Source organism: Panicum virgatum, chromosome 8N (assembly GCF_016808335.1).
Source record: "Panicum virgatum strain AP13 chromosome 8N, P.virgatum_v5, whole genome shotgun sequence".
Classification (NCBI taxonomy): domain Eukaryota; kingdom Viridiplantae; phylum Streptophyta; class Magnoliopsida; order Poales; family Poaceae; genus Panicum; species Panicum virgatum.
Window position 1 is genome coordinate 39471885 of NC_053152.1, and position 72089 is coordinate 39543973.

At 46.5% G+C, this 72089-nt stretch overlaps 2 protein-coding genes, 1 long non-coding RNA gene and 2 pseudogenes across 6 annotated transcripts; 1 reads left to right on the forward strand and 4 right to left on the reverse strand.

Moving 5' to 3' along the window:
• LOC120685034 overlaps positions 1-3135 on the reverse strand; it is a 4218-nt pseudogene extending 1083 nt beyond the window's left edge.
• A 5078-nt stretch (positions 3136-8213) lies between these two features.
• On the forward strand, positions 8214-15771 carry LOC120685035 (annotated as a pseudogene).
• An 11488-nt stretch (positions 15772-27259) lies between these two features.
• LOC120684546 lies at positions 27260-28065 on the reverse strand. Its single transcript, XR_005679343.1, has 2 exons — positions 27689-28065; positions 27260-27608 (listed from the first exon to the last, which is right to left on the reverse strand). It is a non-coding gene; the product is annotated as an uncharacterized LOC120684546 (long non-coding RNA).
• Positions 28066-35617: 7552 nt separating this feature from the next.
• LOC120686014 (aspartic proteinase nepenthesin-1-like) lies at positions 35618-36964 on the reverse strand. The gene has a single exon (XM_039968174.1). It carries the CDS (start codon positions 36962-36964, stop codon positions 35618-35620), a length of 1347 nt encoding a protein of 448 aa, XP_039824108.1.
• Positions 36965-40396: 3432 nt separating this feature from the next.
• LOC120685937 (E3 ubiquitin-protein ligase RNF25) lies at positions 40397-44906 on the reverse strand. Of its 4 annotated transcripts, none has more exons than XM_039968070.1 (7): positions 44687-44893; positions 43811-43849; positions 43122-43259; positions 42315-42454; positions 42161-42231; positions 41465-41580; positions 40397-41266 (listed from the first exon to the last, which is right to left on the reverse strand). In XM_039968070.1, the coding sequence occupies exons 1-7, from the start codon at positions 44834-44836 to the stop codon at positions 40862-40864; spliced, it is 1059 nt and encodes a 352-aa protein (XP_039824004.1). In that variant the 5' UTR covers positions 44837-44893; the 3' UTR covers positions 40397-40861. The 4 variants fall into 4 exon arrangements, with proteins under 4 accessions (XP_039824004.1, XP_039824003.1, XP_039824006.1 ...); XM_039968069.1 differs by having other exon boundaries at positions 41465-41619; XM_039968072.1 differs by lacking the exon at positions 43811-43849 and having other exon boundaries at positions 44687-44906.
• Positions 44907-72089: the final 27183 nt, after the last annotated feature.

The following is a 72089-nucleotide window of genomic DNA, read 5'->3' on the forward strand; positions in this document are numbered from 1 at the left end:
CTACCTTAACCGATCCAGAAAGTTTTAACAATGGTATTAGATGTCTCGATCTAGCGAGTAGATCTCGGTTGGGGAAGAAACAAGAAAGAACAGGAAGACATATCCCAAATTGAATCAAATCGAGAAGCAAACCCTAACCCTAGCAAGAAGGCCACCTTCGCGCGGGACAAGAGCGAGTCGCCTCAACGCGTGGGCCTGGAGCAAGAACTCCGGGTGTGGGTGCCAAGGGCGCTGTCGTCCAGTCTCTCGCCGGCGGCGTGCTCAGTTCAGGGCGAACGTGTGAACTCATGTGGGGACCGGCGGCGGCGCCACTCTCCTCCGGCTAGCCATACAATGGCCGCCTCTGTTTGGCTACGCCCTTGTGCCTCTGGCAAGCCGCACCGGCCGCTGCCGCAACTCGGGAAGACAAGAGCGAGAAAGGAGGGAGTGAAGTGAGAGCCTAGGGTTTGGGAGCAGGTGCCGGTCGCCGACTTTGCTCAAGCGAGAAGCACGGGCGGCCGTCGGATCGCATCCGACGGTCGATATAGGTCGGACCAGGTTCAGCCAATGAGGGGTCAAAATGCGAGCCGCTTTCTCGGCCCAGGCCCAAGTTATGTCCTGGGACGCAAGGTGCAGTGCGCTCTCATGGGAGGCGGGCTGCATTCGCTACTGGGTGGTTAAGAAAGCAAAGAAAAAAGTTTAGTTTTATTCTTTCCATAGGCATTTTTTGTTACTTTAAAGTCTAGTTTTTCCTCTCTAATTAATTCTGCACCAACGTGTTTAAGTTTTAAGAGAGTACAGGAATTAAGTGAGTTGCAAATGGGTCTATAAGACGAAATGTGACTTCAAAGGGAATGTAGAAGGATACAAAGCACGACTTGTGGCGAAAGGTTTCACACAAAGAGAAGGAATAGGTTATAATGAGATATTTTCTCCTATCTCATGTAAGGATTCTTTCAGAATCATATTGGCATTAGTGGCACATTTTGATTTAGAGTTACATCAAATGGATGTAAAGATGGCATTCCTTAGTGGGGATCCATATGAGAGTGTTTACATGGCTCAACCCAAAGGTTTTGTCATGGAAAGAAAAGAAAATATTTGATGCCGCCTAAAGAAATCCATTAATGGATTGAAATAGGCATCTAGACAGTGGTATTTAAAGTTTGAAGAGACAGTAAGAAAGTTTGGGTTTAAAGAGTGGAAATGTTATTTTCCTTATCATGTATGTGGATGATATTGTGCTTGCCAGCAGTGATACTACTGGAGACAAAAAAATTCTTGTCCTCCAAATTTGATATAAAAGATCTGGGTGAAGCTTCATTCGTTCTAGGAATTGAGATTCACCGAAATAGAAGAAAGGGGGTTTTAGGATTATCATAGAAAGCATACCTAGAAAAGGTACTGAAGAAGTACGGTATGCATGCGAGCAAGCCAACACCTACTCCAATAGTCAAGGGCGATAGTTTTGGGAAATTTTAGTGTCCCAAATACCAGTATGAGATAGATCAGATGAAAGCGGTACCATATGCTTCTGTTGTCAGAAGCTTACATGCTCAAGTATGTACTCACCCTGACTTAAATTTTGTTACCGGGATACTTGGCAAATTTCAAAGCAATCCAAAGATAGAACACTGGAAAATGGTTAAGAAAGCCTTGCGTTAAGTGCAGGGTACGAAAGGCCTCATGTTAACATACAGCAGATCTGATTCCCTAGAGATAGAGGGTTATTCTGTTATTTAGACCCAGCCTTTGCGGGAGATATGGATGATAGAAAATCCACGTCAGTTTATGTATTCACTCTCGCAGGTGGAGCTATATCATGGAAAAGCTCCAAACAGATAGTCACTGCATCGTCCACGATGTATGTAGAATTTGTGGCATGTTATGAGGCCTCCGGGCAGGTTAAATATCTAAAGAAATTTATAACCGGGTTAAGAGTAGTCGACAGCATAGAAAAACCACTTAAGATGTACTGCGACAATGAGCCTGCAATATTTTACGCTCACAACAATAAGTCAAGTGGTGCTGCCAAATATATTGACATTAAGTTTTATGTTGTTAAAGAGCAAATCCAGGGTCATACCATAAGTCTCGAGTATATGAGCACAACGAAGATGTTAGCGGATATGCTCACAAAAGGCTTACCACCTAATGTGTTAAGAGAACACTTAGCTGACATAGGTTTACGGGAAAGCCTATGATTCCTGGATAGTAAGGGCCCAAAAGTCAAGCTTCTATTTCGAAACAGAAAGGTGCATTGTGTCTGTTCAAGTGTTAATTCAATGGTATTAACCGTTGATATGAGGCACGCCCTATGCACTAATCTATGATGGAATTGAGTATAAGAAGCAGCCTGTAAGAAGAGATCAAGGGGGAGAATGTTAGAGTTGATCTCAGGCTCAGCCCAACGGCTGGGCCAACCCATGATTTGTGCCCTCATTGGAGGCGCCCAACCAATCCATGGTTGGTGGGCCCCCGTTGCATAGCGCTATAAAAGAGACTGGTGAGGGCCGGGGTGCGGTACACGAAGTTCAGCGCCGCCGCCGCAAACCCACCTACAGACCTAGTCCTAACCAGATCTAAGGGAGCACTGCCAGCAACAGGAAGCCGCCGCCCCCTTTGGATCTCGCCGTCGGTTGTACACCGCCGCACACTTTCATGCGTTTTCACCAACATGCCTTGTCCACGAGTCCGGCCGACCACCACTTCGACATCGTCATGTCCAACAACGCCGAGGCCAGCTCCTCCAATACCTCTTTGTATGGTCTACGCTCTACATCTTCCTCTCTCTCTCTCTCTCTAGGTTACGTACAAGATCCATATTGTTTCATCTATGAGTTAAGTTTGCACCCAATAGATCTACCCTAGCGGATCCAGAAAGTTTTAATAGAGGGTCCCCGGGAGTAGGTCGGAGAGGTCGACAGGCGGCAGCATGCGGGCGGCAATGGCGGGCAGCAGGTATGCGAGGAATGCGCGCTGCGTGGCTGACGCCGTGGATGCAAAGGTCAACAGCGTGATCGTGGCACCGTGCTGCGCAGCGAGGCGCTTGGCTAGCTCGGCGAGAGGGATCAGGTGGCCCATTCTGAACGTCGCCAGTGTTACGATGTGCATCGTCAGGCCCTTTGTCTTTGTCTTTGTCTTCGTCGTGCTCATGGTGTCTTGCATTGGGGCCGATTGATAGCTAGCAGCCTGAAGAGAGGATGGAGCTAGGATCCTGTGCAGAGCGCTTGTGTGTGGTGTGTGTAGGAAAGAGACAGCAAGAAGCGATTATATATAGAGTTCATGGAGTTGTTGGCATTGGAAGGGGGCTGTTATCTCCTTGAGCAATCACTTAATAAACTTAAGTCCTTTTCATGGAGGTGGCACCTCGTCGTCTCAACAATGCCACCAGGCAAGCAGGGGACCTGCGGTGGCTACTGCCGAAGCTTCTGCAGTGACATCATGCATGACCAGCACACATCATATCTGCTGATCTTTATATACACTAGTTTGTCAAGATACAGAACCACACTGTGCCTCGTTGAAAGTTTCTTTTCCCAATTCAGTGTTGGTTCATGCTCACATCACATGCATGATATGATCCAACAAGGATAACAAGCTCGCGACATGCATGATGATCCAACAAGGATGACAAATTTGAACCTTAGAGTTCCAAGAATGTTCGGCTCCGCTCGTGTTGATCTACTTTTGGCTCTGCAGACCAGCAACCCAAGCAGCTGCAGCCAAAATAACACCATCCCAAGTATTGTTGGCTATTCAGGCCGCCCGGCACGAACCCTATTTAGCCTGGCAGGATTAGGCCTGGTCTGACTACAGTTTCGTGCCTTGCCAGGTCACAACATGAGCCGGGACCTCGGTCTAGGCACGACATGAAGACTTGTTATCCATGCTGGCCCGGCCCAATATCACATTAGGGCTCTACGTGCCGTGCCGGCCTGTGGCCTATGGCTTCCTAACCACCACTTTATCTTCCTAGATTTTTTGCCATCTATTTCAATTTTACAACTAAACAAATTGAAATCTTCACACATTCAAACTTACACTTGTACATATTAGCATACACATTCAAACACACACATACACATTTACGAATTTGAACAGAACTATATAAACTAATTTGAGTTGTTTTATTTGATGCCTCATCAAAAATCTTTGTAGGTAAAAATTTCAGGGGTCTCCCTTGGGGTATTTCTTTCAAAAAAAATCTTTGTAGGTAAAACCTCACACCACCTGAGGAGAAAATCCTACAAGGAAAAAGAGTACAACAAACTCTAGATTATTGTTCAAATAGTCCAGGTCATCACATGTTCAAGTTCTGGACCACATGTACAAGTTTTCAAAAGATTCAAGTTCTTGATCCTTTATGGCATGCTGAAGTCTTGCATCTCCTTGCTTCCAATCCTTCACTAGGGATAGCATCTCCACCATCTCAGGGCACGCCGTCGCCGCTCCTCGATGATCCTGCCAGTCATACTAAAAGCATATTCTGATGATATTGAAAGAATAGGATATGATAGTTTATGCTCATACCATCAGTGCAAGATGTTGAAATCATCATCGTACTGGTTAACAGTATCACTATCTAGGTAGGCAGAGAGTTCAGAAGCAGCAGCTAGAGAAGCACCAGAAGTAGCAGCTTGCAGCTAAGCACTAGCAGATGATCTCCTATGCAAGGAGGAAGAAGCACCAATATCAGCACTACTAGAACCACAACCAGAAGCATCATCACCAAAGATCTTACATCAAGCTGTCTTTTTCTTACCTGAAGGGTCTGGTTTGGCAGCCCTTTGCAACCTTACAACACCAAACTTTTCATTATAATTAAAAACAACAGATAATTCAACCCTTACGTCAGTTAAGTAACATGAGTAATCATTACCATATTAAGCTGACATAGAAGTCTAAGAACATTGCTGAAACCTTTCATCTTAGCTCTAGGATCCAATATAAATACAAAGGAGTAGAGCATAGCTCTGCCATGCCAATATTGTAAAAACTTATCTTTCATGGTAACAACATTTCTTAATTATCTATCAATTTCATAGTTATCTAGATGGTCATCTATCTCAAGAATATGATGCAATATTGACAGAGATGTGGTATAACAAACACTAGACAGAACATCAGTGGAATCATAGAACTGTTGAAGGAATTCAAATATTTTTTCAGCAACATACCAATGTTGTTCTGTCAAGAGTGGCAGGCCATCAACCAAAGGATTCTGAGTAGTGATAAAAACATAGAATGTGGCCTTACAGGGCAGGACATGTTTTAACATAAGATAAGTAGAGTGCCATCTCACATCCATATCTAAGCAAAACTTGTGAGGTTTTACACCAACAACAATGCAGTATGATTTATATACAACAATGCGCTGGTTACATGTGTTTAAAAATTATACGACAATTCTAAATGCAGATAGTATAGGCTTAAACAATTCAAGGACAGCCTTAACAATAAGATTGATGATATGATAAGCACATCTCTGATGCAAGAATAAGGTACCAACATAACTAGATAAAATAAGACTAAGCTCATTAATAGCCCTAGTGTTAGCAGCAGCATTGTTTAATGTAATAGAGTATATTTTATTAGTTAATCCAAAATTAGCAACAACACAAGCAATAAGCTCAGCAATATTATTAGCATTATAAGACACATCAATCATCCTGAGACCTATGATCATCTTCTCTAATTGCCAATCAGCATTCACATAGTGAGCTATCACACTACAATAATCCTCAGCATTCTTTTTGAAGGGAAAATTGTGTGGGAGTTCCCCACAGCGCTTGGATTTTATAAACATAAAATTAAATGGAGATTAGAGTCATACTTACAAGCATGGAAACAAAAGAAGAGAAAAGGAGAGAGGGAAGTATCATGAAGGGAGTCTCTAGCCATTGTATAAACAAAAGTCTACGATCTTTTCTAATGTGCAAGACTTGGAGAAGGAACTTCTCTTTAAAGTTGACTGCCCAGACACTGCTATTGTGCCTGGCGTGGTAAAAAATCACTGCATTTCGCATCTTCTATAATTCCCTTGATGCAATTATGAAGTCTTCCACAAAGAAATTTTACTGAGTTGTGTTCTCTCTTGTGATCGATGGCCTATCATATGTATATTTGCTTGATCTGCCAAACAATCTGTAGCTTATGCCAGCAACTCGCGGAGAAGGAGCAATCGAAGAAGAGGTGGTCACGGTCTTCTTCTATGTTTTTGTTGCAAAGCATGCAGGTTAAATCCTCCTTAGCATTGCTAGACCAATATATTAGAATTAAGAGCAATGGAGGATGTAGATTTGAAACACTGAACAAGTTGTTCATAACAAACATTAAAGTATTTAGCAAAATCTCTAGTGGTTGTTTGCTTAGATACATGACAGAACCTAGGATTATGAGCAATCTTAATGCAGTCTTCCAAAGCATCAGCTTCACCAAAGCATAAAGGCAAGTCAAGACGTTCAATCAACCTAAGCAACTGAGTACAAGCAACATAATGACTATACTCAAGTGTGAACAAAGGCATCAAGATTAAACTTAAGCAGAGATTGAGCCATGGCAGAATGACCATTAAAAAACAGGGCATATAGGAATGTGCCTAAGCATGTGACTAGTTCCATGGGTGGAATTACCACAATGCCTGCATTTAGCACCAGTTCGACGTTCCTTACTATCGATTACCTTATAGATCTGCTCGAAGTCATTCCATGCCTTGGAGGTGGATGACCTCATCTTCCTAGAAGTGCCACTACAACTGGCAGCACTAGTGCTCACGCTCTCAGACCCTTGAGCTTGAGCGGGCATCCCCTGAGGAAGTCCCTTGACTTCTGAATCGAGGTTGATGGTCTCATTGGTGCCAAACAACTCCACGGCGTCCGCAGCTAGGTCTTCCTCATCATCTCCATGAAGACCCATCGCCTACAACTCATAGTTGTGGGATGTAGGGTCGTCGACCATCACCGACCTCCGCTCCCTCAATGTCCGGCGCAAGAAATAAGTGAAGCAGAGAAGGAAAAACTCAAGTCAGTAATGAATCAAGAAACAAAAGGTGCAAGAAAAGAACTATGGTGTACGAGAGTTAGCTTTGGCCGGAGCACCAGAGTTGCCATTGATGACCTCACCAGAGTTACCTTGGGCACTCCATGAAGTCTCGAAGAGGGAGAGGGAGATTGGAGAAGAGCAAGGCGAAGAAGGTTGAAAAGCAACAAAGAAATGGAGGGGAGGGGAGCAGATCTAATGGTGAGGCAGCAAGCACAGGAGGTCGTCAACTTCTCGGCCTTCCTCTCCTTCCCCTTCTTCAATAATCCCCATCGTTGACACCAGGAGATGGAGGAGAAGGGCTGCCTGTGTCAGTTCTGGCTGAGCCACGGGTTGGGAGGTGAGGCGGAGGTGCAAAAGGTGATGCGGACCACCTAGGAGTTAGATCTGGTGAGATGAGGGTAGGAGAAGGGAGGGGGACACTGGATCTAGGTGACCAAGGGCGAAGGAGGCTAGGGGAGAGGCAGTTCTACACCTACGATGGAGGTGAGGCTAGGGTTCATGGGGGCCAAGGGAGGCGCGCGAGGGGAGCAAAGAGGGGGAGGTGAAGAGGCGGCAGGGCGAATGGCTGGCTAGGGTTTGGGAGCTGGGAGTTGCCCATATTATACGGGAGGCGCTCGGGCTCCTGGGCCTTCTATGCTCAGGTCGGCCCACTGTGCCTAGTCAGGCCATACATTAATCATGATGGGTCGAGCCGGCCCATGTGCCGAGTCATGGCCCAGGCATGAGACGAAAACTATAGCTGCGGGTTGGCCCATGGTTCTCGATCCGGATGGAAAACTATAATCCCAAGTGCCCAACCCAAGCAATTGTCTTGTGCCGTGAAAAAAGCAGCAAGCGTCACCCCTGCATGCTGGCTGCACCTGCTATAGCTGTGGGGCAGCTGCCAGAAATTTCAAGATTTAGGTCTCAATTCGTGAGCCTTTCAGAATTTGACTCCCCGACCCACACGTCAATGACTCTGATGAACCCCACATGTCATTGTGATAGGGGGATCAAATTCTGAAAGGCTCATGAATTTAGACCCAAATTCTGAAATCTCTTGGCAGCTGCAGCTAGCTGTTAGATCGGTCTGCCATGAAATTGCCAAACACATTGATATTGGCTCTAGACGCATATGTAACCTGCCTTATTTGTTTTTTTTAGAACACATACTGAGCACATGTTTCATTAACAAGAAGAGAAATGCAGCGATGCGGTTTTACGAGAACCCACACGACGCAAAGTTACAAGACCACACAGAAAGTGGCTTCAGGACAACATTTTGCTCACGGCAAAGGTGTGAGCACACGACAAATTAGCCGTTTCCCGTAGTGATATCAGAAAAAGAAGAAATCCACAACGCAAAACGACCCAGACGACACTAAAAACCTACGGTACATATGTCACCAAGATTGCACGCTAGGACTGCCAAAATGAACTGCACAAGGTCAAGAAGATAAGAGTGTGAAGTTATATGTGCAAGCAATGCTTCCAGCGAGAACGTGGTGACAACGTATATCACTGTTGTCTATCCGTCTACGAAGAACAGATCGAGTTTTTGCTGGTGAAACCAAAAGGAATTGGGCCACTACAACAACGCCTCCAACAAGGTTTTATTTGCTAAAAAAATTAGTATATAAAAAGATTTGGTAAGGTGAATAAAACAAAGGAAAATAATTGTGGGCTTGTGGCAAGTTAATAATAAACTTGTATGTGAACCTGTTAATTAAGCCAAGCAAGCACCGTTGGAAGCCGGCTCACTATTGATTTTTAAAAAGAACTAAAATTGATGCCTCAGTTTAATTTTGGTTCTTTTCCCAAACTCCAACTAACAGCTATGCCATAGTTCCTGTGAATCGACAGTGGTGGCAGTTCCAAAGCAACTGCTAGTGACAAGGGCACTAAGGACACGGTTTATCTGTTTTAGTGGGACAATCTTCTCTGGAAAAAATATATTTAGCAAAACTTGCGATAGCATACACTTTGAACACACAGGTTTGTATAGGAGATGGTAGTTCAACATAACTTTCTGCAATGTTCATCCTAGATCAAATACGTACGTGTTAATTCAACACACACGTTTATGCATGCGTACACATAAGTTTGTGCTCAAGTTCATAGTTTCAGTTATGGCATGTAAACAAACATGATGAGCATTATGCTGCCTTTTTCTGTAAACAAAGAGCAGAATCGACTGATACTTAGCTTAGCGATGACAACCGACGACATCGTTAATCTCAACGAGGGATTTTAATTGATGGCAAATAAAATGGGCATGTAATTTTACCAAGCATAGAAATTGTTACTCTCGATCAGGGGATATGCTATAATTGTGTTTATTATGAACAAAAATGCATGAATTGTTATCGAACGACATTCTTAATCTCAGCATGCGAATATGCTGATGTTTCTTAATTGGTGGAGAACAAATCCATGCATTGTTATCATCATCGACATCGTTCTTCTCGATAAGGGAGCTAGCTATCCTGATGTTTCTTAAATAACATTGAACGAAATATTTGCATTGGTATCATCACCATGTATGAGGCAAGCTACACAAATGTGAGTGTATGTACGCTTATATATGTATATATATACATACATGCATATGTAGAACACGATATCCTCGTCACAAGAACAGGTGCTGTTAGGCCTAGCTACAAAGTAGCTCTTTCTTCTTCTTCTCAGCAGGTTGGACTAATTACTTGCATACATTTTGCATTAACATCTTGCTGAACTAATTACCTTGTTCGGTTAGTACATAATGATCTTGATTACGTCATCTTCTTATTAGGCTTTAGACAATGGTATATAACCATCTAAGTATCAAGTTAATGATGCTAGAGATTATGGCATGATCATATATCTCTTTGTTTCTCAGTTACTGATGCCAACAGTTGGTACTTAACAGTTTCAAAAGGGCTGGGAGGAAAGGATAGCCATGCCTGGCCCGGTGCCAGAATCGTGGCCGGGTCTGATTGGCATGGAGTTGAACACGGCAGTTGAGATCATCTCCAGGGAGAGGCCAGACGTCAGGATTGTTCGAGTGCTGCCTCCAGGCGAGGCCCCATCCCCACCCCCACGAGACCAAGTGCGTGTGATCATCTACAATAACGTTGGCCCCGTGCCTAATACATGGATCGTCGTCGCCCCTGCGCCGTACATTGGCTAGCCTGCCTTACATGGATATATCTTTTATGCCTCAACATATTAAAGTCTACAAATAAACAGTTGAATAAAGCGAGCAAGTATGATATCGATTGATCACCATGCATTCATGAAGGTATGTACTAGTAGTGCATCTAGACATGTCTGCATGGTTTACTCATATATGTAACCTGTGATGAATTTGCATTTCAATGAGTGTACTATTTAATATATGGAATAAAGAATAGTGGCATCCTTTTTACTTACCATGATCCGATGGGAACTATTCGACGGGAGGCGGTGATGAATGACGCTGTGGTATATTTAGCATTAAAGCATCTCAAACCATACCCAAGCAGGCGTGCTGAGGTCAACTACACCATGCAACTGGTTCCATGGATACGTCCATTGCACGCACTACGGAAAACGTGTGATTGCCGTGTGCCCTAGATTTTGCCATGTCCAAAATCACGGGCACACGGCAAACACAAATTTTGCCGTGAGCTGCCAGAAAAACACACGGTAACTATTGGGCACACGGCAAAGTAAAAATTTGCCGTGTGCCCAGCCAAAAACCGCACAACAAAATTTGAGCACACAGCAACTATGTCAAGTATGCCGTGTGCTACCTCAAGCACACGGCGAAAGCCCTTGTTTGTCGTGTGCTTAACGTCTGGCACACGGCAAACAGTGCACCCAAAGATAGCGGTTGGCAAACCATTTAGTTTGCCGTGTGCCAGAGGGAGCAGGGCACACGGCAAATGAAAACATATGATGTGTGCTTTATATGAGGCACGCAACAAATTTTTTTCAAAAACATTTGATTCAACACTCCTAACTTTTTCTGCTATCTACATACTATACATGGTACTATATGTTAAGTTTGGGCATTTTTCTCAATCTTTCTGCTATATTTAATCAATTTATTTCAGTTAACGGATTTCTTGCGAATAAATCAAATTTGCATTGAAAGTGTTTTGAATAATTGAATATAACGATTCGAAAATTGATATTTACATTATTGAATGCAATGTTAGGCCGTATCCATGAAATGAAAGGAAATTTCGAACATCTTGCTCACGAACATTGACCACGAACGTCTCGCCGGATTGTTTTAAAATTCTATAAAAAGCAAGCAGAGTCTAAAAAGCAAGCAGAGTCTAAAAATCATAAGATTTGTCATGGTATCATGATTTCATACGCAGAGGCTAAGGTAAAAAATTGAGAAGGTTTAAAACAAGTTATCACGTACGCTCCTCAGAAATCAAAGAATCTACATAGAAGATCCAAAGAGTTGAGAAGTAGTCATTTAGATTTCATGTCAAAGTGACGGTCGAATTGGTGTATGACTTCAAAATGTTTTGTACATACAAAACACAACTTAGATTCTTTCTTAGAAAAATTGCCTGTAATGCATTATTGTGATATATGAAATGCATGAGATGATTATTATGATATATATGAATTGCTTGTATTGATTTTGGTACCATATACGTGAGAAAATAAAAAAACAGACGAAATATTGACATTTCGCCGTGTGCAATGACCAAGGCGCACAACAAAGAAGCCATTTGAGCTAGCCCTGAACCAATCTTTGCCGTGTGCCGTGGCAATTGCACACGGCAAAGGTGTCGTGACCGTTAGCTTCAACAACCTGTCCATTGCAAAATCTCCAATCACCTTAATGCTAGAACCCTTAAACCTAATTAGCGCAACCAAAATAACAAAATATATCTAAGCATGCATACTAAATGCAAAGAGTAATCTAGTTGAAATGCTAATAATGCTTAAACCTGGTAAACCTGGTATCAGTGAACAATATGATGTGATAGATTAACCAGAAATGCTAATAACGCTTAAACCTGGTAAACCTGGTATCAGTGAACAATATGATGTGATAGATTAACCAGCTCATGCAGCAATGTGCTTACCATGGGCACGTGCAACAATGTTTGCATTGGCCGCAGGACCATCACATATGGTCCAGTCATTAGCAGAGACCACACCAAACAACATAGGAAGACCAGCTAGATTCACAATAACTTTGGGTTACCATGGATATCCTTCCAGGCGCCGGTTCACGTATAAGTGAAAGAGATGCTGTATCTCCCTGATGTCTTGGCATCCAGAAAATGGGAAGGATTTGTAGCCGCCATATATAGCAACTGGATGCATACTTAAGCTGACACTGTTGGAGAATGGCTTATTAGTGCCGGTCACAGGACGTGTTAGTGCCGGTCCCTGTGACCGGCACTAACGTGACAACACGTTAGTGCCGGCTACTGTGGCCAGCACCAACGTGCGCTGCCACACCACGCCACACCCGCCCAGACATCCACTTTAGTGCTGGCTGGTATTACTAGCCGGCACTAAATGTTTTTTTCTTTTTATTTTTATACAAATTGCTATGCATATTTGTCGTATTATGACCGTATTACAGACTAATATTAGGACCGTATTAGTACCGTATTGCACACTAATATTAGGACCGTATTAGTTACTTATTGCACACTAATATTAGGATTGCATCACACTAATATAATATTATATATACATATATAATATATGTACATACATATAGAGTTCATATATGGAACACTTAGGAGTTCAAAAGTACTTGAGATATTACAAATTATTAAGCATCAACTATAGTAAGGGATCAGCTTCCTCGTCATCGGATCTTCTTTGGCGACGCTTGTACGGAGATCGCCATGAAATTCGCCCTTAGGATTTATGACTTCATCGAGCAGGAATCCGCATATAGCTTCTTGAATTGCCCTGACCCGAGCCATTTCAATGAGTTCTTCTTTCATCCACCAACGCTGTCACATTTTTCGATGAAGTCATGAGAATAAAAAATAATGAATTAAAATAATGAGGAGATGTGATTGTGCTCACGTACATTGAATGCCTCCACTGTCATTTGCCCTTTTTCACTTGCAAAAGAGTTGATCCACTCACATACGTAGTATCCACATAAGTTGTTTCCTTGGTCCTGTTTCCAACACTATGGACAAATGTGGGTTACGATATAGAATTTTTCTTATGTTTATTGCTAATGACATTAGTAGTGAGAGTATATTTATACCAGAAAATCAGTGAACCAACGAAGAGGCTCGATTTCACCTATGGGCAAGCCTATGTGTTTGCGGAGGTAGCGACTCCATGCAATATTTACCACCTCGATGAGATCTTGGTACTTTGATTTATCTTGCCTTAACGAGTCGTACACCAAGACCTTGTGCTCCTCAATTCGAATACAAAGCAATATCCAATGAAAGCTGTCCATATACATACACACAACCAATTAATATTGATTATAATAGTTATTAAATAGTATTATTAATACTGCAAGTTTAAAAATTGGGTGCCATCATTCTCGGCCTCATAAAACTCGGTATCACCACGAATGAGCTCGTGCATTAAGTCGTCTTGGATGTCCGTAGGATCCATTTCCACTGTCGCATTAGTTAGCTAATTAATATAAACCAATACTACCTCCATCTCAAAATGTATATCTCATATGTATATCTCGTTGGTGCGAATTCAGAAGCAAATACCAATGTACTAAAACAAAGAAAAAAGTAATCTAAAGGATGCAAATATTTTTATTGGAATTGGCAATGGTGGATGGAGTGGCAGATTTTATCTTCTCCTGACCAAGCATAAGTTTTCAGGTTTTGTATTTGGAATTGACAAATATGTAGTTAGAACTTATTTGGAATCTACTCATAATTCAAGTGAATCTGTAGTTACACAAAAATTATGCTTGTGTGAACTCACAAAGCCATATGTAACATATGCCTCTTGAGGGATGCATCATACCATGTGATATCAAAAACTCTGAGAAAATTCAGAAAGATATTCTCACCTAAACAGATAGGGCACTGGACCTCCTTGCGTAAGAGAACAAAGGTTACACCAAAAGAAGTCAGGATCCACAACACGAGAACCTTTTCCACAGCTCTTGCAAAACTTTTCTATGTGTCAAGGAAACAAACAAAAAATTATTCCCCAGGCTTTATAGATATATAATATAGCAAACTCTCTTTGGCATTAACTAGTCCTTTTTTTTGCAATAACACACGGCATGAATCAATAGTAACATTTTTCATGTTCTTATTAAAAAGCAAAAAAAACTCATGGGAAATTTGTAGTGAATTTGCAAGAGACTAAACCTCATCTAAAAATATTTTTAGATGCATTGTGGCATGGTTTGAAAGCTCTATCAATTATATTGACTTCTTTTATATTTTCACTAAAAAGAACATAGTTTTTTTCAAATTCTTTTTTAGTGGTCATAAATTGCTTCTCATTCCAGCACAGCAGCCGAAACAATAAAATGCACAGTGCAACTGCTGACTATCTATCTTAGGGAGACTAGGTGTTACAGAATGTGTTTTACCCCTTGCTCATTTGATTTTGTGATGCTAGATTCCAGAGGACTGTCTTTTCGGTAGAAGCTAGAGCTAATAATTGTGTGTGCATTTGCATACATGCTTTTGAAGGAGCCTGGGCTGCTGCCTGCAAGCAGGGGGCATCTACAGTTCTCGTACCACCAGAACTAGAGTTCCTTGTTGGGCCAATTTCGTTCTCTGGGCCTCACTGCAAACCAAACATTGTTTTCCAGGTAAATTATGCTCTTAGTCCCAAATTAGATATAAAAAAACTTTCCCAATAACTTTCATTGCCCAAACTGATAAAAAAAGGTAGGGCAGGACTGTATTTTGTCTAATTTGATAATGTAAGAATAAATGCAACGAGTAATTCTGTTTCATGTTGTACTTACTTTGCAGCTGGAAGGAACAATCCTAGCTCCAACCAGTGCTAAAGCCTGGGGTTCTGGCTTGCTCCAGTGGCTTGAGTTCACCAAACTAAATGGAATAGTAATTCAAGGCAGTGGCATCATAAATGGCAGAGGGCAACAATGGTGGACCTACTCAGACCCAGAGGATGAGGATGATGATGACACTGTAAGAACTAGCCACCAAGTGCATGATTGTCAATAAATTAATTGAATGAAAAGTTGGTTGTGTTTGTTTACCTTGGATACTTTCCTGCAGTACGATGTGGAGCTCGATAGAATGCCAGATTAAACCTACAGTAAGAATATCAATTATCTTTCTGGCATTATTATCACGTACAGAAACAAAGTTATGATAAATCAGATTTTGCAACCTGATGCAGTCATTGAGGTTTTATGGTAGTTTCAACGTCTTAGTAGCTGGCATCACTATTGTCAACAGCTCACAGTGCCATCTTAAGTTTGACAACTGTCAAGGAGTGATGGTCCACGATGTGACTATATCCTCCCCTGAGAACAGTCTCAACACTGACGGGATACACCTGCAGAACTCCAAAGATGTCAGCATTCATCATACAAACATGGCTTGCGGTAATTCCTTGTTTCATCCAAAGTCAAGAGGCAAATAGGCTATATTCATTAACCTCAAAAGTTTGTTTTGCCAAGCTTTAGCAAGAAGAAGAAATTTTCAACACAAGACAATTCATATGTTCTAAATATATGAGACCTTATCTACAAACTTGTGACCTAAAAAGAATTACCTAGGGTTAACTGAAAGCTTGCACCTCAGTTCTATAACTCCAGTACAGTCTGCATGTCAAAGGGCAGGTTTCAGAGTTAAGGGTACACTGAAAAACTGTTGTACAGCTGCTTAACTTATATTTTGTTTGTGCTCATTTGTTTATGCTTGTGCCAAGGTTTCACACAGTTTAAAAATGAAGTACAGCTCATATAGCCAAGCTCCAGCATACTAATCTGGTTAATTTTGGTACTAAGTTTAACGAGATCATTGCACAAATTTTGGGTTCCAAAGTTTTCCTCTAATATATCTATGGTTAATTGATTTGGAGATGAGACAAGAAGAGCTTTACCTGGGATTGGGCGAAGAGGATTGTGTCGTAGGGGCAGAATCCCAATGGCAGGAGATGGAGCCGGCGTGGTGGTGGGCCCAATCTGGATGGCAGCAGACGAGCCGACCTCACGGAGGGCTCAAGTCCGGCAGAAGGCGGGCCGGCGCCGTTTCCGGCGGAGCGCAGGGCGTTGGGGCGGCGTCGGGGCGGCCACAGGACGAGGTTCTGCCGGCACGGCGTCGGGCTGTGCGGCCGGCACGGCGTGCCGGGCCGGGGAGGTCGACGACAACGCGCGGCAGCGCACGCGGGCGAGGGACAGCCAGGGATCCACGCGCGGCCGGGGACGGGGGCGGCGGCGCACGCGGGCAAGCGAGCCGGGGACAGGGGCGGCGGCCGGGGATCACGCGACGTCGATCTGAATTATGTGAAGTGTGGGAGAGAAGGGGATTTATGGGGGAGTGCTCGGTTAGTGCCGGTTAGCCTTACCAGCCGGCACTAACGTGCCCTCTGTGACGTCATCTGGCCAAGTTAGTGCCGGCTAGTAATTCTAGCCGGCACTAACGTGCGTACGTTAGTGCCGGCTCAAATTACCAGCCGGCACTAACGTGCGTATGTTAGTGCCGGCTAGAATTACTAGCCGACACTAACTTGTCCCACCTGGCGGGAACCAAAATTTGCCCGCCCCAATTCTCTTTTACGCAAAATTTTTAATATTAGTAAATTTATTCGTAATAGGCTTAATAATTAGATTAATAAAATAAAAATTGATATGTTAATTTTTTAAGTATATTGTTAATTATATCTACACAATAATAATAGTAATTGAAGTAAATGAACGAATATGCTTGCATTATCAATTATGTGTAGTTTATAGGGTTTATATGTATATATGCTTCTATTATTCGTAATAAATCGAAAACATTTCATTTTTATCCATGCAAAAATATTCAAAAAACTTTTCAATAATAGCCTATACAATGATGTAATCAATTCGCAAATTACTTGATTATTTGTTTGTAATTTAATATTTCAACGCTTCTAGTAATGCAAAATTAGTGAAAGTAAATAATATTTATACCATGCAAAAATATAATATTATTTGAAGATGATATTGTGTCCTAATTGCACGAATAGTATCGAGAATTGAGATAAATACGATACGGTGTGTTACATTACATCACTTAATGAGAAAATACAATATATAATTTATATAAAACTACTACTCATTATCATTATCTACTGCAACATTGATAATCTTCCTTTTGACGAAAGTGCCTTGCGCGTGACCACGGCATAAGTAAGGCATGTCCTCTTTGGATAAGAGGATGATGGGCTCAACGTCAACTGAGAATGGAGAAAGGTCATCAATCTGGTCATAATCTTCCGAATTGTCCGAAATATCCTCAACTCCAACAACTTTTCTTTTTCCTGGAAGAACTATGTGCCGTTTTGGCTCATTTCCAGCCTTGTCTACTTCAGGCGTCTTATCTGACTTCTTCTTCGATTTGGTCGACATGTCCTTCACATAGAACACTTGTGTCACATCCTTGGCTAGAACGAATGGTTCATCTTTATATCCAATCTTTTTAAAGTCAACTATGGTCATCCCATACCGATCCTTCGTTACGCCTCCTCCAGCCACCCATTCGCAATGAAATAGAGGGACAACTATGGGTCCATATTCAAGTTCCCATATCTCCTCTATGACACCATAGTAATTGTTCTTTTCTCTATTACTGTTTACTATACACATACGGACACCACTGTTTTGGTTGGTGATTTTTTTGTTTTGAGCTCTCGTGTAAAATGTATACCCATTGATTTCGTACCCTTGGTATTACTGGACGGTGATTGATGGTCCCCTAGCAAGCCATTGAAGTTCTTGATCAACTGTGTTGTTGCCCAATAATTTTCGTCTGAACCAGCCGTCAAAAGTTTTTATATGTTGGCGTGTAATCCAAGCACGATTCTTCTGTGGATTTTCAGACTGTATAATATTCATGTGCTCGTCAATATATGGAGCCACCTTGGATGAATTCTGAAGAACCGTGAAGTTCGCTTGGCTGAATTCACTACAAGGGATGTTCACATTATATTTCTTTCCTAGTGTGCCTTTTCCCTTTAGTCGCCCCTCATGGTGTGACACAGGGAGCCCAATCGGATTGAGATCAGGAAGATAGTCAACGCAAAACTCAATGACCTCCTCTGTTCCATAACCCTTAGCAATGCATCCTTTTGGCGCGAGAACGTTTATGCACGTACTTCTTTAATACTGCCATGAATCTCTCGAAAGGGAACATATTGTATAGAAAAACAGGACCTAGGATAGTTATTTCTGTCACAATATGAACTAGAAGGTGTGTCATAATGTTGAAGAAGGAAGGTGGGAAGACCATCTCGAAGCTGACAAGACATTCGACAATGTCTTTCTGCAGATTTATTAGATTATTTGGATTAATTGCTTTTTGTGAAATTTCATTCATGAATGCACAAAGCTTTACAACTGCCAATCTCACATTTTCCGGTAGAACACCCCTCAGTATAACCGGAAGTAATTGTGTCATCAGGACGTGGCAGTCATGGGACTTCAAGTTTTGGATTTTCTTCTCTTTCACATCTATTATGCCCTGTATATTTGAGGAGTATCCAGACGGGACCTTGATACTGTTCAAGCAATCGAACATACTTTCCTTCTCTTCTTTGCTCAGATTATAGCTGGGAGGTTTTAAATAGTGGCATCCTTTGTCTCTCTTCTCGGGTTGCAAGCCTTGTCATCCAGCTAGCTGCTGCATGTCGCGCCTTGCTTCCAATGTGTCTTTTGACTTACCATACACTCCCAGGAAGCCTAGTAGGTTCACGCAAAGATTCTTCGACAGATACATCACATCAATTGCGTTGCGAACCTGTAAGACTTGCCAATAAGGTAGGTTCCACAATATAGACTTCTTCTTCCACATTGGAACATGTCACTGGTCATCCTTGGGAACAGGTTGGCTACCGGGACCCTTTCCAAATACTACCTTCACATCCTTGATCATCGAGAACACATGCTTTCCATTACGGAACAGAGGTTTAGGACGAGTTTCGGGCTCTCCTTTGAAATGCTTCCCTTCGGTTCTTAGGGGGTGATCAGTAGAAAGGAATTGGCGATGGCCCATGTATACGCACTTCTTACAGTGTTTCAAATAAATGCTATCGGTCTCATCATAACAGTGAGTGCAGGCCATGTATCCCATGTTCGACTGTCCCGAAAGTTTTGCAAGTACAGGCCAATCATTGATGCATACAAAAAGCAAAGCTCGGAGGTTGAAGGACTTCTGTTTATACTCATCCCACACACGTACACCTTCTTCTTTCTAGAGTAGTAAGAGATCATCCATCAAGGGTTGCAGGAACATATCAATGTCGTTGCCAGATTCTTTTAGCCCTTCTATAAGCACCGGCATCATGATGAACTTACGCTTCAGGCACAACCAAGGAGGAAGGTTGAACATACATAGGGTCACGGGCCATGTACTATGAGCACTGCCAAACTCACCGTACGGATTCATTCAATCCGCACTTAGAGCAAATCTTATATTCCTTGGGTCGTTGTCAAATTGAGGATACTCTCGGTTAAGGTTTCTCCACTGGGATCCATCTACTGGGTGTCTGATCATGTGATCCTCCTTACGGTCTTCTTTGTGCCACCGCATCAACTTAGCGTTATCCTTGTTTTTGAAAAAGCGCTTTAGACGTGGTATTATAGGGAAGTACCACACCAACTTTGCGGGAACTCTCTTCTTTACCGGTTGCCCATCAACATCACCTGGATCAACTCGCCTGATCTTATACCGCAATGCGCTGCAAACAGGACAAGCTTCCAAGTTCTCGTATTCGCCGCGATACAGGATGCAGTCGTTAGGACATGCGTGAATCTTTTGCACGTCCAATCCAAGAGGGCAAACCATCTTTTTAGCTTCGTATGTTGTTGACGGCAGTTCATTACCCTCAGGAAGCATGTTCTTTACAATCTTTAATAGCTCACCAAATCCCTTATCGGTGACACCATTAGTTGCCTTCCATTTCAGCATCTCCAGTGTGGTACCCAACTTCTTTTGCTCCGGTTTGCAACGAGGGAACAACGGCCTTTTGTGATCCTCCAACATCTTCTCGAATTTTAATGCCTCCTTCACAGTCTCACTATCTTTCTGTGCATCAAGCAATGCCTGACCTAGCTCGTCAGGTGGCTCCTCTTGTGTAACATTTGCTTCACCCTCGTCCATTGGTTCATCTTGAAAGCCACCTGCTTCATGAACCCATGCCCAATCTGGAAGGTTGTTATCATCATCGGCATCTTCTTCATTATCTTCCATCATAACTCCAACTTCGCCATGCTTGGTCCAAAGGATATAGTTACTCATGAATCCATTCAAGGCCAGGTGATTCCATAGAGTATCTCTTTTCCGGAATTCCTTTTTATTTTCGCAAACACTGCATGGACAACAAATTAAACCCTTTGGCGACCTATTTGCCATTGCCGCCTTGAGAAAAGAATCTAAACCCTGAATCCACGCCGAGGTGCTCCGGCTGCCGTGCATCCATTGCCGGTCCATCTGTAATTAATTACCGTATAAAAATAAAAATCAATTCTACATATCTCAAAACAAGTTACTATGAAGTAATTCGAAAAAATTTGTAAATGTGTCATAGGCCACCTATCTAGTAAACCTAAAGTAAATAGCAAAATAAATTGGCACAATAACATATACACATGTCACCATGAAATAATTCGAAAAAATCATTCTAAATGTGTGATAGTCAAACTATATAGTAAACCTTCTCTAAAAAACAACAAATAATTCTACCTTGCTCAAATTAATGAACAAATTGATAAATCATGTTCATTTTCCCACATCCTTAAAATCCTTAAAATTTTGCATAATAACATATAGACATGTCTCCGTGAAATAATTCAAAAAAATTAATCTAAATGTGTCATACTCAAACTATCTAGTAATCCTTCTCTAAAACACAACAAATCAATTCTATTTTGCTCAAATTAATGAACAAATTGAAAAATTATGCTCATTGTTCCTCAACCTTAAAATCACTATTTTCTTTACCTAGAAAGCATGAAACGAAAGAATAAACACCGTTAAAGAAGAGTGGAAGAAGCTGCTAACCTTTGGTGCACTTGGATGGCTGAAATCCTCACAAATTTTGGAGAAAATGGGCAGCACCTCCCCTCTAACACGCCCTGGGAGAGAGGAGAAGCTCGGCCAAATGGATGAGTCGGGCTGGGGAAGAAGAGGGGAGCCAGTATATAGGGGGCAACTTAGTGCCGGCCAGTAATTTGAGCCGGCACAAACTGTCGACGGTTAGTGTCGGCTGAAACCTTAAGCCGGCACTAACCTGCACCATGCCAAGTGAGTGCCGGCTGGGAAGTCCAGCCGACACTAAATTGGCTGCTGACTGTTAGGGGTGGGCCGCTGACAGTTGGGGGTGACACTTTAGTGCCGGCTGGGGAGTCTAGCCGGCACTAACGTGATCGTCGTGTACTGTACATGCACGTTAGTGCCGGCTCCTGCTGACCGGCACTAAACTGCTGGTACCGATAAGCGTTTCTCCAACAGTGTGAGCAAGTTTGGATTGTGGTGTCTTTTGGGTTTGGAAATGATTGGAACGGAGGTAGAACTTTTTAGGTTACCATACGCGCATTGCTACCATCGACATAGTAAATCTGGACAAAACTGGGATATGACGATGTTCCTTGATTAACGGTGAACACAATGCATGCATTGTTGTCATCGACATAGCTAGGTAATCTCCGAAAGGGGGATATTACTGATGTTCCTCGCTACAAGAAAAACGACCTCTCATCCCTGCATATTATCACCAGTCATAATTTGGTTCGGTACTAAAGGTAGTACGGAGCCATTTTAGTCGGCTCCAAATTTGAAAGCCTGCGGAGCCATTTTAGAACCGGGTGGTACTAAAAGGATGACATTTAGTACCGGTTGGTGTCTTGACCCGATACTAAAATAGCTTGGCCACTTATTAGTACTGGTCAATAACACTACCCGGTACTAAAGGGTAAAATTTAGTACCAGGTGGTATCATGACTCAGTACTAAATGGTTCTCCATGGGTTACTTCAAAAAGCAAGTATCTCACACTCAGTCACATATGATACATATGGGTTATGACCTGCTACACATGAGGCCGGAGGTTATGGGTTCAAATACTCACGGCCAAGCACGCGTATTTACGCGTAAAAAAATCACGTGACTTGCCACCGGTGAAAAAAATACGTGTGTGCGGGCCTCCCGGCGGTTCAACAATTTTTTTTCTTTATTTTTGGTACCGTACGTGTGTGCGGGCCTCCCGGCGGTTCAACAATTTTTTTTCTTTATTTTTGGTACCGGCTGGCATCTTATCTAGTATTTTTGGTAGCGGTGCCTTAAACAATGTCGAACAAAGTGCATGCATTTCTATCAATGACATCGTTAATCTCAAGAGATATGTTGATGTTTCTTAACTAATTGTGAACAAAATGTGAGGCAAGCTACGCAAATGTGAGTGCTCGCAGAGTAAATTTCCTCAATGCTATTAGAGTTACCTGGATCCTTTGAGTGCCATTGAAATTCCACTTCCCCTTACTGCCACTCACCACTACAAAATTCCATTAACCACGACCTTTTAAAACAGATCAATTGGATCAGAACCCGTCGCGCCTCCTCGTTGCCATCGATCGCTAGCTGCTAGTGGATTCGCCTCCTCGTTGCCATCGATCGCTAGCTGCTAGTGGATTCCTGTGACTAATTAAAAATCACCCACCAATACCATTATAAAAAATTAAATCTAAAATATCAATTTTTTTAAGGAAATCTAAAATAACATTTAGCTATGTATAAGTTACATATTAGTATTTGACTAACAAATGGAGCCTCCATGTTCCATTTCAAGGTCTAAAAATTACCATGTTAATAGGAGAAAAATAGAAAAAGTAAAGATTACTCACCACTACCACTATGATAAAAATTACCCTAAAATACCCCTGTGCCTAATTAAAAATGACCCACCAATGCCATTGTGAAAAATTAAGTCTAAAATATCATTTAGCATTCAACAATTATTCAATCGACATAAAAAGAAAATAAAAATAATTATATGTAGAATATTATTAAAGCTCAGCAAAGGAAACTGTTATTGTAGTAGACTATATTTGAATTACTTTAACCAGCACTAAAGTATAATTTACGATAACAAGGAGGGTGTTGTATGATAACAAATAATATAATTGTTTCTTAAAATAGTAAAAATACAACAACTATAAAATTTTTAAATCTACTAGCCGTGCAAATGTGCGGGTCATAGTCTAGTTTTATCCATCCAAAAAGACCTAGAACAATCTGGTTTGATAATTAAAATTTTACTACCCAAATAAACCAGACGGTAATAAGCACCGAGCAAACATCAACATCGGGGAACAGAGGCAGTAGCGCAGATCTGACATGGGAACATAGTGTTTGCTCGTGCAGTCGTGCCTACCGCCGTACCGCGACATTGACGGCGAAGTCGAGTCTTCCCCGGTTCCTGGACCTCTCACTCCATCGGCATCTTGCACGGATGGGCCGGGAACGCGTCGCTAGCTGCCCACCTCTGCCGTTGCCCATGCTCAGATCAGATATCATCGCTGGCTGCCGAAGAGGAGGCGAAGAGGTCGCGCCAGCCAGCACAAGCTACATTATTTTACTTGTCCTGGAACTTTTCACACCACCAAGGCAGCAGATGTGTTTTGAAAAGCAAAGTCGCCATTTCCATCACTTCGGATCTTTCTTTTTTTTGACTGCTGAAAAGTGAAAACATGCATCTTCGTGAAGCCATTTCTAATCAAGGATCTTTGGGTTCACTTTTCCTTGCTCCGAAGCAATTTTCCTTTCGCTCAAACCAAATCTGTTCACAGGTGAGCGAGCGAGGTGCCTTGCCAACCACGAGCAACAGAAGCGTGAGTGAGTGGCCTGGGGGGCATCAACGAATGGCTTTTTCAAGTGTCCTGCAATGGTGGGAAGAGTGGCAGCTCCGCATCCTCGTCCTCAGCAGCCTCGCCATTCAGCTCTTCCTGTTGACTCGCCAAGTCCAGAGTAAGTTCCTCTTCCCAGCATGGTTCAAGGCTTGCATCCGGCTCGTGTACATCGCCAGCGAGCCTGTGACCGTAAACGCACTCGCCACACTCTTGAACCGTCAAAAGAAGCAGGTCGCTGACCGATTCCGTTCATGTAAGTCGCGAGCTGGAGTTGCTTTGGGCTCCTATCCTTCTGACGCACCTCGGAGGGCTCAACATACCCTGCTACAACATCGAAGACAATGAGCAATGGGGGCATCACGTCATGGTTGCAGTGACTCAGGTAATTATCATAGTCGTCGTATCTTTGCGAATCTTCTACTCACTCTATTCCAAAATATAGATCGTTTTGACAAATAAATATACATAATTTTTACTATACATCTAGACATAATGTTGAAAGGATCATGGCCCAAGAAAAGGGGTTGAATTGGGATTTTTTTCAAATTTCTACCAAGTCCTTAGCCTAGACTAGTGTTGCCCAATCTACAAAAGTTGATCCTATCAACTAGAGCACACTAGCATCATCATTCTAGGTAGGATAACATACTAACATGTTCATCTTCCTTAGAGTTGATCACACTAACAAATATGCAATCTAGTCAACCGAACCACACTAGAATGATAAATTTCTAGACAAGAGCTAACAAGCAAGAGTCTAAGCAAGTACAAGAGATATGAAATGCTAGTAAGGTAAATGAGAGGGACACGAGACAACCGGATATTTTTCCGTGGTATCGAGGAGTTGACGCCCCCCCTAATCCACGTTGGAGCACCCACTAAGGGTATCGCTCCCTTGTATCACCAAGAAGCAGGTCTTCACTAAGAATGCTCTTTCTCCATCTCCGGAATGGAGAGCTTCACACCATATACAATCACCTTCTCTTGGGGCTCCCACAATCTCCAAGAGCTCACCAAGAGACACCCGATCACCAAGATCGTCTAGGTGCCGTCAAACACCAAGAGTAACAAGCTCTCAAGGCTTCACTTGACCCTCACTAAGATGATCCTAAGCACTAGCACACTTGCTACTCAAGGAATGGTTGATTTCTTCAAGTTGGATCACTTGCAATCACTAGATCTTCATTCAATGGCTCCAAACACTTCTCTCTTCTTCTTTAGGGTGGCCTCAGGTATTCAATGCATCAAAGGCAACATAAATGAGCCAGGGGGTCGACTTATATAGAGTGGAGAGGCACCCCTAGCCGTTAGGAACATTCTGCAGAAAAGTCGCATGCACCGGATAGACCGAAGCTATAGCACCGGTGTATCCAGTCACACTGAATCCAAATAGTAGCCGTTGACATCTGAATCAGTGCACAGTCTGTCAGAGATGCACCGGTGCATGTTCCTAGGAGGCACCGGTGTATCCGGTGCTGAAGAGTTTCCTTGAAATCCAACTGCATAGCCTCTGATCAATGACTATGTGAATGCACCGGTGCATGTTCTCAAGCCACCGGTGTATCCAGTGAAGTAGAGAAGTTTTTGACCCGAGTTACATACTCTCTGGTGAATGACTCTGTGAATAGACCGGTTCTTGTCATAGGGTCACTGGTGTATCCGGTGATACAGAGGTTTTCTTCACCCGAGCCCTGCTGCTTTGTCCGGATGCACCGGAGCCATTGCACCGGTGTAACCGGTTGCCATCGGATGGACCGGTGCTTAGGCACCGTTGTGTCCGGTGCAACTGATTCTGCCTGTTTTCAGCTGAGTTGATTTTGAGTTGCTTCTTTCTTCGACCTTTTGTTCTTCCAAGTGTTTTCTTGAGTTATTTTGAGTTGTCTTGGACTAAATTGAGCAAGTATGCGTTGTTTCTAAGGCCATATCAACTTGAGTCAAGCTACTAACCCGAGAATCCTTCTTGATAGTACGATCACTAACTTAAATCTATAAAACTCAAACTAAATCAAGTGTCCTTTATCTCCTTGTGACACTTGAAACTAGAATAGTCCTTGATCTTGAAAATTGAGTCCGTGAATCGTTTGATCATGAATTTTGAGGGGTCTCCTTTCACATTTCATATGAGACATAACTCGCAAAGATTATTTCCTTCAAAACACATGTTAGTCGCATACGGTCGTCATTAATCACCGAAACTTACCGATTGCATCTATGGGCCTAGATGCACTTCAAATGTTTACCAAGATGTATAGTAAAAACTATGTATTTAGATTGCCAAAACGAAGTGTAATTTGGAACGGAGGGAGTAACTTCTTCGTCACTTGGCACTGTTGCCGCTTGCCGCGCATGGTCATTGTTGCCTGATCTTTCTAATTTGGGTTCTCCGATCCACTTCACTGTCAGGTCAGCGTGGCTCTCTACGTGTTCTGGTCGTGGTGGCCAGCATCAGCTGACAACAAGATGCTATCGGCTGCAACTGTTTTGGTTTTCATGATTTCATCCCTGGGATTCTCAAATGCATTGTGAATTGGTTTTCATGATTTCATCCCTGGGATTCTCAAATGCATTGTGAAGCCCTGGGCTGCTAGTAGCGCCAGGTTTAGCAGCCTACAAAGTGCAAGCCAGCCCTTCGGACAATCCAGGAGAGAACGGCCTCGAAGCATATCTGTACTGTGTGAGGGTTACGCTTACAGTCGCCAAGATCTCAGGGTTACGCTTGTGCTGCTGTACGGCACTCTTGTGCTCGAACTCACTTCCGGCCTCCTCGACATGTGGAACTGGAAATCAAGCTGGCCTGATATCCTTCCCCAGCACAGTGTTCTGGGTTACCTAGCCTCTAGCACAAGGCGCCCCATGTCGACGAGAATCGCCGAATTGTTACGGAGCAGGGACTTGCTGTACCAACAATGGAGCACTATGCCAGAATCGCACAAAGATGACACAGTATTTGGCGACGCTAATTTGAACCGCTCACCAAAATACTTTTGGTGACGCGCCCGAATTACCCGCGTCACCTATGTACTAGCTACAACCCAGAAACCTGAAAACACGTCACCTATATCGGGTAATCGGAGACTGGTAGAACAAACGCGTCACCAAAAATGACCTCAACAATAGGTGCCGCGTTTTTTCAACTAGCGTCTCCGATAGTGTTCGTATAAGGTGATGCGAATTTAAATGTACGCGTCTCCGATAATGTACTCCACGCTGGTGACACGATGCTTATGCATCCGCGTCTCCAATAAGCGCGTCATCCGTAGCTATCTGCCTCTAATAATAAGAGTATCTCCAAGAGTCTCTTTAAAACATTAGCTAAATTTACAGATTTTATCTCCTTTGTAAAAATAGAAACTTGTATAAAAAGATGGGCTATCCAACAGACTATGTATGGATCTTGACTATGCATATTCAAAAGTGCTTGACTGGACTGGATCGCTGGCACCCAAAACTTCCGGGGGTTTTTACGTAAAAGTTACAAGACACGTGAATATTGAAAACCATTATAGGATTGTCTAGGGGCTTGAATGAAAAAGCTTGGGACTTCTCCCATGGCGAGCAGCTCTGGACGGTGAGGTCGCCTGCGATTCAGTGGGCAAAGGGCTCGGACAGGTAGGGGAATATAAAGAGAAAAGTGAGAGGGTCACGGGGAGGATCTCACCATCGGCAGATGTGGACGGTGGTGGCCGGAATTCGGCCCGCCGGGGGCTGCTCCCGGGCTTCACGCGGTGGAGCGCTTCCAATGGCCAATCGACGACGGCAACCGGCTGATGAGGTGCGTCTTGGCTCGGCGGTGCTCCTGGTGGCGTCAGTTTCGTCCGGCGGCCTCCAGACAATGCAAATCGACGAGGCAGGCGATGGCGAGGATGGCACGGTGCGGGAGCGGCGTGGGGATGGCGCGGGGACGGCGAGGACGGCACGGCACGAGGACGGTGACGATGGCACTGCACGGGAGCAGCGCGAGGACGGCGACGACGGGCGTGACCGCGTGGGGCGAGAGCGGCGAGGGATGGGCGCGGGCCACGGGCGCGAGGATGGGAGGGCGCTGTGGGAAGAGAAATCCGCGCGGGAGGAGGGGATGGCGAGGTCTAATGTCCCCTCTCAGACAGAGCTCGCTTCTCGTCTAAGAGCATCTCCAACACATTATCCAAATCATACTCTTTATATTGCTATATAGCTATCTATTTAGCTAACTTTCACTCTCTATTTGTCCATGATTTCCAACAGACTACTATATACTCTTCTTTCCCGTCCTCCCGTCCGCCTGCTCCGCAGCCCAGTGTCACCCGCTCCGTCGCCTGTTCCGCCGCAAGTGAGCTCCGCCACCGCGCGCAAGCCCTGCCTGCCGCGCGCGAGCTCCGCTGCCGGTGTGGCCGGGCCAAGGGCCGCCGCCGCGTGCGCTCCACCGCGCGCGAGCTCCACCGCCGCCGCCGAGGGCTGCCGCCGCGAGCTGGACGGGGCGAGGTGGAGCCGGCCAGCGCGGTCGCCGCCGCCGCCGAGGGCCGCCGTCATCGCAACCTTGCCTTGCCTGCTCCTCTCCGTGCTCTCTCCTCGACTCCTCTGCGCCTCCCGCCGCTAGTGAGGCCCACGCCTCTGACGTGCCTGCCCTGTCCTCCCCGCGCCGCGCCCGCCCTGTCCTCCGCGCCGTCCTCTGCTTGCCGCGCCCGCGTTGCCCTCTGTACCGGCCTAGTCTCGCCACGCCCGCCCCGTCCTCCTCCACGCCCGCCTCGGCCTGCACCGCGCAGGACGACGGGGGGACACTGGCGTCGCGAGACGGGCCCAGGCTCAAGGGCGGCTCGACGGGGGTGGCACGGCCGGAGCGCAAGGGCGGAAGGCTGTAGGAGGATGGGGCCCGCACCCATCGAAAGATATGGCGAGCGGAGTCCGTCGGGTTTTCCGACGAGCGAGGAGCCCTGGATATCGAGCGCGATGGCGAGCGGAGGTAGATGCCGAGACTGTTGGAACGGGATTTTATCGCTCTTTTGCTCTTTTTAGCGATCTCATCTGAGATAGCGTGGCTGTTGGAGATGCTCTAACTCTCGCTCTCTTTCGCGTCCACACCCCTCCTCTATCTCGCGCACGCCGCCGGCGCCGCTGTCGCCCTTTGCACGGTCGCCGACGCCTCCCAGTGCAGATCCTCCCCACTCTTGCCCTTAGCACCACTAGCTGGGCAGCTCCTTCGTTCCCTTCTCTCACCTTTCAGCCTCGCCGGATCCGCCCCGATCCAGGAAATCGTGGTGTGAGGGAGGACCAGATGAGGAGCGGTGGCGCCTGCGGAGGAGTAGGAGCAGGCTAGCGGCTGGAGGAAGCGGGGGATGGGGAGGCGGTGGCGGCGGGAACTGGTGGAGGAGCTGCTCGGCGGCGACGAAGGAGCAGCGGCTGCATCTCGGTGTTGAGCCGCTCCTCGAGAGCCACCTGGGATTCGCCCCCTACACCAACGGGGAGCGGCGCCTGGGGTGGTTCGTCACCTCCTCGCTAGTGAGTTCGATCTCGATTTCTCTGTCCCTCTTCGTTGCAGCTGTTCTGGGTCGAGTCTCAAATGGGGCTCGATTGGGGATTAGAGGCAGAGCTACGTAATGCAGTGATCTGCGGTTGGAGTTGAATTGGAAGTTCGTGAAAATGGGGTCAAAATTAGTAGAAATCAGCAGATAATCAAGAGATTCATAGCTTTTACTTTCTATTTTGCAAAGTGCCTCCGTGAGTGAGCTACGATAGAGTTCATGGATTTGTTTTTTTAATGCATCTCCTTTCTATTGCCTTTCTGAATCTTGTTTGCGATATTTCAAAAACTAAAGTCATGTATGAAACCTGCAGGCTACTGAGGACAACAGAGTTGCAACATTATTTATTTCTACTCAAGGTCGCCTGGTAGAGCAACTCTAGACACAAATTTATTTGCACTTCTGAATTATTGCGCAACTCTGAATGTTCATGATTTTAGGCACAAAGATGAGTAATAGTCTAATCTTGTCCTTCTGGATGGGGGAGTGTTTAGATGGTGGTGGGTTCATAATTTGTAGGAACCAGCTCTATGACTGTTTCACTCTCCACCTAGACATGTTCCTCCCTTGTTAATTATTAAACACCTATCTGTCGAGCTGATACTTCTATGTATATCATGTATGCAGGAGTTGTTCATATCATTTTCAATAGTGTACATCTCATGCAACATCTGATTACTCTTGAGTTTAATTGTTAGACTTGGATCCAGTTCAGTTAGATTACTCTTCCAATCATTAGTGAAGAGGAAGGGGGTGCATTTTTACAACATAGGATAGCGATGGGAAGAGAAGAGAAGGTGAAGTATGTACTGTAAGCTAAGTAGTTCTAGTAGTATTCTAAATAGTTGAATGACATTTTTTTGTTGCATGAAAATTTGATGAACGGTGTGCTGATGTATGTAACGGATAAAACATGTGTATTTGAGATGTATATATGTGTATTTGTGATGTATGCATGTATGTGTGATCAGAGGAGGAACTTTCATTTTTTGTACGCATGTATGTGTGCTGATGTATGTAACTGATAAACTTGTCACCTATTTTTCTTTTTTTTTGTTAATAATTCATCATCGGATACGCTAGTTGCCAATCCGCGTCTCCAATGACCCAACATCGGAGACGCGGGAGTAGTAAGGCGCGTCACTGTTAACCATTATAGGTGATGCGGATAATTAAGAAACGCGTCTCCGATAAGAGGTTATTGGTGACGCTAGAAATCTGCGTCACCAATGTAATTCACATCGGTGACAAAAATTTGGTGATGCTATTTTTTTCGTCTCCAATTAGAGTTTTTTCGCGTCTCCAATGAGGATTTCTGGCATACTGGAGCCCGAAACCCTGCCGCACGCTCGTCCCAGCACATTACAGAATTGGTCTGCCAATATATCAAGTTTTGATGGAGCATGTACATAGTGGATATAGATAGATACAGGGCGTTCATTGATACGAAGGGCCACTTGACACTCATGTGCAACCGTTGGGCTTGGGTAGCATTGTTTGGAGTGCACTTCGAGAGGCCATTCGAAGAGAAAATTCTGATTTGGCATATAGCCACGGACTTGTGCTTTTACCTTAGGGGCACATCTTCCGAGCACATATGTGCTCATCAGTGCAGAGAGGTTTCAAACTACATGATGCATATGCTTGTTAGGGATGCAAACGGGGCGGGCTTTGCCGCTAACCCACTGGGCAAACCCGCACCGCGTGCTCGTGAAACGCCGCATATCAGCCCGCGATAGTGAAGCGGGTCCGCGCGGCCAGCCCGCGAGAGCTAGTAGCCTGGCCGCCGCCTCCTCCTTCCTGGGTGGCGTGGCCCCCTGAGGCCGTAAGCTCTCCCGCGTGAAGGGAGAGCAGAGGCCGCCTCCCCCTCGCTCTTCCAAGACCGCGCACGTGTTGACGAGCAGGCCGTCGGCGGTGGCCTCGACCTCGAGCGTCTCCCGTCGCTGCCTCTTCAGGCCCGGCGTGTGGAAGAACCCGAGCGACGTCGCCCTGTTGACGACCGCGCACACCGGGAAGTCCGGCACCTCGAACGGCTCGGGAGCAGACCTGTGGATCTCGCGTCCCTCGCCCGCACGGCATCCTCCTCCTTCCTTGTCGACGCAGCCCCCTCTTCTCCTTCCTCGCCGGCGAGCCCTCCGCGGCCGCGCCGCTCTGATCCGCCCCTCTACGCCCCACGCCGCTCTGCTCCGGACGTCGGCGCAGGTAAGTTGGCCTTTCCTCCACCAAATCTGGCGATTGCTTGGTCATCGGAGATGGCGCTGTGAGGCTTTTGCTTTGCTCCATCTCTGCGTTGAGGTGGGAGCTTCCAGTGTTACCCAATGGTTGAGTCTGGCAACGGTGGAGTCTGGTTTCCGGCCGTCGGCTGCCATGCGCCAGAGGGGAGACGTCTTGCGGCTAAAATGCTGGAGGTCTTGTTGGTCACCTTGGTTGAGCTTCTGTCCTTCCGGTTGTGCTTCTTCTCCAACTCCGACAGAACCAGAGGAGGTGCGATGTGTAGGAGATGCGTGAGTGAGGATCCAAGGAGTGCAAAGTCAAATTCTATGTTCGTTCGGGTACTTTTTGTAATTTTGCACATTTACTATTTGGAGAATGTGTGCTAAGGTTTTGGTTGTAATTTGTACCTTCACCAGGGTGCTGTCTGTAAAATCCTGGTTCTCTTTATGAATGGCATTGGCACCTAGGCGGTTTTCTCTGCTACTAGATTGCTAGCCTGAGCGGTCTTGTCCGCAAAAATGTGCGGCGCTATGCGGGCTGCAGCAAGCGCCCGCGTGACAGGTTGCGGACGTGGGGCAGGCAGCCGCATCCACCCCGCTTGCATCCATAATGCTTGTTGCTTATCCTGACATGCTAATGGTTGGAATTAGGAAGGATCCGGTCACAAATGTTTATAACGAGATTCATCGCTTTTGTCGGTTCCAAGTGGCGCATCCCGATGAACGGGGACTTGCGCGTCAGATATTTGAGTCCACAGGTCATGACCGGGAGTCGTTGATCATTCAACGATCAATAGATGTTGCTAGAGTGCTGATGAATCAAGATCATACTGAAGAGCAGATGTGGGTCGTCATCCTAGGTGTGTGGGTGGAGATGCTCTGCTTCTCTGCGGGTTCAGGCAGAGGGTGCCAAAAGCATTGGTGCTGGTGTGGAGTACATGTCCTATGTCTGGCTTCTTCTGTCATATGCAGGGATGGAGACTCTGCCAGAGAGGCTTCAGAGAAATGAGCCAATTCCGGCGCTTAAGATTGGAGGCGAAATCTACTACATGCCGCCTTTGCGAAGACGCGGGTCTTGTGACAGAGGAAGAAAACTCTGCTTTTCCATCGACCACCCAAGACACGGATCATGTCAAACAAGAAAATGTAGTTGATTCATCGACCTCCCAACGCGAAGGCAATGGCTCGGAGATTGAGATTGTTGTTTCATAGTAAGAACCTGCCCTTTCTTTATTTTTCTTCTCTTTGTGATGGCGCCTCCGTGTTTTTTTCTTTCTTCATTTGCTACTTCTTGTTGCCATGTGTTGGTGCCTTGGTGGTGTTCTGAACAATCACACTTCTGTTGTACTAGTCTACTACAAGTTATATAATGTCCCTGAAGGACTCGTTGTTGGCACTTGGCAGGTTGGTATGCCCATTGCAGCATACATGTATCGTTGTTTTTTCTCTCTCAAACATGGCCAACCCCTGTTCATCTGCTCTCTGTGACTTATGTTGTAATTAACAACAAAAGTCTCTAACTCTTTTGGCAAGGAAGCTAAAACCAAATGGACAACAAAAGCACTTGGGAGCTCCATTTCCATAGGCTTTAACTTAGAAGCCGTATTGCTCATCTTCAATATGTGCTCTCATATGCTACCACCAGTGTACTTGTTGTTGACTAACCTCTGAATCAGCTTATGAGCATAAGCTTTTGAAGGGACAGTAAACTGACTCTCCACTTTCTTTAAGTACTCACTAGCAGTGGGACAATCTGGGATTGCTCCCCTTATACTATCTATGATCGAACTCTTGATCACCATCAAACACTTGCGGTTTGATGAGACCCACTTTGATTTTTCAAAATCATGCTTCATCAGGCGTGTAGCATGATCTCCTTGCCGAGCTTGCCATTGGGCATCGATCTCGTTCTGAGCCCTTACCGGTGATACAAGATCTGTGGGACACGGTGAGGTGAGTTCTAAGTCTATGTCTAACTGTGCAAGTGCAACCTCCAACTTCTGAGCCCATATACCATAGTTGGATCCATCAAACAGTGGTACATTGTTTATATAATTCATTGCATTAGACCATTTGTTCCTGAAAAAAAATCAAATAAAGTGAGAACCTCAATATAATAATAATAATAATAATAGCATATCTCAATTAATATTGATCAAAATAAAGACATACAATCAACTTGCTACAGTAATTCTAAAATCATGGTTGGGCAGAAATAGAATAAATGCATAGAAACTTTGCTGAATAAAATTACATATTGCTATTACCAACAGTGTTTTGAAAATAACAATATTATAATTGACTACAAAACATGAATGAACTTGCTCCTCTAATTAAAATGTCTCGTTGGTTCTAAATTAATTAGAGGATAAACTTAAACTTAGCAGCGAAAACATAAAAAAATCCTTATTAAATTCTTATTTAGAAGCATTTCACTAAACTCATCTACTCTCTAAAAAGTTAAACATGTTGGTGCAAAATTAATTAGAGATAAAAACTAGGCTTAAAAAAAGAAAATGCTTCTGAAAAGAATAAAACTAAATCTCTTTATCAACTCTGCTTGTGGCCCGGCTAGCAAAATCGGCCTGAGGCCCAACTCGCGCGTGGTGCTCCCCCGTGCCCAGGCCGCAACCTAAGTCTGGGCTGGAAATCTAGTCCACGCCTGGATCCCACCTAGGTTGAAAGTCGCCCGCTGGCTGTGGGCCGCTCCTGGCCGTCCATCGCGATTGATGGTCGAGCACGCGTTTTGAGGGGACAAAACCCGCATCAGTCGGAGCTCTCCCCCAAACCCTAATGCCATTTACCTCCTCCTTCCTCTTTCTTCTCTCCCAAGTAGTGGTGGCCGGTGTGGCTCGCCCGAGGAGGAGGCGCCACTGCGGGCCCCGTCACCGGTGTGCGCGCTCACCTTGGTGCGAGCATGCCACCATCGAGCGGTCTTGCTTCGGTGCCCGAGCCCACGCGCTGAACGGTGGTTTGGGTCTTCTTCCCATGCGGAGGCGGTGGTGCGCCGGTGAGCCGGCGCCTCGGGCTGGCTTTCCCATGCAGTGATGGCCGGCAGTGGCAGCGGCGAGACAAGGTAGGTCCCGCCAGCCCTTGCTCTTTCTAGGGTTAGGGTTTCGAATTTCATTCTTCGATTTGAATCGAATTCGGATCTTTCTTCTTCTAAGCTCTTTCCCCCAACTTGATCTACTCAATAGATCGGCGAGTGATATAATTGTTAAAACTAATAGTTTGTCTAGGTATAGATCAGTGGGTAATACTTGACTAACTTGAGTACACAACATGAGTCTTTACATCTAAGAGAGAGAGAGGGGGGGTAGAGGGGAAAGCACAGACTGTATGAGGAGGGCCTCAGCGTTGTTGGCTATATCGGAGTAGTCGGTGCATCGGAGTCAGAGATGATGGTGGCACGGCGCGGGGGCGGCGGAGTGGTGATGCAGAGACGGTGAGGCGTCGAGGCACGGTGGCGGCGACACTTCCCGTCGCTACAGCGCTCGTACAGATAGGATCAGTAGTTGTAGGTGGGTTTGGTGGATATGGTGAAACTCAGCTTCTGTGCCCCCAGCCCCCACCCTTGCTTTTATATGGCGCTATGCGACCGGGGCCGCAACCATGAGTTGATTATGCACCCCGATCAGGACGCGAGAGAAGGGTCTGACTCGGTTGTTGGACTGAGTTGGTGGAGATCAACCTAACAGAAACAAGTCATGCATGCCCAAGAAAGTACATCATCATTTAAAGTGTGCAAGAAACCTTCCTTTTAATAAAAACGTGCTCATCCACGGTTACAAAAAAAAAGTGTGAAGTAACACAAACAGCAAGGATTGAAGTATTGAAATCAAAGGATTCAGAAAACTCGACTATACGCTCCTGACTTCAGAGCTTACTACAGTCGGTTGGAACGAACGACAACTGGCCTACGGTGATGTCATACAGCATCTGAATGTTCTGCTGCTGGAAGTTCCCGAGCACGGAAACCGACGACGCCGTCCCGGCAATGCTCAGGCAGAACGCCGCCTCCTCTTGGTTGAAGGACATGTAGTTGTCCCTGCGCAGCCTCATGTCCGCACCGCCGGCGAAGTGTAGCACCATGTCCGGCATGTCCGGGAGCCGCTGCGCGCCGGGCGGGGCCGAGAAACAAGGGCTGTCCAGGCTGGAGGCGTTCGCCACCGGCTGGCCGAGCGCGCCGGCCACGCTGCCGACGACCGCCCTGAAGGCGCTCTCGACGAGGACGGTGAAGGTGGTGCCGGAGTCCACGATCATCCCACCGTAGCCGTCGGCGCGAAGGTCGAAGGTGCCGTTCGGGATCGGCAGGCGCGCGCCGCCGAGCGAGATGCCCTCCAGGGAGACGAAGTACCACGAGGGGAACCGGGGGTTCTGCACGAGCGGCGTCGACTGCGCCGCGGCGGCGCCGGGGGCCAGCTCGGCGAGGGAGCCGAACAGGACCGGGCTGCCAAGGCTGGTGTTGAAGAAGTCGGTGAGGCAGTAGGAGAACCTGCCGACCCCGAGCTGCGCCACGAGCGACAGGCTCCCCCGGCCCAGGCCGACCGTGCCGGTGGAGTTGTACGAGAGGCCGCCGTTGTCGACGCCGCAGCCGAACGCGATGCCGCCGACGGAGACGGCGGCGCCGTAGCCGGCGCCGAAGGTGAGCGTCTCCGCGCCCATGACGCCGGCGGAGTAGGCGCCGTCGCCGTAGACGTAGCGGTACCTGCACGGCGCGGCGGCGGAGCAGTTCCGGCGCCACACGGGCAGGCACGCAGCGCTGGCGCAGGTCGCCGGGGAGAAGCTGGACGAGGCGGCGGGGTCGTAGACCGGCGTGTCCTGCGCGAAGCAGAGCTTGCAGGGCTGGCACTGCGTCCAGGTGAGGTCGCTGCCGGTGTCGGCGAGCGCGACGAACGGCACCGGCGGCGTCCCGATGGCGAGCTCCATGAGGTACTCGGCCTGGCCCGACCGGAGCCTGGTGGGACGGGTGTCTGAGCTGGAGGACATCGTGGAGTAGGAGTGACCTGGTAGCATCATGCCGGCGCGGTGGCGGCTCCGGTGCGCGGCGCGGCGCAGGAGCTCGGCACTGGTGTAGCCACCTTTGGAGTCGACGTGGGTGAGCGTGAAGCGGTAGCCGGACGGCGGCGGCGCCGCCGCCGATGAGCAGCTGAGCAGTGAGGCAAGTGGCAAGAGTAAGGTCGTCAGGACTTGCATGGGAATGGGACCCATGGATCTGACCATGACCGGCATGGATGACTGATGCAAAGCTCTAGCTAGATTTCTAATGGAAGCTACTATACGTACTAGCTAGATTGGGTTGAAGCAAGAGTTGATCGAGTCGAACGAAACTTGCAAGTCTCTTTTTATAGGAGAGTCATTCTGCTATGGACAGTGATGACGTACTAGATGTCATCAGCAGCAGCGTAACAATTGGCTCTAACTGCTCAACCCCTACTACTTGGGAGTTGGGACGACTCCTCTGGAGTAGTAGTTTCTAAACCTGATACCGCCATGTGTCCTAGGACAAGGACACTATAATTATGTAACTCGAATTGTCTGTAGTCCTTGTTGTAAATGTTTTGGCCTTAGCTTGAGCCGGCCTTATATATATATATATATATATATATATATATATATATATATATATATATATATATATATATATATATATATATATATATATATATATATATATATATATATATATATATATATATATACACACACACACACAGCACCATGAGGTGCAAGCTGTTCCAATCAATTCTTACATGGTACTAGTGTCTAGAGCTGTTGTCCTCTGGGACGCTATGACAGTACACCAACTGCCTCCTAATATAAGAAGCTGTAAGAGGTGAAATAAATTTGAACAAAAGGAGATATGTTGAGAGTAAGATTCAGCCCATGTATACATATAGCATAAATGATCGTGTTTGCTCGAAGATGAAAAGGAATTCCAGCAAAAAAAAAAGAAACTATAAATACCCAACGCGTTCTTCTAGACGATGAAAACTGACCCAACTACCTGTTTGCACGTCACAGGCCGTGACGGCCCATTCTAAACCAACTCTTCTCCATTTGCGAAGCCCACCACCAGGTATGGTAGACTGAAGCCCGAGTAAGTAATCATTTCCAGGGGCATAAAAAAACTTTCGGTTCGTCGAAAAAATAATAAACTTAAGTTTTATTTTTATAAATAATTCCCGGTGCTTGATATTCGCATAATAGTAGACTAGGTCACTACTGCAGCACATTGTCGGTGCTAGCTAATCAGCGAGCGCTAGGAGGGCTTCCAGCGCCCGATTTCAGGCAGCAGGTTTATTTTCTTTTTTATGAAGATTTTTTCTTCATAATTTTGTTGAAAAGGTACAATTTCTAAATACAATTTTACATATAATTTTTTACAAGATAAATTTGCATCATAACTTTACGATACATAATCTTTTAGCACAACTTTTTCGATATATACAATTTTAATGCATAGTTTTTTTTCTAGATAATTATGGAGGCTAATACACAACATGTATGATGTTATCTTTATCGGGAAGATTTCTCGTAAAAAAATTTACACACAAGTTCATCACACAACTTCTGAGTATAATCTTGGCATTAGCTTTTAGTACGAATTTTATAAATAGTTGTCAAGAGAACTTCATCACATAAAATAGAACGTAAAAAGAGAAAATCTGAAAAAGAAAAGAAATGATAGCATTTGCACCACGTAATGGAGAAAAAAAAGTAGAAATAAAAAAAACAACGTAATACGTGGAAAGTCACGTGGGTGGCTGGGGACAGCTCCATGGTAGCTGTGGCGTGGCGCGTAAGGAGGCGTCCTAACGGGGGCATTCTAGTTTACGGGCGGCCGTAAGTTGGGAGTCGTACGATTGATTTTCCGACCATTTTTTTTCTCTTTTTTAGTAATTTTTTTGTCGTTTTCTGATTAAAAAAAATTCAAGGGAAAAATCTAGAGGCGAGAAAATTTTGGAAGAAAAAAATTTAAGAAACAAACTTAAAGAAAAATGATGAGAAAACTTTTACATTCAAAACAAAAAAGGTCAGAGAGCCGCCGCACCGCCTCCCCGCCGTGTGCCGCTCCGCCACTGGAGAGCCAGCCGTCGTGCCGCCGGAGGGAGGCAAGAGGTGCGGCGACTGAGGGGGAGGGAGGCCGCGGCGGGGCCGGCCGGACCCAGGCGGGGTGCGCCAGAGAGGAAAAATGAAGAAAAGAAAGGGGAAGAGGAGAAGGAGCAGGGAGTGCTTGGGAAAAAATGAGAAGGGGAAGGAGCAATCGGGTCCACCTTATTGCGCTGGGGAGTCGGTCGAGTAGACCGTGAGTTTGGAACCTCATGGTCGACTGTAGAATCAGCATTGAGCCGCGCGATTGTAGATTTAGCTTCTCGCACATTGTCCATGCTGGCTTAAAACCTCATCTTAGTGGTTATAGAGCTAGCATAACCATGCCCATGCGAATACGCGGCACGTATCTGTGCTGGGGTATTACAAGTTAAGGAATTTGCAAAATCTAAAATCGAAAAAATGGCTACACGTAAGCAGGTGCTCGATGCTAAAGGCAAATGTAATTGAAGGATCTTGTACATCCCTTCCACCTGCCATGAAGATCATGTACTCCGGTCCGACACAAACTCTAAGCTCAACTGGTCGCATTCCACAGTTCCTGGGCTCCCTCAGGAACCTCAAGTACCTTAAACCTCTCTGGCACGGGCTTTCTTGGTACCGTTCCTCATCAGCTTGGTAACCTTTCAAGGCTCCAATACCTTGACCTGTCCAGAATGTCTGATACCAACTCTTTGGATGTGTCATGGCTAACTCGTCTTCCTTTCCTCAAGTATCTTGACCTCAGCTATTTGGGACCCAGCACCGTAACTGGCTGGCCTCATGTGGTCTTGATTCCTTTCTCTGAGGATTCTTGACCTTTCTTATTATTGATCGCTTGCAAGTGCAAATCAATCGCTCCCACACCTAAACCTTAACTCTTCAGGTGCTCCATCTCTCTAACAACTACCTCGACCATCCAATTGCATCTGGTGGGTTTTGGTGTGTTCTCAATGTGTTCTCTCCAATGTTAACCTAAACGTTAAACGGTGAACAGTCGGTCACACCCATCGTTTAGCAAAAAGTCGGTCTACACAGCTGTTTAAATGACCTTTTAAATGGTAGAAATGATTTTGCACGGTTTTACACGGGCTAATCATCCTACACGGCTACCCATTGAGTAGCATTTACACGGTGTGTAATGGGACTAAACGAACGTGTAGGTGAACAATGGTTCTCTTTGTTCTCCAATCTCGCCACTAGTCTTATTTCCTGAGTATACAAATCTATGAGAGCTTGCCATTTTTAAACATTGCCAACAATCTTCTTGAGTGAGAACTACCCGCTGGAAATATAATGATTACATCGGTGATATTAAGCAACAATACTTTTTTTTTATTTTTCTGGAAACTTTCAATCATTTGTGAAAACCTGTACGATGATGCGCGTCTTGGATTTAGCATGAAATAAGTTATCTGGAGAATTGCCTTGATGGATTGGGAAACTATTGACACAATATGTTCTCTAGAAATATTCCAACAAACTATACAAATCTTGAATGCCTTCAATACATGGATATAGCAGACAATGGAATATCAGGAAGAGACTGAAGCTTGAATATCATGAACCAATGTGGTGGATATAACATGTGGATTGCAACTTGTGCAGTAGTTATGTTATACTGGAAGTCAAACTTTGTAAATTTTGTACCATACAGGGCTTCTGCCTACATGCAGACCTTCGAGGCACGTTCCAAAGTTCCGCTCTAGATATTTTGCACAACAGTTGCCAAAGCCCAAAATGTAACACGTCTCAACACACACAAAGCACAGACTATATGAGCATGCTGTGTTTTATTTCTAGTGTTTCTTAACATGCTTAAGTTCAATATTGCAGTGACATGAACTCTTATGCACTGAAGGAAATTCCAGTGTTCCACGGACCCTTTGCATAAGCTGTTCTTAACTCTCTTGGTTGTAACAGCATCAAAACTATGCTGTAGTGCCATGCCGTGCATGTATTCAGAGCACACCATTAATATACATAACCAATGGGAAAAAAACAACTCAAATCCTCGTTGCTTCAATGTTATTGGTGTGAACTGTCTGCTTCTTTCCTCTGCCACTGTTGCCTAACAGGCTGGCCGTGAGACTGCCTTCTTAAAGCATTAGCTCGATTTCTCCTTCGATTTCCAGAATTCTTGGGCTTATTGCTAGTAGTGATGTTTGCCTGGCTACATTGCTCTGTTTCTGAGGTGGAAGTAGTGGTGTCATCGTTGGGATCAGTGCTCTCTCCTGCAGCTGTATCTGGTGTGCTGGGAGGAAGAGTGACATACATTCCTGGCTGTATGGCAAGGTCTTTCTTCGGTTCAATTAGGCCATTTCTTTCTTGCTGAAGATTAACAAGCGATTCGATTCTTTTTCTCCTGATTTGCTCTGCCTCAGAACGGAGCAATTCCTTTTCATCTTCACCCAGGTCAAGGGTCCATGATGCCTAGATGGAAACATGTGGAAACAGGAAAAGAGTTATGGTGGGCCTCATTTAGGTAAGATACGGATTATATGATATAGTGGGCAACAGCAATATGGCCTATAATATCATGGTCAAGGCTTAAATGCAGTAAACTTAAACTGGCAATGCCTGAAAATGTAGAAATTGTTCTACTGTACATGAATCATATTTGAAACATACCAGCTGGGAAGTACTTTCACCCAACAGATCATGAACGTGCTCAATATCCTTCTCATCAAACACTTTGCGGCAAACTGGACAAAATCCTTTGTGCTGATTCACATTATAATGCTTGCCTGAGCTGGACAAATCGTATTCCTTAGAAGGATCAATGACTAGTTACACAAGTCAAGATTAATGACAATTAGCATAAGGGATCAATGAACAAAATTGTTAACTACATGTATGGAAGAATTTACAGTTTTATGCCCAGAGCTGTTATAGAATGCCAATGACACTATAAGCGAGAAATGAATAATCCTAAATGTTGTCAATTTAATGTGCTTTGCTACAATAGGAATTCAGGAAAATCATGCTACCACGACCTAACTACCCTAGTTGTTTTAATGGACTAAAAGCCAACAACCTAACTACCTAAGTACAATTCACAAGAGGCAGCATACTATTGACTTCATGTCAGGCAAAAATTTATTGAAAATTTTTCCATGGGAACAATAATCTCTGGAAGCAGCTTTGGTTCAGGTATTAAATATCAACCTAACTAATAAAGTAAGCAGGTTTTGTTTAGATATCTATCATCAACCTACTAATCTTTGTCAGCAGCTATGATTCAGGAGTCCATGAAACAATTCTACAAACTATACTCAAATTTTCAAATAGAAGGGAAAATGGACAAACAAGAAACAGTATTCGCACCTCCAGTATTATGCTCCTTAGGATTAGCATCACCATGTTGGAGCCATTCCCACCATCTCATAATGCAGCGACTGCAGTACCAAAGTATAAGCTAGCATTAGAGAATAAATTACTTGCACTACAATACAGTTCTGTCAATGCAAAACTTATTGACCTGTGGAAGCAGTGGTAGCATGACATTAACTTCATAAAAGGCAACCCAGAACCATCCTTATCATCTCCCACCAAAGGGTATAGACACAGTGGACAATCCCCTGCTGGATGATTCATATTCGAGAGAATCTCACCAGCTTCCTGCATGTGAAGTTACTTAAATCATCCAAAATAAATGGAACCACTATCCATCCTCTTATACAACAATTGTTTTGATGGCTATTAATAGGTTCCTACAACAAAATTCCATTGATACCCACTGTAAGAGGATATTGAGGCATGTGGAACATTCAGAGGGTGTGATTTGTGGAATTCTAACACAAAAATACAAACAAGCTTGGCATCATTTCTCGCTCTTTCATCACTTATTACAATTACAAGTGACCTATAAATTATTTAATAACATATTAATGTAGAAAATCCCATCTGATAGTTGCCTAAAGACAGAGGCGAAGTTAGATACAAGACTACCCTGGTGCACTTCTTCATATCTATAGCAACTCTAAAAATTATCAAGTAATGCTCCATTAAGTAGCTTTAGATGAACGTAGCTTCGCCCCTGCCTAAAGATACCATAGTTTCAGAAGCCTACTGTATTACACAATTCAAAAGAATCAAGAGTTCAAGATACCACATCTTATTAAAGGGATCGAATGCAATACATCAAGCACTCACGGCACTTTAGTTATACAAGCAAATGCAAGAATTGTTTCAACTAACATAATAAAATCGTGAAAAAACCTTCGAAACTTATGATAGGAAACAGATATTGGTCTGTACTGTACATATAGCAAATTACAATGAATACCTCGCATAAAGTAACAAGCATTGGGTAGTTGGAAAGCTCTTTTGCCTTGTTCTGGATGCTGCTAATAAGATATGACTGTCGATTCTCATCAAGGCCCTTACTTTCCACAGCATAAATATGAGGTGGTTCCTTTGGATACTGCAATGCAAATCAAATACAGCAATGCCATAAATAAGAAGTGCATTAACAAATGAGCAAAAACTTAACCATCTACAAAGTATAATGAAGAAGGATGTTTCTGGGAGAAGGGCACACGCATGTAATGATACTGTAGAATAAAGTTACAAGCATGAAAGATATCAATATCAAATGATCATATGATGAGCTTTGTAATTTGAAATGCTTTCTTGATATGACATCTTTTGTTCAAAACCTATGATACAACAAGCATTATAACGTTCCATTCAACATGATGAAAGCTCAATAGTGCATCCAAGCCACAAAAATTTCAGAGAAGAAAAAGTTGTTAGATCTTGGCATCATTCGAAACAGCAAGTTATTTCTATGCATCATTGAAATATGCCTGTTTAAATGTACATGTAAACTCTAATGCTTGAAGGCATATTCTGTTATTGTTCAACCTTACTACGTTAATCAATTGACTTCTAGTAGTTGTACAGATATTTCTAACCATACAATCCGAGGTGGATAAATGAGAAGAAATCTCATAATGAGGTAGAGGTTCGTACCTGTGAAGATGCTTTAATTCCAAGAAAGAGCTCCACAAACTGAAAGGAGAGAAAGTCACCTAATATTAACATACACATATTACAATGTATAGCTCCTAATGGAAACAGGTTGAGTTTAGGGCAACATTGATCACAGTACCAACATGCATTTGACGCCATTATTAATGTCAATGTCTAAGAAGCGAAACAGTAAATAAATCTATACAAAAAAGGGATTTTTATCAAAACACCAAGACGATACTAGCCCTAGGGGAAAAAGGTAAAGACTACATCCACCTAAGCATAGTGCGGCTCTTGTGCCTAGCCTGTTAGTCCTCCGAGTTAAATTTCCAACATAAAGTCAGATACATTTTAGTCTTAACTGTCTGAGGGAAATCAAACTGAATCTCCACTTGATTGCTTGCACAAGTGCACGCTACTCAGCTACTAAGCATATACCCCTATGCCTTCCACTACAGCCGTATCAGGTCAATTACAGCAGCCGATCGCCAAAACAATCAATCAAGTAAACTGTTGACTGACAAAGCATCAGGGTCATGACATCATAGATACATCCTAACTAATCACTCTTGAAGCCCACAGCTAACTAGTAATCCCAATAGATTAAACTTGAAGCACTCACTAATCGTCTAATCCCCCTTTTTTCTCCGGGAGTTAGGGTTCACCTCGGAAAAGGCGGAAGCTCGGGCAGAGCACCGGCTACTACTTCGACACTACCGGGCACACCACACCATAGGAACGGCCAGCCAGCGGATCGATAGCGCGAGTCCTCCATCCACGACCCGCTACACTCGGCGATCGGGAGGGATGTGGACCCCGCGAGGGCCGCCAAGGAAAGTGTCAGGCGCGGAGGGAAGGGGGCGAGGCGAGGCGGACCTGCTGCGAGGAGTCGTCGGCGGTGCGGGGCCGCACGTGGACGACGAGGTGGGGCGGGAGGTCCCGGAGCACGCGGACGTCGTCGCCGTACACCGCCGCCACCGCCTCCAGCTCCAGCTGCACCTCCTCCGCCTCCGCCTGCGCCGCCATCGCCCCCAACCGCCGCCGAATTTTTTTTCCCCCTCCGTCTCTCTGAACAAGGGGAAAAAGTTTTTTTTTCTTTTTTAGAAGAGTTCTTTTTTGAGAGAGAGAGATCAGAAGGTGAAAACATTGGTTGAGGAAATTTGGGCGTGGCCGCAATTGAGAGGAGAGGGAAATTAGGCCCATCTGGGGAAGAGTGGGCCAGGAACAGAATAGGCCTTGGGCCGGTCTCTTCTTGTATATTTTTTCCTATTTTTTAGGATGAGGAGGGCTTGGTCCAAGTTTGTAATGGCCCATTGAACTGCTCGTGATCAAGCCATGTTGCTGTGGGCCTGAACGATGACTCTATATATGCATTCAATATTTTCAGCACTGCCGGATACACCTGCTCAAAAAAAAAAAGTCAATATAACCCTCTCAACGATTCAGAGTGGACTACTTCACTCCCTAAACTATAAAATCAGATATTCAACCCACTGAACTTTTCAAAACCGGTCAAATAACCCCCTCAAGTGGTTTTGCTACAGTGACATGATTTTGTATTTTTTTCTTTTTATAAATTTCTGTTGAATCTTTAAAAAATTATAGTAAATCATAGAAAAATCATAAAATAAAAAAATTCAATTTTTTTGGACTCCGCATGAGTATATCTAAATAGTAAAAATAAAATATAGTATTATTTAGTACAAAGTTTTTGCTGTACATTTATATCTATATTTTTTCTATAATTAATTGGAATAATTCATACCTGCAGCTACTATTGTCCAATTGTTGTGAAATTTTTATGATTGACAAATTATTGTATGCTCGAACAGTAGTAAAAATCATATTCGTTGGATCATGTATAACTTAGTTACAGATAAAGCATAGTTTCGAAGCATAGATTTAACAAGCATAAATCTAAAAAAATCTATAACTAAGTTACACATGATACTTTTATTACAGTTCAATCATACAATAATTTTTCAACCATAAAAATTTCACCACAATTGGACCATAGTAACTGCACCTATGAATTTTCTAATTAATTATAGAAAAAGTATAGATTTAAATCTATAGTAAAAACTTTGTACTAAAGAATACTATATTATATTTTTACTATTTAGATCTACTCAGGCAGAGTCCACCAAAATTGGATTTTTTATTTTATGATTTTTTATTTTTTCAAAATTCAACATAAATTTATAAAAAATAAAAAAGACAAAATCATGTCACTGTAGCAAACCACCCTCCAAAACCACTTGAGGGGGTTATTTGACCGGTTTTGGAAAGTTCAAGGGGTAGAATATCCGGTTTTATAGTTCATAGGGTGAAGTAGTCCACCCTAAATAGTTGAGGGGGTTATGTAGATTTTTTTCAAAAAAAACACTGCAGGATACACATAAATTGCAGAATTTCTGCAAGTTAATGACAGCAAGGGAGATTCTAATATAATCTTTCGATTGAGCTTCTGGTACCTCCTTCTCTGCCAGGACGCCTCCACCCGCTCGCCCGCCCATGTCTTCTCCTCCTCCTCCTCCTCCTTCTCTGTCGCCGCCACCGCCCGTACTTCCTCCGTTGCCCGTCCCCGGCTTCCTCCCCATCCGCCGGCACCCGTCCCCTACCTCCTTCTCCGCCGGCGTCCATCCCCTACCTCCTCCGCCTCCGCCGCTCAGGGTGGGCATTCAGTTCTTCGGTTCGGTTCGGTTTGATTTTCGATCTTTTAGATAATTTGGTTCCTAAAAAATAGGAACCAATCAGTTCCAAGAAATTTTAGGAACCGAGGTTTTCGGTTCTTGGTTATTTCGGTTCGGTTTCGGTTCTAACCGAACTAACCGAAATTTGTTAGTAGAAGCTAAGATAACAAGAAAAACATACTTGTTATATAGCAAATTTAAATAATAATTCCTCTATTTTAGAGAATAATAATTGAGAAAGAAATAATAACAATATAGTAGGAGAAATACATAGCAATTGATATATGACACATCACATATAGATTAAATATGCTCTTACAAAATGCAAGGTTTTATATAATTCGGTTCTTTCCGTTAATTCGGTTAACCGAGAGTAGGAACCAAAATTTTTTCGGTTATTTCGGTTCTGTGGTTTCTGAAACCAAACAAGGAACCGATTATTTTGGTTTCGGTTATTTTTGGTTTCGGTTTCGATTATTTCTTTTCAGTTCTCGGTTAATTATGCTCACCCTGAGCCACCGCACTTAGGCTATCTCCAACAGCATATGCAAACCGTGACCCAAACCCAAAATGCATCATAAACAGTGTTTTTGCATACTAAAAACCCACTCCAACAGAAGACCCATTACCGGTACCCATTTTGCCTACCTTGCGAGACGGGACGCATATTTGCGTCCCCTCTCTCCTCGCGACGCAGTCCGCGGCGGGCCACTGCATGTGGGACCATAGCGGGTCAGTGGCGAGGAGCGGCAAATCCGCGGCGGCGCAGCCGGTGCGGCCAGGGCGGTGGCGGCGGCGCGGCCGGTGCGGCCAGGGCGGTGGCGGCGACGCGGCGAGGTGCGGCCGGTGCGGTGACGGCGGCGCGGCAAGGTGCGGCCGGGGCGGCGGATCCGTGGCGGCACGGTGAAGTGCGGCCGCCGAGGTGGCGGATCCGTGGCGGCGGCATGACGAGGTGCGGCCGGTGCGGAACCCTTGCGCGTGCCCCTCAGCTGCACCTCGGTGCTCTGCTCCTCGGTGCTCCTCCCTGCTCCTTGGGGCGAAGAACGGGCTCTGCTCCCATCGCCCCCTTCCCCTGCTCGCGCGGCGGGCGGACGGCCGGCGAGCGCGTCGCGGGCGGGCGGGCGGGCAGCGAGCGCGTCGCGGGCGGGCAGCAAGCGTGCAGCTCGGGGGTGGCTCCCATGGCGGTGTCGAGCTCCGCCGCCGCCTCGAGCTCCTCCCTCCTCCCTCGCCACGCCGATGCCCCTCCCTCCTTCCTCGCCGCTCGTAGACGCCGCTCCCGGACGCCGCGCTCGCCGCTCGCGGACGGTGCGCTCGCCGACGCCGCGCGCGCCACTGCGGCGGATGCTCGCGGAGCTGGTGGCCATCACCGGCGGCAGAACCTGGCCGGGTCGGGAACTCGCGATGAGGATGCGTCGGCTGTTGGAGAAGCTCTGTTTTGGGTCCCAGACCTTTTTACTGTACGCTATCCAAACAGACAAATGCATCTCACGTTTGGGTCGCGATTGTTGGAGACATTCTTATCCCTACCTTCTCCTTCGCCACAGGCCGCCTAGGGGACCGCCTACCCCCTAGGCTAGGCGGAACCCCCTCACCTAGTGCCTAGTGGCGCCTAGGCGGCCTAGAACCACCTTTTTGAACACTGAGCTGGATTAATTATGATCCGAGATGGGAATTTGTTCATCCAATGGTTATCAATGAATAAAGTATTGTAGTAGCTGCATCTTAATTTCCTTTAGGGTGTAAAAGTCCTAGAGCCAATTCCCCCGGTGCTACAAAAACTCTAGCCTATTCCTCCAGGGCCACAAAATTTTAGAAATTCCTCTCAGTACCATAGAAATTTAGGTTTATACCTTCTGTGCCATTCCGTTCACTTTTCTATCCATCTGCTGTTAACTGAGGTGAGGAAATTGCCCCTGGCCCCACATATAAGTGCCTGGATAACTTGGCCACAGCCGCCACGACTTCATGGCAGGTCACAGAACCCCATCGCGACAATGCACAAGCTGGGGGAGGCGGCGCGATGCTGCAATCAACGATGCCGCGATACCATGGAGAGTAGCTTACAGCACGGGCTAGCAAATCATTTTCGCCAAGGAGCCCTCGTGCTCGACGTGCTCCTAGGGCCCGGGTTAGGGAGGCACGAACCCCGTGGCGGCATCCATGACGAAGTAGCAAGTAAGAATGGATATGTCGTATTCGTATCCGCTTAAAATGTCAATATAGATATTCGTATTCGTATTTGATTTTAATATAGATGTCATATGGATGTATTCGAATCAGATTTTGAGAATTTTTCTATATTCGATTTCATATTCGTATTCGAGGAATATCCGATCACATCCGTATCCGTCCATATCCGCAAAAAAAAATTACTAGTGAAACAATACTAAATTTATCTCTATACCTAATTACTTAATGTACATTATTTAAATTATTTAGAAAGCTAGATGACTAATAATATATTTATTTAAATTAGTAATGATATAAAATTAACTTTAACTATTTAATATATTTATTTCATGATAAAATTATTTTATACAAGTCAAATTATAATGATGAAATATTTTTTATATATCTTAATTATTAAGTATTTAAATATTTATTTTAATTTAAATTCACTATTATATATTTAATATAAAAACTATACATAGATAATTATATTCTTTTTTTATTAGCTATTTTCTAATCCTTTACTCCCTACTTGTATAATGATTCTGATATACTATCAAATTGTTGATAAAATAAACTGATACTCATGATAGCTCTATGTTTCAAGCCCTTGTTTAGATGCATAAAGTTTTGGGTGTAAAGCACTGTAGCATTTTCGTTTGTATTTGGTAATTATTGTCCCGCCATGGGGTTAACTAGGCTTAAAAGATTCGTCTCGCAAATTATAGATAAACTGTGTAATTAGTTATTTTGTTTAGCTACATTTAATACATCATGCATGCGTTCAAAGATTCGATGTGATGGAGAATCTTGTTAAGTTTTGGAATTTAAAGGCATCTAAACAAGGGCCAAATCGAGAAGGTATTCGGATCCGAATCCGGATTCGAATTATCCATTTTGTATTTGTATCCGATAAGATCCGCATTCGCATTCGTATCCGGATTAAAATGTGGTAAAAGATGACATTCAGATCTGATTTGATTTCATCCGTATTCGATCCGAATCCATCCTTAGTAGCACGGGTTAGATTCCGCCCAACGGAGCGACTCGAGGTCGGGGCTCTCGAGTCTCGACGTGGGTGAGCGCGGCGTCGAGGATGGTCGCGAGGCGGGGGAGCCTGAGGCGTCCGCGGCGAGCATGAACAGGAAGTTCTGCGGCGTGGGACGGTCCGGGAACACCCGAGGGGAGACGGCCAGACGCGAGATGCGCGGGGGTGCGGCAACTGCCAGCGACACGTTGGCGCCGCCCTGCAGGACACACATGATGCTGCCGAGGATGTCCCGCGACGACGTTGGCAGGGTGGGGTTGGCAATGGTAGCTGGCGTCTACTCCGTGGCAGGCCAGCGATGGCAGCGGCGCTTATGGGTGGGCATTCGGGTAACTCGAAAATTTCGGGTCGGGTTTTTTGGGTTTTTAAAATTTCGGGTTTCGAAAATTATTACCCGAAATTTGTCTGATGTAATGAAAACCCTACATTTCGGGTACCGAAAATTCGAGTTCGGGTTCGGGTAAACCCGAATTACCCGATTTCCAGCAGATCCAAAGCAAGAAGATTTTCAAAATATGAAAAGGCAAACCCAAATTTCCAATGAATTATTCAAAGATGTAATGAACAAGCACACATAAGAAAGCTAACAAACCATACATCGGAGCAGAGTATTGGCATTAAAAAGACTTGCAGACTGTCGGTGTTTACAGCCAAGCATGCTCAGGGATACCCTTAGCAGTAGGGTTTGTAGGTAGGGATCGAGGGCTCTGGAACTCGATGGTGCAAGGAATACAAAGATTTAGATAGGTTCGGGCCGCGAGCTGCGTAATACCCTACGTCCTGTGTGGTGGTTTGTATTGCCTTAGATGTAGATGTATTTCGAGGGGGTCCCTGCCCGCCCTAATATATCCGAGGGGACAGGGTTACATGGAAAGTCCTAGCCGAGTACAGTTGGAGTCCTTCTACAACACGACCGGGTAGTTTCCTTGTACTGCAGCTAGTACTACGCCTATTCGGGTAGTTACAAAAGACGTAAGGTATATCCATGAGCTATTCCTTACTCTAGAACATTCTACGCCTGTGAGCAGTCCCGCTATCCCGGGTCTGACAAGCCCCCGAGCTCTTCATAGCCGAGTCCTGCAGGCGTCAAGTACTTGGCTGGACGTCTTCGAGTACTTCAAGTAGTCAGAACATCCTTCTGGTTGCTTTTGGTCCTTCCTTCAGATACGTCGAGTAGTCCTTCAAGTACTTCTGTTTGCTCCGAGGCTGTGAGGTGCTCAAGCCCCGAAATCTTGATCATATATGGTGCGCAAAGTACTCGCGCTCCATATGGAGAAGCCCCCGAGCCTTAGGTTGAATCGCAGAATCAGGCTGAGGGTCACTTCAGTTTTTTTCTTCTTCTTTATTTTTCAAAAATCTGAAAAATAAATCTCTGATACATATATTCCGCAGCAGGAAACTCGTGGCAAAAATTGAAAACTTCCCTGAGAAGGAAAGAATCCGTTGGCATCACAAATATTCACAAGATTACCCCCGAAGATCGTATAAAGCCGGTTGAAAACTTCCAAGGGTTTTTGCCCCTTGAACTCCTGGCTGCTGTCAGACTCAGATTCACATTCGCCTCTTCTCAGTCAACATTCAAAAGCCCCTCTCGTAGCCCCCGAGCTAGAACTCGTGACTGTGAGATGGATCCCAAGAAGAACAAGTCTAAGATTGAAGAGGAACCAATCGCCAATATGTCCACAGGTTGGCATAAAAGCAAGATGTCTGAATCACTGGTCCGGGAGTTGGAGAGTATGGGTCTCCTCCAAGAGCAGGGCGTAAGCCAGTGGCACGCTGGTGAAGGAGAAGATTACCCCATGGAAGGTACCTTTGAGACCATTATGTTTCGCGATTTTGTAGAACGTGGTCTCACTCTTCCCGTGTCAGAGTTTTTCTATAGACTTCTTCAGTTTTGAGGAATTCAATTACACCATCTTACTCCCCAATCCATCTTGCATCTTTCGATTTTCACTCACTTCTGTGAGGCTTTCCTTAGAATTCTTCTCCATTTCCACCTTTTTCAACATTTCTTCTTCCTTGTTCCTGTCCCAAATGCCACCAATCTTGCCATCGTCGTGGGAAGTGAATTGTTACTCCATCTGGCAGCCCGAAGCGAGTACTTGGCTTATGATCCGGTGAATAAGTGAGCTGAATGGAAGAAGTTCTGCCATGTCGGGAACTTTGAATCTCCACTTCCAGAAAGGATTGCTGGTGCCCCGCAAGTCCAAGAAAGCTGGTCAAGTAAAGGACCTGGTGGCAAGCAAGTTGAAGCCATTCTTTGTGCGATTGCCATTGTTAAGAAGAAAGGAGTCACAGGAGATCATGTGGTCTTCTCTTTTATCAATCACCGGACACAGCCTCTCCAGCTGCGAAAGCATCCTGCCTTTAGATATGAAGGCACACAGGATCCCACTAGGATGTCCCCAAAGCCAATGGCTCAGTCTGAAGTAATAAAGAGATGCTGCAAAGTACTCGATAACTTCAACAAGTCTTTGACGCTTTCAACACTCTTCTCGACACAAAATCCTCCCGAGAATGCCTGGGTACTTGTTTTTGATACCATGTCGAGTACTTTGTAGTTAACCATTTTTGATCTTCTGACTAAATATTGGCTTCTTTCTGCAAAAAAAATTATAAATCCTGGTATTGTATGCCTCCGACTTCTGTAAATGCTGATTCTGACGACAGCAAGAAACGGAAGGTGGCTCCCGGATCAATGTTGCAGAGGAAAATTCCTCGTCTCGATGCCGGCCAGTAAGTATATAATATTTTGTTGATTGCATCCCGTTTGCCTCAGCTTTCTTATTCAGAATCTTGCTTGGCTAGGATCCAACATCTTTCGGCGCATGAGAAAGATCAAGTCCAAGACTTCCGCAACTGGGTGTCGAGTGGTTCGGAAGGAACTAGTCGATCAGCCCCCGAATCTCCTGTAATTGGGTTGATCGAGACCCCGGTTGCGAGTTTGCCAAGTCCAGACACAGATGAGAATCCAAGCAAACCAAGCCCTGAAACATCTGATACTCCTGCGGCTGCTGAAGGAGCCTCCAACGCTGGTAGATCTAGGAGTAGTGGAGCAGAAGGGTCAAAAGGTCCTTCCGTCCGACTGGTACCATTCCAGTCTATGCCTCAGTCAGCCCAGGAAGAGTTGGGAAATGAACTATTTGATGATCCACTGTTGTCTCTAGACAATATGAAGAAACTTGCAGATTGTATGCAGTGGAGCTTTAAATTTACCAAGGTGAGTCTTCTGTCGCTACTTGTCTTCGTCGAGTAGTTGTTGATGTCTGACCAGATTCGCCTTGTATGTCTCAGGATGTAGCCAATCGATCTTTCTTGAAGTCTCATGCTTTATATAAGACTGTAGACAATCGAATGATCTTAGAGGAGCAAAATGCCATAATTGCCAAACGACTGGATGGAGCCCTTGCTGCTCGGAACAAACTTTATGAAGCAAATCAGCATCATCATCTGGAGGTTTGTGACATGAAGCGCCAGATTAAGAACCTTGAAGAAGAAAAATCAAAGCTTCAAGAGGAAAATTCCAGGATTCAGAAGCAATTGCAAACTGCCCAAACCTGTAAGCACTCGATCTTTTGTCTTGATTTTGCTTTGTCATATCAATTTCTGAGATATCTTCCCATCAGGTTCTCCGGAAGACTATACTCGACTAATAGCAGCAGCTCAAGCTCTTGTGGATGTGGTTGATACTGAAGAAGAGTCGTCAAGTAGCAAGTACTTGGTGGAGCGTTTGGAAGAAGCTTCCCAGAAAATTTTTGATGTTATGACGGCTACTTCCAAGAATTATCTAACCCACATGATAGGAGTTGTCAAGTCATACTTGCCTCAGTTTAATTTAGCTTCGATAGCTAAAGGAATAGCTCCCAGTTGCTCTGATGAGAAATTCCGAGAGTATTGTAAGGAATCAGAAGTGATTGCCGAGGAAATTCTGAAGAACATGGCAGAGTAGACTGCTTGTAACAACTCTTGTAATCTTCATTGGATTCTTGTCGTTGTCCATAATTCATATCCTGTTGGTGTGTCTTCAGAAGCATGATCTGATACTGTAGTATAAATATGAACGAATCGAGTAGAATACTTGAATGAAGTAATCCTTAAAGTTAATCATTTAGGGTGAGACCCGTCAGACTACCCGATTTGAGAAACTTGTAAAGGTATCCATAAACTACTCGAGCAAGCGAATAGTGTTTCCTTACCAAGGACTGGAGTAATCCGTAAGACAAAACTATTAGGTACGAACCCCGTCGGGTTGCCCAAGACATAATTGTCATAGGGATATCCAAGGCTTACTCGAGCAAGGCGAGTAAGGTGTCCTTTGACCAAGGACTGGACTAATCCTTAAGGCAAAACTGTTAGGTATGAACCCTGTCGGGTTATCCAAGATATAAATGCCAGAAAGATATCCGAAACTTACTCGAGCGAGGCGAGTAAGGTGTCTAACTTGTAGACTGGAGTAACTACTAAGATTGACCTATTAGGGCGAACCCCGTCGGGTTGCCCAAGATGGACAAAATATAGTAGTATCCATAACGTACTCAAGCGAGCGAGTAGTTTTTCCTTTACAACAAGGCTGGAGTTCCTCATAGTTGACCTGTTAGGATGAACTCCGTCAAGTTAGCCAAGATGGACAACTAGAAAAGGTATCCAAACACCTTCCCAAGCTAGGCGAGTAGGTTGCGCCCTTATATTAAGGGCAAGGATGCGGCTTGTGTAGTTATCCTGATGGAGAACTGTATAAGCTATCCTGAACTGATGATGCTGTCAGACAAAGAGATTGCCTTTAATGTAGTCGATATACCGTTAAGGACCCTTGCTTTATTAAAGAAATCAACTGACAGCACTAGATTGCTTGGATCAAGGAAAAAACTTGCGTAAGTGCTCGATGTTCCAGGAATTCGGTACCTCCTTGCCATCTGCATTAGTGATTCTGTATGATCCTGGTCTTGTAACCTTGGTTATGATGAATGGCCCCTCCCATCCGGAATTTAACTTGTGCAGTCCTGTCTCATCCTGAATCCTGCGTAGTACTAGATCTCCCACGTTGAAGGATCTTTGCTAGACATTGCGATCATGATAGCGTCTGACTCCTTGAAGATATCTAGCCGATTGAATTAAGGCATTGATTCTGGCCTCTTCGACTGAGTCTAACTCAAGTTGTCGAGCTTCATCTGCTTCTCCTTCTTGATAGGCTTCTACTCTTGGAGATTTCCACATAATATTAGCGGGTAGTATAGCTTCTGACCCGTAAGTGAGGAAGAAAGGATATTGTCCAGTTGCTTTGCTAGGCTGGGTTCGCAGCCCCCAGACTACATGAGGTAGTTCTTGAATCCACTTGCCACCTTTCTTGGTATTGGCGTCATAGAGTCTTTTCTTCAAGCCGTCGAGTACTAAACCATTGATGCGCTCAACTTGACCATTTGCCCGAGGATGAGCTACTGAGGCATATTTGACCTCAGTGCATGAGTTGTCACAGAAATCCCAAAAAGATTGTGACGTAAGTTGGAGCCGAGATCTGTAATGATGGTGTGAGGAAAGCCGAATCGGTGGATAATGTCAGAGATGAAATCCACTGTTCTGTTGGATGAGATCTTGACAATGGGCTTGTACTCGATCCACTTGGTAAACTTGTCGACTGCTACCTGCACATGGTTGAATCCTCCTGGAGCTACGGTTAATGGTCCGATCATGTCCAAACTCCAACAGGCGAACGACCATGATGTAGGGATTGTTATCAAGTTATGTGCTGGGACGTGAGTCTTCTTGCCGAAGAATTGGCAGCCAGGGCACCGTCTGACAGCTGTTGGTCAGAAGAATCTTGACCTATACGCCTTGCCGACTAGTGTTCTTGATGTAGCGTGATTTCCGCAAACTCCTTGTGTATTTCTCGAAGGATGTCTTTGCCTTCTTCGATGGTAACACACTTCATGAGGATGCCTGAAGCATAGCGCTTGTATAGGTTGTCGCCAACGAGGACCAAACCCTTGCTACGCCTGATGATGCGGGCAGCTTCAGCGCTTTTAGGATCAACATGTGGTGGAAGTTTGAACTCCTTGACGAAGTCGATAAACTGAGTCTGCCAATCTTCTTCAATCATCAGCACTTCTCTGACTGTGGCCGGGGCCTCCGTGTCAGTGGCTTGTTGGCTTTGTTCCTTGACTGATGCGTGGTGAAGTTCATGGACAAAAACTCCCGGTGGAACAGCTGCTCGAGTGGACCCAAGTTTGGAGAGGACATCGGCTCCCACGTTGTTGTTGCGATCGACATGGTGGATTTCCAATCCCGAAAACTTATTTTTGAGCTTTCTGATTTCTTCAACGTATGCGTCCATTGTATCCTTGTTGATGTCCCATTCTTTATTGACTTGTTGAACGACGAGTAGAGGGTCGCCGTAGACAAGTAGTCGCTTGATGCCGAGAGATATTGCTAGTCGGAGACCGTGTAGCAGTGCCTCGTATTCAGCTTCACTGTTGGAGACCTTGAACAAGATTTGGAAAACATACTTCAATTGTTCTCCCTTGGGGAGATGAACAAAACTCCCGCACCGCCTCTGTCGATCTTGAGTGAGCCATCGAAGTACATCACCCAATGCTCTGGAACGTTTTGGGGTGTTGAAATTTGATTTTCCCGCCATTCAGCCAAGAAGTCGACTAGTGCCTTTGACTTGATTGCTGTTCTTGGCTTGAAGTTGATTTCCAAGGCTCCCAGTTCAACTGCCCACTTTGAGATTCGTCCAGTGGCATCCCGATTATGGAGTATATCCCCCAATGGGAAGTCAGTTATGATTGAGATCTTGTATTCGTCGAAGTAATGCTGGAGCTTCCTGGAGGTGATTAGAATTCCATACAGAAGTTTTTGAATTGATAGATATCTAACCTTTGATTCAGAGAGTACTTCGCTGATGAAGTAGACTGGTCTCTAAACACCGTAAGCGTGGCCTTCCTCCGGGCATTCGACTACTATCGCCGTACTGACTACATGGGTAGTCGCAGCGATGTAGAGGAGTAATTCCTCACCGGGTAGTGGAGCTGTTAGAATCGGCGGTGACTGGAGATGATGCTTGAGACTCTCGAGTGCTTCCGCGGTTTCTGTAGTCCACTTGAATTTATCTTGTCGCTTTATGAGTTTGAAGAAGGGTAATCCCCATTCGCCAAGCCTGGACAAGAATCGATTCAAGGCTGCCATGCAGCCTGTAAGCTTCTAGATGTCCTTGATGGTAGCTAGAGCGTCCATGGCTATGATGGCATTGATCTTCTCTGGATTAGCCTCAATTCCTCGGTTACTGACAATGAATCCGAGTAGTTTTCCAGAGGGTACACCAAAGACGCACTTGGTTGGGTTGAGCTTCCAGCGGAATTTTCGGAGGCTGTTGAAGGTCTCTTCCAGGTCAGTAATGAATTGATCCTGGGTCTTGGTTTTGACAATGACGTCGTCAACATAGACTTCAACATTGCGATGTAGCTGATTGGAGAAGCACAGCTGTATCGCACACTGGTAGGTAGCGCCAGCGTTCTTTAACCCGAAGGACATGGTCTTGTAGGCGTAAGCCCCGTAAGGGGTGATAAAGGCCGTCTTGATTTGGTCTTCTTCGTTTAAGGCGATCTGATGATACCCTGAGTAGTAGTCGAGGAAGGATAACAGGACACATCCTACTGTCGAGTCGATTACTTGATCAATACATGGTAGCCGGAAAGGATCCTTTGGACAGTGCTTGTTTAGATCAGTGTAGTCGACGCACATCCTCCACTCATTGTTCTTCTTCTTCTGGATGAGCACAGGGTTGGCCAACCAATCAGGATGGTAGACTTCCTTGATGAACCCTGCTGCGAGTAGTTTTGCCAGCTCTTTCTTGATGGCTTCTCACTTGTCTGGTGAGAACCGCCGTAACCGTTGCTTTTTTGGTGTGGCTTTAGGGTCGACCTTCAGGGCATGCTCGATGAACTCCTTGGGCACCCCTGGCATATCCGCTGGTTTCCACGCGAATACGTCTCGGTTGGCCCTAAGGAAGTTGACGAGCTCGAGTTCCTATTTGTCACCCAATCCTGCTCCGATGATGGCTGTCTTGGCTCCTGTAACTGGATAGTCTTGGTGCCCACATCACCAGTTGGTTTAACCGATGATTGGCTTTGCTTTTTAGATGGCATCGACTACTTGAAGGAGAGTTCCTTAGCAGTAGCAAGTATTTCGCTAACAGAGCTAGGAACCCGGATAGTGGCCGCATGATCTATTGCTTCCTTGTCACATTCGAAAGACTTGAGGAGGTCTCCGCATAGTGAAAGGACTCCTGTGTTGCCTGACATCTTGAGGAGCAGGTAGACATAGTGCGGCACTGCCATGAACTTGGCTAGTGCAGGTCTTCCCAAGATAGCATGGTAAGAGGACTCGAAGTCGGCTACTTCGAATTTGATGTACTCTGTCCGGAAGTTTTGTTCTGTACCAAATGTGACTGGGAGGGTGACCGAGCCAATTGGTGTAGAAGAGTTTCCAGGAACGATGCCGTAGAACGGAGCCTTGCTTGGAGTAAGCAGACTCATATAGTTGAGGCCCATCTTTACCAATGTGCTTGCAAAGATCAGGTTGAGCCCACTTCCGCCATCGATGATTACTCGAGTAAGCTTGGAGCCCTGAATGACTAGATTGAGTACTAGCGGGAACTTTCCAGGTTCAGAGAAGCTGGTCCACTGATCCTCCCTGGAGAAGGTAATGGGGACCTCGCTATATTTGAGTGGCCTCTGAATTGCTGGCTCGACTGAGAGGATCTCTCTGAGTAGGAGCTTCTGAGCTCGCTTGGAGAAGCTAGGATCTCCTCCAAATATGAGGTTGACGACGTTTTGCTGCTGTTGGAAACCATCACGGTCTTTCTTGTCATCTTCATCATCTTTGTCTTGTTCTTTCTTTGGAGCAGTTGCAGGTGCCGACTGGAAGGATTTGCGCAGGATCGTGCACTCCCACAACAAGTGGTTGCTCTTGGGGTGGATTGGACATCTTTTGTTGTGAAGGATCTTGTCGAACTGGTCCTACGGTTTGTCACCCTTCTTACTACGTGGTGTGCGATCCATAGTGCCGACAGTGTCATCAGGCTTACGCTTATGCGTAGGATCCCGCTGGTTGCTAGGCCCTCCACGATCGTTGTGGCGCTTCCCGTTGTTGTCGTTGTTGCAACGGGGCAAGAGACTGCGTTCTTGCTCCTCTTCATCTGCCCAGCGCTGCATCATGTCATGTAGATCTACCACCGTTTTGGACCGATTACGCCCAAAGTCGCGGTATAGTGACTGGACGGTGATGCCACTTTGGAAGTAGTCGATAATGTCATCGTCAGCGACGTTGGGGATGGTAGCTCTTGTGTCGAAGAGGCACTTGACGTAGGATCTGATCGACTCACCTTGCTCCTGCTTGATCATGGATAGAGCGTGGCGAGTAGCTACTCGGTGTAGCGACCCTTGGAAGTTGTCGACGAACGCCTTCTTGAGGTCCTCCCACGAGTGGATTGACTCACATGCCAGGCTTTCGAGCCACGTGAGGGGAGCGGACTCCAGGGCCATTGGGAGGTAGAGGACCTTGGTGTTGGTATCTCCCCCTGCAACACTAATAGCGGTCGAGTATATACGTAACCATTGAGCAGGGTCTTGCTTACCATCGTACTTTTGGATGTTTGTAGGCTTTAAATCCTTCGGGTACTCGATGTTGTCGAAAGCCTTGCTCAGGGCTTGGAAGCGGTCGGAGTTGTCCGCAAGTTGCGCTCTTCGTCTTGCGTTGATGATGTCCCGTGCGTCCATAATGGAATCGGCTACCTCTTCCCTGTTATTCCCACAGTTGTTGTTGTTGCGGTTTGGCTGAGGGTCAGGAGCTTGATTTGCTTGTGGTTGGCCACCTCTGGGGCGATGACTACTCGCAGCTTCCTGATCCTCTTGGTTTCTTCAGTTCTGCTGCTCCTGCTGCTGTTGACGCTGGTGGCCTCCGGGGGTACGGCTTGCCTAAGGTATTGCTATTGCAGTAGCCCTTGATCGCGTACCATGGAGCGAGGACAGGAGGTTCTGTTTCTCGAGTTGTTCAACAACATTTTTGGTGAGATTCTGGGGCATCGTCATGAGTCGCAGGGTTGCTTCTGTCATTGCGGCGATTGGTGTTCTGAAGATAGGATCCGCAACATTGTTGAGCTCATTATTGAAGTTGCGCGGTGGAATTCGGGCACGTTCAGCTGCATGAACCTTGCGTGCTTCTTTTTGTTGATTCCTTGCCCTGCGGGCTGTGCGAGTGGCTTCGCCTTCGTCAGCTGGAGCGTCTTGGGTCAGATTGTCTGCTGAGATCTGATCCAAGGTTTCGTTTGGATCATGGTGGCTTGGAGCACCCCCGGGTTGGATGATTACCGGAACCAAACGCTCATGAGAGAAGCTTTCCAGGTCTGATTCGTAATCAGCTAGGACAGTTCCACCAGAGCCAGTTTCTGTCGGGTACCATGATCAGGGACACCCTGATTGGGGTACTAAGATCGCTTTAAAAACACAAACACCTGTTAAGGCAACTGGGCCCACGAAGGCCCACGACCTGCTTCCCATCCGGAAGAAAGGAATGGACTCAAATAAGCCCAGCATGCGGCCCATTCGCATCCCTCTCGAACCCGCGAAACGATCTCCGCTTCGCTCGAGGGTTCCTCTAGGGCCCGCTGGACAAACCCCGCCTCGCTCGAGGGTAGCGGATCTATCCTCGAACGGGTGACTCATCTCCGCCTCGCTCGAGGGTAACGGATCTACCCTCGAGCGGGTAACCCATCTCCGCCTCGTTCGAGGCCACCCCTCGGCACAAGGGACAAACAGCCCCGCTGCCCAACCACTTGCCGTACGAAGGCATTGAAGGCCAGCCGCTCCGCCACGGCGCCCAGGACAGACAGCTTCAGGCCGCCACTCCCACAGTGGATGTGACCGGGGTCCTGTGACACCTCGGGTGTTTGGCACTGTTTAAAACATGCAATTAACATAAAATGACATGTTAAACCCCCCCCCCCCCCAATTTTCCCAATTACTTAAAACCCCGAAATCCGTTTGAATAGACTAAAAAGTCAACTCTCACACGTTTGCTCAAATAAACTTTTACCCAAAACGAAAGATGTAGAGTTTGACAAGATAAACAACTTTCGTGTTCAAAGTTTTTCAAGTTACAACATGAAATTTGGAGAAAAACCCCGAAAAGCAGTGGGTTCATTTAAACTTGAATTCAAATTTTTAACTTTCAAATCGTTGCTCAAACGAAGTTTTGCCTGAAAGGAAAGTTGTAGGAAATGGAATTTTGAACAACTTTCGTGTTCAAAATTTTTTGAGTTTCAATTGAAAATTTCGAGTTTGGGCTAAGTCAAACCGTGGACTTTTATTTTCTCTCTCCACTCCCTTTTTCTCTCTCCTCTCTCTCTCCCTCGCTGCCCCTCCCCTCTCTGCGCGCGCGCGCAGGCACTTGAGCGCGCCGCGCGTGCGCTCGCTGTGCCGCTGCCGCGAGCTCGCTGCTCCTGCTGCCGCCGCACTGCCTCGCCGCGCCGCTGACCTCCCCACCCCCGCTCGAGTGCGCACGCGCCCGGACTCCGCTCGCTGCCGCCCACCCGCACGGCACCCTCGCCACCAGAGCTCGCTGCGCCTGCCGCGGCGCCAGTGCTGCCTCGCCGCCCGGCCATGCCACCACGCTCCCGTCCCCGTCGTTGACCCCGCGCCCGCATTCACGTGCCCGCTCGCCCTCGCTGCACCCCTGCTCGAGTGCTGGCACTCCGCGACGACGGCTCCACGACGAGCCAACGGCCGCCAGTGCCGCCCGCCCTTAACTCCTCCCCTGCCGAGCTCCCCTCTGCAGCCCTCTCCTCCCCATTTTGCTTCGCCACCCCGCGTTCCCGCTCCTCCCCTCTCCGTTCCACCCCAAACCGAGCTCCCACTCCGCTCCCCGCGCCCTGGAACGCCGCCGCCCACGCCATTGCCGCCGCCGAGCACCCCCTTACCGCGAAGCCCCCTTCCTCGCCCTTCCTCGCCTCCAATGGACCCCCTAGTTAGCTTCTACTCGCCTCCGTGAAGCTCCCAGGCCCGCTCGCCTCCGCCCCGGACCGCCGGAGCGCCGCCGCCCGCTACAGCCGCCGCCGCCGCTCCCTGTTCGCCGTGGCCGGCCCTCCACCAGCCACCCCGACCCCGATTAGGCCCACCACGGGGTAGCTCTCGCCTCCCTCTTGCCGTTCCCCCACTTCCCCGCTGCCGGCGAGCCTTCTCCTCGCCGAGAAACCCCCGCCGCCGCCTCCCCTGTTCTTGGCTCCGGCCAAGGGCATGTCTGTGAGCCCCCAAATTGTTCCAGGGGCCTAGATGCAAGTTTACATTTCCTTTTTCTTTTTGTTTTGAAAAACAGCAAACTTGTAAATTCGTTTAAAAATTATACAAAAATCAGAAAAATGCAAACTCAACTGTTCTGGAATCTTTGCAAAGAGATCTACAACTTTTGCTACATGCACTTTTTTATTTTCTCAATAATTTTTACTTCATTTAAAATACAAAGAAAATGTACCTTTTATTAGATCTCAAGTTACAAGCATGATCTGTTAGCCATTTTTTGTCAGTGGGTTACCTGTTAGATGTATAAACTTGTGTAAAAGTTTCGTGGACAGTTTACATGACTAGCTATCAGTTTATTTAAATCTTGTTGTATGCCTAGTATAAATAGTTTGGTTTTTCCAAGTTGTTCCACCGTGAACCATAAGCTGAAACTTTTTCAGTGCCTCTGAGTTGTTAGCTGGATGCTCTAGAAAAATGTAGGGACCTTTTACCCAAGCAGAACATGCTCAAGTGTTTTATGCTATGAATAAATACACTAAACTAAGAAAAATAGTTCCTCTGCATAGAAAAATCTGATGTTTTTATAAGAGCTGCTATTTTAGTGCTGTATCTTTCTGGAAAAATTTTGACCTCTGAAACTCATTAGAACTACCTGTGGAAATTAATTTTCTTTACGGCAGTTGTACTTTGCTCTATTTTTCATGCCCGGTATAATGCTTTTTAAATTGTGAAAAATTTATGGCAGGCTCATCTTTAGGTAGACAACACTTAGTTAAAATTTCATTACTAGTAATTGCATAGTTTGACCTGTAAAATTCATTTTTGTTCATAGCAGTAGTTGTTTGTTTTATTTTTCATGGTTAATAGGCTACATGAAATGAGCTGAAAATTTCACAGTAGGCAAGCTACTCAGATATTTACCTTGCATAAAAATTTCAAACCCAGAATCTCTGTGTAACTTTAATTATGATAAGAACATGCTTAACCTAGTAATAAATGAGAAAAATCATTTCTTTTGCTGCATAGGGAGAAAAGGTAAAATCCACCCTAGTTACTCTGCGAAAGTCAGATATAACGGTTATTACTCTATAAATGATTGCCCAAAATGATGTAACAGAATATTTTGCAAATCATCTTGAGTTGCGTTGGATTACAACTCTTTAGTGAAGAATTGAATAAATCGTATCACTAAAGTAACTCACGCATATGCATTTCATATAGATTCGACTACTCTCCCAGACGGTACGTACGAGCTGGTGTCGGAGTCCAAGAGTGAGCAGCGTGAAGCTCAAGTGAATCTAACTGAAATCACTGAAGACCTGAACTAGAGTTCAGAAGAGCCCAAGGCTAGCTCCGCTCAGGAAGGCAAGCCCCGGAGCATGTCCTACCTATTTTAAATTTATGCAACTATTTATATTCCTATTTATTTGTGCATTTAAGTTGCAGGAATTGTTTGGAACCCTAGTTGCATGATCCTAGGTACCTATGCTTGAACACTAGTATGTGTAGGTCGCTAGTTGGCTATGCTAATGGTTCGGTAGAAGTCGAGTGATTTCCTGTCACTCGCGAGCTCATAGGAGTTGAATGCTTACTACACACTGCAATATAAGGTTTACGGGCGGGGTTGTTGTACTTGTGATACCCCGTCTATTTAGTGAAAATGGATAAGGCCGCGGTGTGTGGTAGTGGTGGTTAAGCGTTTGAACATACTAACCACATGCCGAGAATATGGTAATCGGTAAGCTTAAGTACCTGATGGAACCGGCCGTGGAACATACTCCCCACTGTCTGGTCCATGGTCACGCACGGGTGCAGGGCACCCTAGGGCGATGGGCCAGTTTCATGCCCGGGGAAAAAGGGGAAAAGTCGCGTGGGTGATTGCATTCCCCATGCGTGTGTTTAGGTCTGCCTGGCCAGGTTAACAAATTCGATTCGAATCGTCCGTCTCTCACGTTTATTGAGACTGCTTAACCCTTTTGCCACATAGAGTAAGAAGTGGAACAATAATGATGAGAAATATGATTGCATGATGAAAAATAATTGTTTTTCACCATGTATGCTTTAGGGTCGATTCTAATGTAGAATGGTTAATCAAGCTAGAACTTGAAAGCTAAAATCGGAAAATAAGGACTTACTCTTTATTGCTTTTCGGCAAAGACAAACCCCTCAAGCCAAAAGCCTTGCATGTCTAGCTAGAGGACTAATTATATCCTAGTCGGGTAAGCCTTGCTGAGTATTAGTATACTCAGCCTTGCTTGTGGCTCCACTTTGTTTTCAGGTGATACTTTTGAAGATCAGATAGCTAGTTTGACTTGGCCGTGTGTTTTACCGCCTGGTTGGTCGGTGGAGTGGGATACGACTCCGGCCAACGATGACAATGCCGAGTGATGTCATGTACGAGCTTCATCATGACATCATGTATCGTCGTTTAGAACTCGTTTTATTTCCGCTGCAGTAAACTCTGAACTACTTTCAATTCAAACTTCAATTACCTTTCGGAGATTTCGAAACTGGTTTGTAATAATTAAGTTAAGACTCTGTAATGTAATGTATCTGTGAAATGTTGTACTCTCTGGACTCACCTTCGTGTGGGTTGCATGTAAGCTTTGGGTTCGATCGACGCTCAGGTGGATTCTTCGGGACTTTACCCGACAGCACTACCGAATTACTCCGTTTGAAGTGCGTGTTAGCCGGGATTATCTTTAAGAGGATGGTTAGCGCACTTGAGCCGGATTAATTAGGGCGGTACTGCCACAGGTCCCATCCGCTGACTTCGGTCACCGCTCTGCCATCCCGAAGGCTGTAGCGGCACTGTGGGACATGCGACGCGAGACAAGACGGGCCCGACACTGCTCCCGTTCCTGTTCTGCCGACACCGACCATCCGGACTCGTCTCCCACTGGGGAAGGGGTCCGGCAACATCACGTGTCCTCCCGAGCGAAGCGCTCAGCATACATGGACAGGGCACCGGACCTCCCCCTTTGAGGAGGTCGGGACCTCCACGTGTCCCCCGGACTTTCTAGTGTGCACGCCCGCACTCCGACCAGGGGGTCCGGGGCCGTCGCGCGCCACCACTATCGCTGGTGCATGCAGACCCTAGTCTGAAGGGCCCACCGAATGCCACCGCGCCATATATAGAAGACCATGCACCAGCGACGACTACGCCACCTACAGGGGCTGGCAGGACGACCGGCACGATCTTCGCAGGACCAAGGACGATATCCAGGATGACTGTGATACGCACCGCCTTCCCACAGTGTACTTCCTACAGTGTCCGACCACTGTACCCCGCGATTCAGGGGAGGACGGCGACTTCCATGCCCCACTCATGTACGCCGCCCCTCCTTGTGACTATAAAAGGAGGAGACGGGCTCCCCTTAGCGCTCTCTGGACTCTGGACTCTGGACTCTGGTCTGCCTGGTCTCTCTGGCTTCTCTCTTCCAAGAGGATGTTCAGGGACTACTGAGCACTCATCTCAACCGACTCCACTCCTAGCTGAGACTTGGGAGCTTCTCTCCCTCTCTCACCTTGCTTGTACCCCCTACTATAAGCACTCCGGGTGCAAGATAATACAGTGCCCTCGCACACCCCCTTTGCTGGACGTACGGCCCCGCGGCCGGAACCAAGATAAACTGTGCATTACTGTGATTGCCTCTTGCATCATCATCTGGGACGAGGAAACACGCAGCATTTACTAGTGGGGATCCGGGCCCCCGGGTCGGAACACCGACAGTTGGCGCGCCAGGTAGGGGCCGCTGCGTGACATTTTTTTCTCTCTTTTTCCCATTTGATCTCCAGGGATGGCGAGCAGATCCAACCCATACCCTATGGGTGTCTCGGATCCGCTCCCAGCTGGATTTGTGATCTGGTTTGGGAGTCTCGAGTTCAGAGCGACCGGCAACGGTTACCTCATGCGGCTCCTCTCGCCCAGACGCAACCCCATCACCCCGACTTCACCGGCCCGGCACGACAGGCGCTCGGGTCAGCGCTCGCGACAAGCACGCGCGGAGCGGCGTCGCGCGGCACGCCATAGCTCCCCCACGTGGGTCGAGGCTGGCATGTCACAACTCAGCATCACGGCCAACGGGGCCACCGTTTCGTCATCACGTGCCTCGGCGTCATCTGCGCCGGAACCATCACCTGCAGCGGCGCCAGTGTCTCCCAGGGGGGGCTCGACCTCGCCTTCGCCCTTCCCCTTCGGGATGCGCAACACTGCCGCTCACACCTACGCCTCTTCAATCAGCACTAACTTCGCCAAGTATGAGGATCTGCCAGGTCATCATCTTCTATCGATCCGCAACCTCATCGCGTCGTCCCTCGACGAGTCCTACCCCGAGACGGCGAGCTCGATCGCCGACGACGTCAACTTCTTCATGAATAACTTCGCGGCCGATGAGGTCGAGGACTACTCCGGGGTCTACGACCCCGATGCTCTTCGCTCATTCCAGCTGGTGACGGCTTACTGCCTCACCTGCTCCGAAGACTCCAGTGAGGGGGATTTCGATCCTTCCCGGGAGTGCTTCATGGCGGACCTTGCGGACGAGCAGAACGACAACACCCCAAGCAACGACGGGGACGGCGGGGCGGACGCGCGGGCAAAGCAACCGGTGGTCCTGTCTGCAGCCACTTCCTCGTCAACCTCGGTGGCGCGACAAGCTCAGCTGGCGCAGCTCAAAGAGCTTCAAGCCAAGCTCGACGAGCAGCATCAACAAACCCAGGAGCTGCGCACCGCACTCGAGCAGCAGAGTACCGCGCGTGGTACACATGCCCAGGCAGCGGGACGTGTTGCCCGGGAGCGCATCCTGGCCAACGACAACGCCGACAAATCTCCGGAACTGCAAATGGCCGGCGAAAAACTCATCGCTGCGGCCTATCTACTTCAAGCTATGCCCGAGCCATCGACGCCTTCGGGCCGCAACCTGCGCCGCGAGGCACAGGAGCTCATCGAGCAAGCTGCCGTGCAGCAGGCCGAGAGTTCTGCGTCTCGTATGCGCTCAAAGGCCCCGGAGCCACCTGGCGGGACTGCGCACCAGGACCGTGAGGTTTCTGTGCACACACCACCAGCACGGAAGGGCAAAGCAGCCGTAACACCCGGTGCGAGGGCACCCTCGGTGCATGAGCGCATCGGAAGAGTTCCCGTAAGGGAGCGAATCCGTGACACTCGCGGGCACGCTGGCGACGGCGACGCCCGCAACGTCATTGACGGCAGGAGGTACACCCCTCGACGGGGTGGACGCTTCGACCCCGAGCACGACTAGGGTGAGTCCCCGGAGCCTCCGGGCACCCGGGTATTCAGCCGGGAGATTCGAACTGCACCCTTTCCTCCGCGCTTTCGACAACCTAACACCCTCGTCAAGTACTCGGGCGAGACTGACCCTGCAGTCTGGCTCAACGACTACCTCCTAGCGTGCCAGCTAGGCGGTGCGATGGAGGACATGGTCATCATCCGCAACCTTCCTCTTAATCTTGCTGACGCCACACGAACGTGGCTCGAGCACCTGCCTGAGAATCAGATCCACAACTGGGCCGACTTGGTCCATATCTTCGTGGGCAATTTCCAGGGCACGTACGTGCGCCCTGGGAACTCCCGGGACCTCAAAGGGTGTCGCTAGAAGCCTCGCGAGTCCCTGCGTGACTACGTGCGACGCTTCTCCAAGTAGTGCACCGAGCTTCCCAGCGTCACCCATGTCGAGGTCATCAACGCTTTCCTCGAGGGTACGACGTGCAGGAACCTGGTGCATGAGCTTGCGAGAAGCCGACCCGTCAGCACCAATGAGTTGTTCGACGCTGCCACCAACTACGCCGCCGGCGAGGAGGCCGTTGGTGCCATCTTCGACGACAAATCGAGCAAGCGCAAGGACGATGCGCCCGCGGAGGGCGGCAGCGTCAAGCCCAACGCCCCCGCCAAGAAACTAAAGCGGGGGAGGAAGGGAAAGAAGCCAGTCCCACCGAACCAGCGTGAGTCGGGGCGGGCAGAGGACTCCGAGGAGGCCTTCGCTGCCGCCCCAGACCGCAAAGGGTTTCGAGGCCCCCCTCGAGGTGGTGGTGGCCAGTTCGACGACATGCTCAAGAAGCCGTGCCCTTACCACAAGGGCCCGGTCAACCATACCCTCGAGCAGTGCGAAATGCTCAAGAAGTATTACAACCGCGTCGCGCATCGCGACGAAGACAAGAAGAAGGATGCAGGCGACAAAGGTGGAGATGACAAGTTCCCCCCAGTGGAGAACGCCTTCTTCATCTTTGGAGGAGCAACGACGAATATGACTTCTCGGCAGCGCAAGCGTGAGCGCCGCAAAGTCTTTTCCGTCACCAAAGCCACGCCATCCTACCTCGACTGGTCGAAGGATACCATCACCTTTGGCCGCGAGGACCACCCCGACTACGTCCCGCATCCGGGACAGTATCCGCTCGTTGTCGACCCCATCATCAGCAACACCCGCTTCTCCAAGGTGCTCATGGACGGAGACAACAGCCTCAACATCATGTACGCCCCCACCTTGGAGCTCATGGGGATCGGACTGGTGTTATCGCCATAAATTAACAGTTAATTTATGGGCCGAAAGCAAGATGGGCTTAAAGCAGAAGATTGAGGAAGGCTTGCAAATCGGCTCCTGCGTGAGCATATGGGCCACATTGGCCGTGTATCCTTAGATTTAGTTTAAGATTAGAGATAGAGTCCGATCGGGACAAGATTAGTTTAGATTGTTTCCCAAGTCTTCGGACTATAAATATGTATCCTTTGTTATTCATGAAGGAGAGCGTCATCACGACTCGCAAACAACAACTCTCGGCGCATCGCCACCCATAATCCTAGGGTTTTCATCCAAGTAAGTGCCATGCTGCCCTGATCGCTTCTTGCGATCAGGGCGGTGTAGTTCTTGCTTTTACCTTGGTATTACTCGTACTGAAGCGTTTTTGATGGCGAGTAATGCTAGTTATCCTGATGCTCGTAGCATGGCTTTTAGTAGATCTGTTGTGCTTTATCGCTTATCATCTACGAATATCATGTTGTCTCTGTGCCGTTACGTTTCAATCTCATGCTAGTTCTTGTCGCATAGAATTAGTCGCACAGAGGCAACACCCTGCTTCTTTTATATCCAGTAGATCTAATCTGTTGTGGTTTGCTCTTTTCTTAAGAGTTTGCGTAATATCTGTTATGTTAGGCCTTGCAAACGGATTGGATGATCCGGTGGCGTAGTAGATGCTTTATCTTAGCCTTGATAGGGATTGTTCCGGGAATCGGCTCTTGCTAGTTCTTAGGCCTCTGTTCGGGTTGTGGTTTAGTTATCTGTTACGTTTATTAGGCCTAGTCACGTGTAGGATGTTCCGATCTAGCAGTGAAGCTTTTACCATCGTGGATTAGATTAGTTAGATTTAATTGAAGCAGGTTTACAGTTATTTGCTTATTTCATTGAAATCTGGATGGTTACAGATCCAATCTGACACCGGGACTCGATCGGCTCTTTAAAGCCGATGCAAGAGTCGTCCCGGGGAGCCGACCACGGCTCGGACTTACGTTTACACGTGTCTTTGTATGCAGGAAACTGTTCGGAGCATGTTTGCACCCTCCTGATCGGGTATAGGTCAGGTGGCACGCCCGGTTTTCCACAAAACCTTCGGGCGCGTGATGGAATTGCGGGCCGTCGACGAGGGAGCAGTGCCTGCCAGCGCCCCAGCAACCTCCCGGCTCTTCGTGTTGCCCGTCGCTGCTCGCCGGTGGGTTTCGGCTGACAACACATTCTGGCACGCCCGGTGGGACCACCCTTCTCGACAACAACGTCTACTGCAACAATGACCGGAGCTCAAGATCAAGAACCTGCCCCCAAGCCCGTCACATATGAAAAGCTCTCTCCTGAACACAAGAAGAAGTATGATGAGATCAAAGCTCTGCTGGAAGCCGATCTCATCGGCTCTTTTGAGAGGACCCGCAACCATGGCATCAGGTGGAAGGGGTTCTCACCAGAAGGCGCTCTTGACAATGTAGATCTGTCTGTACCATCTGAAGAGCATACCAGAGCCCTGCGTCAGGAGATGAACTACATGGTGGCCCATTCGCTTCATCGGCATTCTCAGAGCCTGATGAACGACCTTGAGCGCATGGCGCACCGCGTCATCTAGGAGATAATCAAGAACCAGTACTCTCCATCGGGGCCAACCCTGGGGAGTCACACAGAGGAAGCTGCACTGCATTCTAGGCCGCAACTGCCATTCTCATTTGCAGTTCCCAGACCACAGAGCTCGCCGATCTACGTCGTCCACAAGATCGGCGGTGATCCTGGAGAAGGCCAGTTCCTCACCGAGCCACCCAAAGAGATCCCACACGGTTACACATGCGCCTACATTCCTGACAGCGTTAGTCCAACATGCCCGATGCAGGTGGTCAGCCTAGGAGCTTCTGGAGTGGACGCAGAGAAACAAGCGTGGCTGGCAAAGTACGCTACTGGGCCGAGTGCTGAGCCATCGGCCCCAGGAGTTCTTAGTGTGGAGCAGGTCAGTGCAATACTGAGAGACCAGTTCGGCATCCTGCCCAAGAGGAAAGCAATCGGCTATTCCAAGCCGTATCCAAGCGACTATGACTTGATCCCACTGCCACCTAAGTATCGGCTTCCTGAGTTCACCAAGTTCAACGGGTCAGAGGGAGCCAGCTCCATCGAGCATGTGAGCCGATACTTAACGCAGCTTGGGATGATTTCAGTGTCGGATCCATTAAGGGTCCGGTTCTTCGACCAATCCCTGACAGGCCCAGCTTTCGGATGGTATGCATCACTGGCTCCGGATTCAATTCGGACTTGGAGGCAGCTTGAAGATCAATTCCATACCCAGTACCATTCGAAGGCTGCTGAAGCCGAAATTGCCGACCTCGCCCAGGTCAGGCAAAAGCGAGGAGAGACCGTGTCGGAGTACATACAGCGCTTCAGAGAAGTCAAGAACCGATGCTACTCGTCGCGCATCACAGAGAAGGAGGCAGTCGATCTGGCTGTCCTGGGACTTGCTAAGCCGATCAAGGATGCGGCTTTTCAGTTGGAGTTCACGTCTCTGGCACACCTGGTGCAGAAGCTTACAGCATACGAGCATTACCATCCTGAGCTGTACCAGGACAAGTTCAAACGCCATGTAAACATGGCACAAGCTGAAGAATCTGACGACTCTGGCGAGGAGCAAGAAGTAGCCGTGGCAGAGTGGACTCGGGGGGCAAACCCTGTCCCGTACAAGTGGGTCAAACAGCAGGGACTTGTGAAGGACTTCGACTTCGACGTGACCAAGGCGGAGCAGATATTTGATCTACTCCTCAAAGAAAAACAGCTGAAGCTCCCAGAGAATCACAAGTTGCCAACGGCCCAAGAGCTGCAGGTAAGACTGTACTGCAAATGGCACCACTCGTTCACTCATTCCACGGGTGAGTGCAAGGAGCTACGTCGACAGATACAATCGGCTATCGAGCAAGGCCGATTAATCCTGGCTCAACACACGACGAAGGTTGATACCAAGCCCTTCCCGCAAGCTAACGTGGTGGGGCTGTCAGCTTTTGGATCCAAGGGCCAGGACTTGGCATTCCAGATCAACATGGTGGGACCCATGCGCCGCCATGATAGGCAGGGGAGAGAGGCCGCTTCTGGCAAACGGCCGCAAGATGAACGTGAGCTGGAGCAGCGGCACATGACTGAAGAGCAGGTGCGCCACATCCGCAATCAGCTTCCAGCTTCTAATCGGCTTCTAGAAAAATACCAGTACCAGTACCAATTGCGACGCCGATATGAATCGGAAGAAGATGAGTACGAGCACCGCTCAGGAAGGACATTGGGGAGGCGCCAGGCTATACGCGACCACTGGCATTGCCCATTCTTCAGGTACTGTTGGAATTCCGGCATGAGCCGATTACCTACTATAGATGATTGCTTGGAGTGCAGGCCTCGAGGACACCAGCAGGACAAGACATCAGTGTTCCGGCGCTTAGGGCCCGGAACACATCATGATGACCGTATGAAGAGGCCAACCAAGGGCGATTCCGAGCAAGAAGAAGAAGAAGACAGGTACCATCGCCCACGGTGGTGTCCTGATGGGCTCAATCGCTCGCAGAA

What these genes read in the sequence shown, in the direction of transcription:
- LOC120686014 (XM_039968174.1), bottom strand. Translation starts at nt 36,964, where the DNA reads ATGGTCAGATCCATGGGTCCCATTCCCATGCAAGTCCTGACGACCTTA.
- LOC120685937 (XM_039968069.1), bottom strand. Translation starts at nt 44,836, where the DNA reads ATGGCGGCGCAGGCGGAGGCGGAGGAGGTGCAGCTGGAGCTGGAGGCG. An exon ending in TAAGGAGCATAATACTGGAG is followed by an intron (nt 41,620 to 42,160) that starts GTGCGAATACTG and finishes TTGTGTAACTAG; the next exon opens with TCATTGATCCTTCTAAGGAA. An exon ending in GTGAAAGTACTTCCCAGCTG is followed by an intron (nt 41,267 to 41,464) that starts GTATGTTTCAAA and finishes GTTTCCATCTAG; the next exon opens with GCATCATGGACCCTTGACCT.